The following is a 72,089-nucleotide window of genomic DNA, read 5'->3' as shown; positions in this document are numbered from 1 at the left end:
GTTCGGCGTTTAAAATGCAATGGAAATTGCGTTTAAACGTCGAAATACCTCCAACAATAGCGAAATAACGCACAGTTTTCTTCAAAATCGCGTAAATGGTCGCATTTCTCGCACACGTCTGTTCCTTTCGACAACGAAACTGGCGTGCATAGCATTCGGCGTGTAAAATGCAATGGATATAGCGTTTAAACATCGAAATATCTCCAACAATATCGGAGTAACGCACAGTTTTCTTCAAAATCGAGGAAATGGTCGCATTTTTCGCACACGTCTGTTCCTTTCGACGACGAAACTGGCGTGCATAGCATTCGGCGTGTAAAATGCCATGAAAATAGCGTTTGAACGGCGAAATATCTCCAACAATAGCGAAATAACGCACAGTTTTCATCAAAATCGCGTAAATGGTCGCATCTTTCGCACAGCTGGGCTTGTTTCGACGCTACAAACGGTGTGCGTAGCGTTCGGCGTTTAAAATGCAATGGAAATTGCGTTTAAACGTCGAAATATCTCCAACAATAGCGAAATAACGCACAGTTTTCTTCAAAATCGAGGAAATGCGCTCACGTTTGCTCCTTTCGACGATGAAACTGGCGTGCGTAGCATTCGGCGTGTAAAATGCAATGGAAATAGCGTTTGAACGGCGAAATATCTCCAACAATAGCGAAATAACGCACAGTTTTCTTCAAAATCGCGGAAATGGTCGCATTTCTCGCACACGTCTGTTACTTTCGAGGACGAAACTGTCGTTCATAGCATTCGGCGTGTAAAATGCAATGGATATAGCGTTTAAACGTCGAAATATCTCCAACAATATCGAAATAACGCACAGTTCTCTTCAAAATCGAGGAAGTGGTCGCATTTTCCGCACACGTCTGCTCCTTTCGACGATGAAACTGGCGTGCGTAGCGTTCGGGGTGTAAAATGCAATGGAAATAGCGTTTGAACGGCGAAATATCTCCAACAATAGCGAAATAACGCACAGTTTTCTTCAAAATCGCGTAAATGGTCGCATTTCTCGCACACGTCTGCTCCTTTCGACGATGAAACTGGCGTGCGTAGCGTTCGGCGTGTAAAATGCAATGGATATAGCGTTTAAACGTCAAAATATCTCCAACAATATCGAAATAACGCACAGTTTTCTTCAAAATCGAGGAAATGGTCGCATTTTGCGCTCACGTCTGCTCCTTTCGACGATGAAACTGGCGTGCGTAGCGTTCGGGGTGTAAAATGCAATGGAAATAGCGTTTGAACGGCGAAATATCTCCAACAATAGCGAAATAACGCACAGTTTTCTTCAAAATCGCGTAAATGGTCGCATTTCTCGCACACGTCTGCTCCTTTCGACGATGAAACTGGCGTGCGTAGCGTTCGGCGTGTAAAATGCAATGGATATAGCGTTTAAACGTCGAAATATCTCCAACAATATCGAAATAACGCACAGTTTTCTTCAAAATCGAGGAAATGGTCGCATTTTGCGCACACGTCTGCTCCTTTCGACGACGAAACTGGCGTGCGTAGCATTCGGCGTGTAAAATGCCATGAAAATAGCGTTTGAACGGCGAAATATCTCCAACAATAGCGAAATAACGCACAGTTTTCTTCAAAATCGAGGAAATGGTCGCATTTTGCGCACACGTCTGTTCCTTTCGACGATGAAACTGGCGTGCGTAGCGTTCGGCGTGTAAAATGCCATGAAAATAGCGTTTGAACGGCGAAATATCTCCAACATGTTACGTTCTGTTATGTTCGATTTGATTGTGCTATGCCTTCCGTGTTAGTCTAGACTAAATCCAGATAAAATTTTTTTTTTGTTGTTGTGTTATCTTAAGTTTAATCGGAAGGGGAAAATTGAAATGATATGATCGTTTATGAAATATTAATCGAGATGTCCGATTAATATGGTAGTTGCTGCCACCAGAAATAGTCTAAGGACTATTTCAAAGAATTTCCTTTTATTATTATTATTTCTTAAAGTTGGGAGGGTTAGTGTATGATGGGTATTGTTTGTCTATCGTGTCTTTTGAATTCCCAGTCTGGAAGTGCCTCTATAAGCACTTTCTTGCCTGTAGGAAAACAAACCTTGTACCCTGTCTGTCGTGTCTTTTGAACTAGGTGAGAGTCTATTATCTACTAACTGGTGTTTAATGGGTGACGTTGACTTACGTTTGATGCAACTGGCAAACGAATTCCACCTTTCGGCTAACCTGCTATGCGCAGAAATACTGGCACGGGAGAGGATTAAAGTTATTAGGGATAGACAATTGGCAACGTATTTATTTCGTCTAACAGAGTTATGTTGATTTAACTATATTTTAATTTATTCGTTGTTAGTTGATTGAAGGTATTACAATATCAGCAATAATTATCGTCGGATGCAAATGTAGATATACTATACAGCTATGTACAATAAATAAATATTCTAGCTTCTAACTGAATAAATTTTACAAATGTTTGGTAGGATGATATTTATTCGTACCAATAAGATTAATAACAAACGCTATGGTGTGATGTGGGCGATGGCGAACGAGATCGAAAGGAATGCGCCTCGCAGTGTTCGGAAATTGGTGAATTTGAGGGCGAAAAACTAGGTGGTGAACCTTCGCGATTCGACTCTAATTCTTCTCGATGCCTCCTCTCTTCCTTTTTTTATTTCTGCAGCAATTAATCGTTTGTACCAACGTTCGGCTCGCTTTTTGTTGAGGTGACTTTTATCTTTTCTATTCTTTCTTGATTTCGTCATGGAATTATAATTCGTTCTTGGCAACAAGTAAAGTCGTAAATGAGTAAATGACTATTTTATTTGGTGACTGAGTTCACTGTAGACAATCAGTGTGGCTTCGTAGGCCTCACCCAAGGATGAGCAATCTGCTACCGGTTGGAAGAGGAAAACGAAAACCTTAGATGTTTTCTGTGACGAAAACACCGTAATCACTCGTTGATACAGCGAACAATTGTAAACAAAATAGATCGAAAGCTGATTGAGTTTATTCCAAACTATTCGTTAAATGTTGAGCAAGAACGTTTATCTCAATTTTGTAATTATATTCTCTGTAAACAATCCGTGTGGCTTCGTAGGCCTCGCCCAAGGATGAGCAATCTGCTAACGGTGGGAAGAGGAAAACGAAAACCATAGATGTTTCCAATAATTGAAAACACCGTGATCACTGGTCGATACAGAGAATAATTGTCGTGAATTCAAGATGTTCGAATGAAATTTTAAGTGAGTTATTTACTTGATACTTCTATCTGTCAACTATAGCTGCCGACGGATACTTTCGTTTGAAGACAACTTTGTTCAATTAAAAGTAAAAAAAAAGAAAGGAAGAAGGTGTACAATTTCGAATCTCCTATCTTGTTTGATTTGTGGAGTCGATCAGGTGTGAGTATGGTTTGGCGATGAATCGGCTTTAACAATTAAATTTTGTTTCGCGATTAGTTACTCGATGTTTCGGATTTTCGAACTTAATTAACAATTTTATTAAACGGAATTACAATATGTACTAGATTGTTTCTTTGACGCAGACGGATCGACTTGCGAATGAACAAAAGAACAAATGAATCACCGAATCTCAAGTTAATACTGAACCTTAAGTGCAATACTCTTACAATACTCTTTAAGTTAAACTCACTGTTTCCAATTAAGACTGACCTCTGACTGCTCTCAATTAAAACTGAACTCTAACTACTTTCAACACTACTTTCAATTAAATTCTGAACTTGGAAAAACCAGCTCTGACCTCAATTAAAACTGCACTCCAACAACTACTCTATTGAGTACTGAATCTCTATTTATATTCTTCCTAATTGTCACGTGACCGATTATTTCTTTTGTAATTGTACCATTACTACGTGACAATTTATGAATATCGTAACTACCTATTTCCGCTGGGGTTCTTGTTTTCTTGATTATCTCACCCTTTGCTGAAATTTCGTCTTCTTGATCATCTCACGTTTTGCTTGGTGTTAATGATATACAAGGTGCTTGAAAGAATGTACATGTTGCAGGTTGTCGTATTTTGCTGATTATGCGTCTGCGTTCTTTCCATGGCCTTCGTTACTGATACCAGTGGAATGTGCCGGTCGCGTGGCTGCTTGCCCTTGTTGAGGTTGCATTTTGTGTATCATTTGCATTGTTTTGGTTATGTTTCGCTTGGTCTATGTATGATTTAGTAATGTATTACACACATGTACATGTATATCTTCAGGATGTAATTTTCTAATAGGACAGACAATTTAATAAATTTTATGTTTATTATTAGAATATCGATCTCATATATGTATATGTCGGAGATGAAAGAACGCCGGAGCTCCTCCTTGGATTCGCGGGAATACCGCAACTCTGTAACTTGGATTAAACAAATGCCGCTCCGATTGTTCGAGATTTATGATCATGAGCTTGGGCTCGAGGCGACAATCAGTCGCCGAACGTAGCCGCGGTCAAAGGGATGAACGTTTTATCTAACAAAGGCACAGAGTAACTCTATTCCTCTCCTTAAAAGAAATAGTCGTAGCGACACGTGGCAGTAAATACTTCAATAGTTTCTATCCCGCGGCCCGCCACACGCAGATTTTGTCCTCCGGGTAAGATGATCGCCGGGTGTCGGCATGCCTTTGTGGCGTATGTTTAGCTAACGTGAGGACCCGCTATAGATCTTAAGATTTAGTCAAGCGAAGTCCGTCAAATAGACTTTGTTGCAACTACGGGAAGATAGGAGAAACCTATCCTCCACGAGCGTTGCCCCCCGTCAACAACCCCCCCTCAAGGGCGGCCAGCATCTCTTTCAAAACGCCGATATGGAGATCGACCAATTAGCAATAGCGCTAATTTCCCTCACCTTTGGAACGAAAGCCTTCTTTGACGAATCCGAGGATCTCATATCCTTAGACCCACCTCATATAGTTTTCCTCGACGACATCGTCGAGACGGAGAGTCATTCCTTCGTGTGGACTCATTGACGAGTGACAGTACTATCTTACAACCAGTGAATACCTCACGTCTAGTTAACAAAGAGTTAGACTTGAACTGTGCGATAACATACGTTTATCATCCCGTGACCGCGGATTCGTTCGAACCTAAGGTCATTATCACTAGTGCTACGAGTGCTTGATCTTGTTAATAAGCCTGTGCTAATAAACTCTCCGTTGTATCACAACAATGGCTAATTCTAATGAAAATCCATTAAACGCCTATCTCCTTAATCCTGACTCTAATCCGACATATATATGTATTTATATAGATTTATATATATATATGTGTGTGTGTGTGTATGAGTGTGTCAATAAATATAATGGACATGCACGAAAATTATATGCTTTGTTATGAATGTTGATCGTTTTACATAGGTATTCATTTTTGTGTCTATATTATTGTTATTGCGTTGTATATATATTATATATGTATGTATATATATAGGGAAAGAGTTTTAGTATGTTAATGGTTGTTTACAATTGTACGTATGCATGTGTTATGTATAAATGCATATGTATGTGTATGTGTATGTGTATGTGTATGTGTATGTATATGTATAGGTATATGCATTTATTGCGTGAGTCGTCGATGCCAATATTTTGTCGATCGGTATTCATCATTTCTTCTAAATCCATTCGCTGCGGGTAGTTAAGGGTTTAATAATTTTATTTAATGTCCTGATCCGTGGTTTGTTTCTCATAGTTAGTTCCCATCAATTTACATTATTCTTGCGTTACGTTGTATTGATCATTATTTTATTCCTTCTTCGTTATGATCTTCCCCTTTTCTATTATTATTTATTAAATATTCATTCTTTCATTGAAAATATGATTTATTTTGTAACGCATAAAGATACTATATGCACTTGTTGGTTATTTAAAATGGCCGCCTGTAAATGTCTCTAGTATGTGACGACATTACATTAATGCGAAATTATTTGTGACTTTATTTTAATAATTGATGTATAATTGCAATAGGAATAATATTATTTTGCATTTATTTAATGTACATAATTATTGCGTGTATTCGGTGCGCATGCGTAAACGCTTTCCTATGTTCATGGCAATCCAAGATGGCCGCTCGTGAATGTCTCTAGTCGATGTGCACGTGTAAGAGCTATGCTATGTTCATGGCGGTCCAAGATGGCCGTTCGTGAGTGTCTCCGGTGAAAGTATAGCGACGCGTCCTTAGTTAGCTTAATACTGAAATAATTGTTCGTTCGTCGCTTAGTTTCCTCTATTTTAGCGCAGTTAGAATTTTTTTTTTTTTTTGTGACGATGTTGTTGTTTGTGTAATCATTATAACATTTATATACTGTGTGTTGTTTTAATCTAATAACATGTGGCTTTGTCGTTGTTTCACATCTGTATAATGTAATTCTAGAACTAATCTATATATTGTTAATTAGCATCTTTATTGTTTACAGGTTCTACAATTCTAATCCTTCACCACCGAGTACTTTATTTGGAACAATTATATAAAGCGTGTTGGTTATTTTCTGGTTCTTCGCTACATTTCCAACACTTATCATGATTATTTTTACTTATCCTAGAATTGTAAGTATATATATAGATATATATAAAGCACTATAAAATATCTGTATAATAGATTAGCGTTGGATTATTTGTTATGATGTCATAAATTTCCCTTTGTTTTTCAGTTTCCTGTTGCCGTCTTGACTGCTTCGGCAATGTCTGGTTCAGTATTTTATAAGTATTCGCCTAACTTTGTTATAATGTCATAAATTTCCCTTTGTTTTCAGTTTCCTGTTGCCGTCTTGATTGCTTCGACAATGCCTGGTTCAGTATTCTATAAGCATTCGCCTAACTTTGGTAGTGGGCTTCTTGTAACTGCGTCAGCTTTAATGTGTATCTTCCGATGTGAGTAACAAGCTTCTTATTATTGTCACTTTTATTCCAAGATGATTTATAACATTCTTTCCCTTTTTTTTTTTTTAGGTTATGATTGGTTACCTTGGTGTTTATTACCTTCGGTATCTTCATATCATCATATATTATGGTTTATGAAAATGGATCCGTAGCAAATCCTCGTGGAACTCTTGCTTGTATACTTTATTCTATGATAACTTGTTGCATATGGACTTTGTTAACTTATAAGGTACCCTTTTGTTTGCTAAGACTATTCCGCTAGTTTAATTGAGATATTGTGAAGCTTTAACACTATTATTTTCTTCCATATATACATATATTGAAGCAGTTGAGGTTAGTTTATTCATTCGTTGACAGTTGTATACTATGTTCTATGGAGTGGGTCCACAACTTGTTTTGTTTCTTTTTATGATGAATAATTGTTCACGAGGTATCTTTCCACTTTTACTGTTTTGTAATTATTTACTGGATTACTCATTTTGGAATCGTTCTGGTGGTCTATTTCGATGATGTGCCAGTTTTAATTTATTCAAGTGTACTGTTCGAGGGAGTCCTTTTACTTCAATCTTGACGTTTTGATTTTGCAAAATTTCTAACACTTTATATGGTCCAGTATATTGATCAGAGAATTTTCCTTTACTAGGTTCTTTTAGTAGATATACCAAATCTCCTGTTTTAAAATTTTGAGGGTTGATTCGTCGGTCGTAATATTCCTTTGATCTTAATTTAGATTTTATCAAGTTTTCCCTTGCCATTTGCTGCACGGTGTTGATTTTATTGAACAAGTCTGTGAGATATTCTGCGTATGTTGGTTCTATGTTTTCTTCGATTATCACTTCACCAGTAGGTTCTCTGGCCAAGTGTCCAAAAACCAATTCATGTGGTGAAAATTTCGTTCCTTCGTGTACAGAGGTATTGTAGGAAAACATGGCTAGTTCCACCCATTCGTCCCAATTTCTGGAATTTTCAATATATAACTTCAGGTATTCTGTCAATACATGGTGAGATCTTTCGATTGAGCCGTTACTTTGTGGGTGATATGCCGACGTGGTGTATTGTTTAATGCGGAATCTTTTTGCTACTTTCTTCATTAGCGAAGATGTAAAGTTCGCTCCTTGATCAGTGAGAATAGCTCTCGGCGACACGAATCGACAGATAAATCGTTTGACGAAAGCGTCCGCTATCTCGGCTGAAGAGATTCCTACCATGGGGATCCCGATTGAGTACTTTGTCAATAGATCTTGGATAGTTAGTATATACTCGTTTCGCTTTTGAGTTTTTGGCAACGGCCCAACGATATCCATACTGATTTTATCGAACGCTTTACCTGTTGTGTCCGTAAGTATCATTGGTTGCTTCGTTTTTATCCTTGTGAGTTTCTTCAATTGGCACTCCTTGCATGTCTTTACATAATCTTGAATTTCCTTTTTCATATTTTCCCAATAATAGTGTTGTCGTATTCTCAAATAAGTTTTAGTTATTCCTTTGTGTCCTGCTACAGATGATTCGTGTTTTTCTCGTATTATATTGCTTCGTGTTTCTACTGGTGGGGTAGTTACTTCTCCGGTACAAATGGTAATAGTTATTGTTTTTTCTATGAAAACCTCCTTTAATTTCCTGATTATGTGCCGCCAGGGTATCTCTTCTAAATTCCCTTTGCTAATGCTGAAGGAAGTTAGTTGTTTTTCGTTAACTACGTCCAACAATGATTTTAATGAATTTAATAAATTTTCTGGTGTTATTGAAATATTTCGATTTTCCTTTATTGGTAGGGATACGATGTATTTCCCGGAGTCATGATTCAACCTTGCTTTTTCCAACATTAAACTTTCATAACGAGGCAATCGCCCTGCTTCCTTCATCTCTAAGGCTCCTTTATCTATCGGGGTGCCATATATATCTATGAATATTATTTTATGATCATTCACTCTCGTAATCGAGTCTCGAGTTTCCGAAATTTTTAGTTCCGCAAGTATAGTAGGTCTCGTGTCTCTTTCTTGTTGTTGTGTTAGTTCTGGGATTGCAATGGAGGGTTCCTCTTCGCTTGTTGTATCAGTATCCTCCTTTTCTTGGTTGGATATTTCTTCGCCTGTTTTCGCATCGAGTTCAGCTAATGCTTGATCAAAGTATTTTACGGGGGTTTCTTCTATGGTAAAATGTTTCCGGGTAAAAACTTTTCTTCGTTTTGTAGAGTCTTGGGATGGAGACAAGACACGTGGTTTAGCTTCAAATACTAGGCAGGATACTGGATCGGTGAATTTTCTTCTCTCCTCCTGATTGGTAGGCAGATCTCCGGAGGGTTTCTAGACAATGCGTCCGCGTTTGCGTTTGCCCTACCTTCTTTGTATAGAATATCAAATTCGAAGTCCGACAATTTTAATTTCCATTTCCAGATTCTTGAAGTAGGGTCCTTGATAGAATGCATCCACACCAAAGGTTTATGATCGGTTACAATAGTAAATTTTCTTCCGTACAGATACGATCGGAAATGCATTGCGCTGTAGACGATTGCTAAACACTCCTTTTCGATAGTGGAGTAGTTTTGTTCGGCGGAATTTAATAATCGCGAGGCATATGCGATTGGCAAATCCTTTCCAATCGGCCCCTGACTCAGTACGCCGCCTATTGCATATCCTGATGCGTCTGTGGTAAGATTAAAGGGTTTAGAAAAATCTGGATATTGTAGAATGGGTTTTGTCATTAGTGCTGTTTTTAAATTATTGAACGCATTTTCTTGATTTTCTGCCCATTTAAAGGGGGTATCTTTCTTCAATAGTTGCGTCAATGGTTTTGCGACTTTGGAGAAATCGGGTATAAATCTTCTGTAGTATCCTGCTAGTCCTAAAAATTGTTTGATGTTTTTTACCTTTTTGGGTCGTGGAAATTTCGACACGGCTTCGATTTTCTTTGGATCAGGTTTTACGCCATCTTCACTAATTATATGTCCTAAATAATTTACTTCATGTCGTAAGAACTCACACTTATCGGACTGTAATTATCGTAATTTAGCATTCCCTAGTCTTTCCATTAATTTGTTAAATTTACTTTCGTGTTCTTAAAGTAACCTCGAATAAATTACAATGTCATCCAGATAGACGAATAGTTCTATTCCTTGCAGTCCGGATAATACTGAGTTCATCAAGCGTTGAAATGTTACTGGAGCATTTTTTAATCCAAAGGGCATTCTTTTGAATTGAAAGTGTCCGTACGGTGTCGAAAATGCAGTTTTATGGGCATCCTCCTGTGACATACGGATCTGATGGAAACCTGATGCCAAGTCAAACGTAGAAAAGTATTTTGCACTTCCTAATTGATCCAATATTTCTGTGATATTGGGGAGTGGAAAAGCATCGCCGATCGTTTTATCGTTCAGCTTCCTATAATCAATAACTAATCTCCAACGTTTGTTTCCTTGCGAATCGGGTTTTTTCGGTACGATCCATAACGGAGAATTGTATGGGGATATCGATGGTTCCACGATGTCTGTGTCTAATAATTCTTGAATTTGTCGATTTATTTCTTCTCGGTGTACTGGTGGGTAACGATACTGTTTAGTATTAACTGGTATATCATCCGTTGTTATTATTCTATGTTCTAGAATTCCAGTTGCTTCCAGCGTCTCTCCTGGAATATGAAATCTATCTTGATTATTACGAATCAATTTTTCGACGTTTTTCCTTTCCTCTTCGTTCAAGTGTTCAAGTCGTAGTAATTCAATTATTTTGTCAGATCTGCTTTCCTTTGTTTTTAAAATTGTATTACACGCCGTACTAGGAAGCGGGGTGAGGTTTTCAAATTCTTTGATTACCATTGTTGGTGTCGTAAATTCATAAATTCTTGAAGTAGTATTTATTATTCTCAGATAACCTTTTCCTTTATAATTTCTCACAACTGCATTACCAAAATAAATCCCCTTGATCGGCTCGATTCTGGGAATAAATGCCTTTCTTATCTCTGGATTTGCGATATTAATTGAGCATGTTACCGAACTTCGTTTCGGTGCGATTATTCTTTCTTTAGTGTCGAAGGGAATATAAATATTTCCCCATTTGATATGCCTTTCCTCGTAATCCAACCGAGCTTTGCATCCTGCAAAAAATTCGGATCCTAAGATTCCGTCTTGATCGATCAGCAATGAGTCATCAACTACGTGAAAAATGACTGGATGGCCTGCGACCTATATTACTGTCTGCCCTAGGGAGACCAGGCTCGTTGCCGTAATTCCTCGAACTTCAATTTGTTTCTGTTCGTCGATGATAGCTGAATCGAGTAAAGCAGGTTTTTTGATAATATTGATTTCTGATCCAGAGTCTAGTAGTAAACTTGTCTTGGTTTTTAAGTCTGGGGAAACTATTCGTGCAGTTGGGGTTGTTAGAGAATCGTTTTTATTTTCGCGTGGCTGTGAGGTGGTTCCCCCACAGTATTTAATGGTTGTTTCCTTGATTTTACAGTCGACGTTACGTTCGCTTTGTTCCTTATTACGGATTGTGGAATCGATTTCGCGGGGACAGCTGCCCTTGTTCTCTTTATTACCATAGGCGCCGGCCTCCTTGTGGCCGCTTGCACTCTTGGGCGATTCGAAAATTCGTCCCTTCGTGGCTCGCCCCATTTACCCGAAGGACGTGTTCGGTTTCCCGACTGTTCTTGAGCATAGGGTATAATTATTCCAGCATCTACCCGTGCTTTAAATTTATAACAATCCTTTACTAAATGCCCAGGTTTTTTACAATAATTACATGTTATGATATTCTGTTTTGAATAATTCTGTGATGGAGGTACGGACCTTCGATCCTGATGATTGTTTCTGATATTGTTATTAGTAGTCAAGGGTCGTACGTTGTCGCGTTTGTAATTATTCAGAAATGTTGGTCGTTGGAGTCGCGTTCTATCGTTCATTTGTTTCACTTCTTGTGTTGCCTTAACGGCTTGGCGATACACCTCTTCTAAAGTGTGGTATCCTGCTATCTTTACGCGTAAATACACCTCGTTTGGGAGCCCCTTAACGAAAGCTTCCCTCATTTCCCAATTTATTGCATCTTGGATGTCCGGTGATATTGTCACGACCGGCATACTTCAAATCCGATGGACCGATGATGGAGATAGAGATTTGGCGGCCTTGGCGACAATGTATATCGCCGAAGTGCCTAATGAGTCATCTGTATCCTAACGGTCCTTCCACCGAATGTCCTAGAAGTGTGACAACGGTCACGTACGCCTACAGGGTAGTGGGGATATTGAGGGATGACAAACAAAGAAGAAACAGATGTTACCGAAAGTCAAATTGTAAGAGCTTCAGTCTTGGAAAGTCACGGCTGGAGCTCAGGACAAAATCACAGTCAGTGTAAATTCAGAATACAAGAAATAAATTCTCTTGTTTTTTCGTTACCTTAATTTTTTCTTTTCGTTCGAACCCCCTGCTTTTTATTTTACGTGACACCGTCGAGGAAAACTATAATGGGTGGGTCTAAGGACATGAGATCCTCGGATTCGTCAAAGAAAGCTTTCGTTCCAAAGGTGAGGGAAATTAGCGCTGTTGCTAATTGGTCGATCTCCATATCGGCGTTTTGAAAGAGATGCTGGCCGCCCTTGAGGGGTGGTTGTTGACGGGGGGCATCATTCGTGGAAGATAGGTTTCTCCTATCTTCCCGTAGTTGCAACAAAGTCTATTTGAAGGACTTCGCTTGACTAAATCTTAAGATTTATAGCGGGTCCTCACGTTAGCTAAACATACACTGCAAAGGCATGCCGACACCCGGCGATCATCTTACCCGGAGGACAAAATCTGCGTGTGGCGGGCCGCAGGACAGAAACTATTGAAGTATTTACTGCCACGTGCCGCTATGACTATTTCATTTAAGGAGAGGTATAGTGTTACTCTGTGCCTTTGTTAGATAAAACGTTCATCCCTTGACCGCGGCTACGTTCGGCAACTGGTTGTCGCCTCTAGCCCAAGCTCACTATCATAAATCTCGAACAATCGGGGTGACATTTGTTTAATCTAAATTACGACATTACGGTATTCCCGAGAATCCAAGGAGAGGTTCCGGTGTTTTTCCATCTCCGACATATATATGTCGAATTGTCGTTTGGATTTCGAGCGCGAGACGAATCTTCGTTAGCATTTGCCATCATGATGTTCAATAAAGGTTGTATTTACATAAAATTATATTTCTTTACAAAGTTTGATAAATAATTAGTTTATCGGTTAACTAAGATAACAAACAATAAGTAAACAAATGCTTTAAATAATATTCTTGGGTTCTGTAACGAATCCACGGTCAACGGGAAACTTTCTGTACGTTTTAATATATTTTGATAGCACACTGACACGTTCACTCTGGCACAGGGTTTCTCTAAGACTCACTCCAAGACGATGACAGTAAACTCTCCAAGGAGATTGCAAAATAAAAGACAGATACAGTTACATATATCAAATACATATCGATCGGGAATATCAACAAATTCCCAAGCGCCGTAACTAGGCAGTTCCACATAAACCAGCATTGCTCCTGATCAAGACTTGATTGTTTATACAGCGTATCCCTTAACACTGGAACCTCCTTTGTAAAACATTTCGTTCATCCCGTGACCGTGGCTACGTTCAGCGACCAGTTATGTCACCCCGAGCCCAAGTATTGAGAAATCTTCCAAAAGAAAGGCTCGATGTCTCTGCATCTCCGACATATATATAAATAAATAAATATTAAATTTAATAAATTTAAATATTTAATAAAATGAGTATTTTACATTTTAAGAAGATATTTAAGATATTTTTTTTTTAAATATAAATTTATATTTTTAATAATAGAAAATAATGAATGTTTTAATTTAAAATTTTAAAATTTGTAAGTTATTAGTTAAATTTAATTTGTTAATTAAAATTTAAATGAAAATATTTAATATGAATTAAAATTTTGAAAATAAAAAATTTAAATTAATTAAAATTTAATAAGTAAATAAATAAATTTAAAATTAATTATTAAAGTTAAATTTAAAGTTTTAATGTAAATATTATTTAAATTTATGAATCAAAATTTTGAAAATAGTAAATTTAAATTAATTAAAAAATTAATTAATTATAAGTAAATAAATTTGAAATTATACTAATAATTAAAGAAATTAAATTTATAAATTTAAATTTTAATAAAATATTATTAATTTTATGAATTAAAATTTTGAAAATAATAAATTTAAATTAATTAAAAATTAAAAATGTTAATTATTAAATAGAAATTTAATTTTTAATTTAAATTAAAATTTAATATTTTTAAATTTATGAATAAAAATTTTGTAAATAATTTTAAATTAACTAAAAATTAATTAATAAAATAAATAAATTTAAAATTACATTAATTATTAAAGTTAAATTTATTTTATTAATTTAAAATTTAATAAAAATATTTAAGTTTATGAATTAAATTTTGGAAATAATAAATTAAAATTAATTAATAATTAATTAATAAATTTATAAATTTGAAATTATTAATTATTAAATATAAATTTAATTTATTAATTTAAATTTTAATAAAAATATTATTTAAGTTTATGAATTTTAATTTATTAATTTAAATTTAATGGGGGTATTATTAAAATTTATAAATTAAAATTTTATTTATAAAAAAATTAAATTAATATAAATTTAATTTTTAAATTTAAATTTTAATAGAAATATTTTATTTAAGTTAAGAAATTAATATTTAAATTAGATAAATTTAAATTAATTAAAATTTAATAAATTTATGATAGATTTAAAATTGTGTATAATAAATTGTTAAAGATAAATTAATTAATTAATTAATTAAAATTTTTATGTAAATATATTTTTATTTTAAGTGCTTATGAGTTTAAATTTTAATAATAAATTTAAATTAATTAAAATTAATTTAGTAAATAGACTTTGAAATTGTATAATTAAAATTATATAAATTTAATTTATAATTTAAATTTATTTATAAATAAATTTAAATTTTATAAAATATTTTTAAATTAATAAATTTAATTTTTTTGAGGGGGGGAAGATGGAGGAGGATATTTAAAAATTATTAATTATAATTTTTTATAAAATTGGAAGGGATAATAAAGATAATTTTAAATTAAGATAAATAAATTTTATAACATTAGTTATATTTTGAAAAATAAATCGCCAAATATGAGGAAAGAAACCAAACCAAGTTAGATCCAAAATTTAGGGGCCCATTCGTAATAGCAGAGATTTTGGAAGGGGTTAGATATACTTTAAAGACATTAAACGGCAAACAATCGTGTAAATACAGTCATGACAGATTAAGAAAAATGCCGAATAGTTGCGTTCCTGCTGAGTTGAACGTCTGTAGTGATGACAATGGCAGTGACAATGACGATATGACTACACCGATCTCAGAGGATCATTAACACTATGGCTATGACATTTAACACAGTGTTTCCACACTCAAGCCTAGTGTTACCATACACTAGCACACAAGCCTAGTGCGACCACACACTAGCATTCGATATTTCCACACAAGTCTAGTGCGACCACACACTAGCTTTCGATATTTCCACACAAGCCTAGTGCGACCACACACTAGCATTCGATATTCCCACATAAGCCTAGTGTGACCACACACTAGCATTCAGTGTCTCCATACACGCCTATTACATCAATGCACTCGTGTTCAGTGTCTCCATACACTGCACTCGTACTCAGTGTCTCCATACACTGCACTCGCATTCAGTGTCTCCATACACACCTATTACGTCAATGCACCCGCACTCAGTGTCTCCACACACACCCAGTGCGGTAATATGATCCAACAAACTGAGACTCATCCGTGTACGTATCCAAGTACATAGACACGCTGTCAACTATGACGAAAAGCGTTGCTAGAAGACACGACAAGGTCGTCGTGGCCGGAGACTTCAACGCAAAGTCAACCTGTTGGGGAGGATCGACCACAGACAAGAGAGGGAGAGTCTTAATGGAGGCACTAAGCGGCCACCGGGTGTTTCCAGTGAGGCTCAAGGAAAAGTATACCTTCTTCATGAACGGGAAGACGAGCTTCCCCGACATAATAAGCGTATCCAACAAGGTCAGCGAGATACACGCCGGAAGCGCGGTCTTGGACAAATACTCGGCCTCGGACCACCTGTACGTGCTCTACAGGTTTAAGGCGAGGAAGACCCGGATCGTATCGAAGTTCTACAGGTACGTGACCAAGGACATGTCGCCAGAGGAGTTCCTGAGCAGATTCGACGACACACTGAAGAAGGAGGACCTCAACGCGGCTATCGGAGCGGATGGGGCCGAGCCCTTGCAAGAGAGCATCGAAGGTATGTGCGAAGGGATGCTAAGGAAGTTGAACTGTGCGGCGAACCGCAAGTACGCGAACTACTGGTGGAACCCGGTGATCGCGGAACTGAGAGCGCAGGCGCACAAAGCGCTCAGGAAGGTGACGAGAGAAAGGAAGAAGAATGCCGGCAACACCGAGCCCCTCGTCAACGCCTACAAGGAGATCCGAAGGCAGTTAAAAAAGGAGATCGCCCGCAGCAAAAAAACAGCTTGGGCAGAATACTGCAAGATACTGGAGAGCGACCCTTGGGGCAAACCCTCTCGCACGGTCATGAAGAAATGTAAAAGCAAGGGACCAACCAACGACATGCCGATCGACATGGTGAAGGCAGTCCTACAGAGGCTATTCACCTGGGGACACGGACCCCCCCATTATGAGGGCCGCGAAGAGGCAAAGACCGAAGAAGAAGGAGATATTAGCCTCAGCGTCGCCATCGGCGAAGGCGACGTCGTCGATGTCGCCGGAAGAATGAACACCAAGAAGGCTGCAGGAGTCGATGGCGTGCCGGGCGAGATCGCGAAGCTGATAGCGAGTCGCAGGAGCGAGCTCGTGACAAGGGCGTTCAACGGCATCACCGAATCAGGAAGGATCCCAGACTGCTGGAAGACGGCCAGAGTAATACTGCTAAGGAAACCGGGAAAGAATCCCAGTCTCCCTAACGCGTACCGGCCGATAAGCATACTCCCAACCATGAGCAAGATCTGGGAGAAATGCTTCAAGAAGATCATCGAGAGATGCATCGGAATGGACCCGTTCCATCGGAGGCAATATGGCTTCAGAAAGAAGAGGAGTACGGTAGATGCCATCACGCGGGTGATGCAGTTTGCCAACATCTGCAAACAGAAGAAGGTAATATGCGTGATGATCACCCTGGATATTAGCAATGCCTTCAATTCGCTCAGCTGGAAGAGCATATACGAGGAATTTGACAAGAGGAAGCTGCCATGGAAGGTCAAAAGGCTAATCGGCAGTTACCTACCCGGAAGGAGAATCATCGTGAGCAACCAGCACGGCACGGTGGAGCACGAGGTGGCGGCAGGAGTTCCGCAGGGATCCATCCTCGGACCATTCCTGTGGAACTTGGTATACGACCGGTTGCTCGAGAGACTCGACAACATGCCAATGGTCAGAGCAACCGCCTTCGCGGATGATCTGGCCATCACATGTTCCGTCGGAAGGAACGAAGAGGCCTCCGCCAAGGTCAACACGATGCTAAGGATCGCCAACGATTGATGCACGAGTGTCGGGCTCACCCTGGCGAGAGAAAAGACGGAAGTCATGCTCATCACAAGCTTGCGAGTGCCGAGAGTGGTGAAACTCAGGTTGGGCTCCTCGGACATCGAAACGGTCGATCGCATCAGGTATCTCGGAGTCGTCATCGACTCCAGTCGGAGGTTCGGTGCGCATATCGAGATGGTGTGTAATAGAGCCGACAAGTTAATAGGAGCCCTTAGGGGAATTCTACCCAACATCAACGGGCCGCCCAGCTTGGCTCGTAGGCTCTACTACAATGTGTGGGAGTCCATCGTAACTTACGGAGCACCGGTGTGGGCTAGAGCAGCGAATACCGATAAGAACAGGAAAAAGCTGAAACGAGCGCAACGAACGGCCCTGTGCATAACAACGACGGCACACCGTACCGTCTCCCACGCGGCACTTTGCTTGTTGACCGGGAATCTCCCGATTTACATAAAGATAAAGATGCTCGGAGAGACCTACGAGAGGAACAAGATCCATGGGTCCAGGATTGGCACGGATGACGGCTGCAAGCTGAAGGAGGAACTGGAAGCGATTCGCAAGAAGGCCCAAGAGCACTGGCAGAAGGAGTGGAACAACTACAAAAAGGAAAATATCACAAAGAAATTAATACCGAGTGCGCTGCTATTTACCAAAAAGAAGATGGACATCGATCACCACACCATGCAGCTGCTAACCGGGCATGGGAGCTTCGGTGTCTATAGGAAAAGGATTGGCAAGGACAGCGACAGCAACTGTCTCGACTGTGGAGACCCGAACGACGATGCAGAGCACGCCCTCTTCGCGTGCCCGAAGTGGACGGACAGAGGGATCGAGCTGGAGAACGCTCTGGGCGGGAAGATAGACGTGGGCAATCTGATCGCCACGGTGACCGCCAAGGACGAGAGCTGGAATAAATTCAGGCAATTCTGCAAGACCGTCATGTGTCACAGGAGGGTGACAGCGAGGGCCTGGGAAGAGGCAAGGAGGAGAACGAGCGAAACAACAACTACGCGGAGCAATGAGGGCAAGAACATAAAACAACGAAAAACCGCAGAAGGAGACCAGCCCAGTATTCTGAACTGGCTGAGAGGACGACATGAGCAGTAACTGCCCGAAGAAGTAGATACAACGGGGCACGAAAGGACAACCCTGATGACTGCCGACAGGTTTTACCGGGGTTGTCTGCCCTCTAAGCGGAGGAAGAAGGAGGAGGGGTTTTTAGTGGGTATGGCAACGACACCCGACCGACTCCCACATAACCCAGTGATGCGGGTCACTGGGCATGCGTAATAGCATTTTCCCCTCCCCACGCAAAAAAAAAAAAAAAATAAAATCCGTGTACGAAATCGAAAATGATCTGTCATGTCATTACGGTCTGACCGGTAACTCACAAAATGCAACTGGCGCTTTGAATACCAATCATAATGCTACTGACTTTTGTGTTTTTTTTTCTTCCCTACTTTATCATTGAACGTCCGATCGAAATTTTTGTTGTTAACCTGGGCCCTTGACCTATTTGGACAGTTAGTTAAACCATAAATAAACTAGTGTAATATAATTTAGCTAAATAATAAAACAGTAAAATACTAGTCATATCAAGTCTAATGTTGGGAGAACCCAATACTTTAGATCCACCCGAGGACGTGTGATAGTCAGAATGGCCGTGTCGGAGATAAAAGTACATCGGAACCTTCCCTTCGGAACTTTGGGAAGATCCCTTAGTACTGTAATCCAGATTTCACCATAGCCGTACTAAGAAATTGTTGTCATTCGATCCAACTGTACTTATTCGAGATTTATGATAGTGAGCTTGGGCTCGAGGCGACAACCAGTCGCCGAACGTAGCCACGGTCAAGGGATGAACGCTTTGTCTAACAAAGGCATGAAGTAACTCTATAGCTCTCCTTAAAAGAAATACTTGGGACGACGGTAAGCATTTCAACGATTTCTGTCCCGTGGCTCGCCACACGCAGACTCTATTCTTCGAGTAAGACAATTACCAGATGTTGACGCGTCTCCACAGCACATGTTCAACTAGCCCGAGGACCCGCTATAAATCTTAAGATTTATTTAACGAAAGTCCTTCAAACCGACAAATAGTCTTTGTTCCAAATACAGGAAACTTGGAGAAATCTATTTTTCTCACGAACGACGCTACCCGATAGCAACTTTCTCCTAAGGGCGGCTAGCACCCTTCCCTAACCACCAACATGGAAATTGACCAATTAACAGTAACACCAATTTCCCTCACTTTCCGAACGAAGACTTTTCTCCACGAATCCGATGATCTCGTGCCCTTAGGCACACCCATCATAGTTTTCCTCGACAGCGTTACCGTGATGGAGAGATATTCTTCCGTACGATTTTAACGACGATACAAGTAATTCTCAGATACGTAGTGATTGCCCCATGCATTAACATTGAGAACAACTTAAACGCTAAAGAAGAATAGAGTTCGTCATCCCGTTGACCGTGGATTCGTTATTGAGCCTAGGATCATCGTCATTAGCTTCTCGAGTATCAAATTATCCCGATTACTTGTCAAATTCCATCATGGTCATGTTTGCACTAGTAAATATCTCCTCTATTGCATAATGATCACGTCTAGCGTCAATAGGGATTCGTTTTACGCCCTTAACCCTAACTTTAATCGTAACGCCAACCCGACATCAGAAGTGGGATCAGTGCCGATTATAACAGTGTTAGAACTTACGACCATCGTGCGCGAGTAACCCAGTCGCTAGTGCAAAATCGAGTGTCAAACCTAACAAGTTTTCGCTACCACGTTTTAACCCTTAAAATCGCACGTTCCGACCCCGCTGCATGGGGCGCAACTGTCAACCTGATTATGAAAGAAAACCATAATTTCAATAACGAGTGGCGAGTCGACTTCTACGTACTGGAAGCATCATCGGGTAGATCAAGTCATCTGGGTGAGTCGTTTCCATTTTACTTCGATTCGGGAGCCGAGCGTTCACTAATTAAAGAATCCGTGGCCTCGAGATTTCTGGCAAAAGAATGACTGACATATTAGTAATGCGAGGAGCAGGAAATACTTGTATTAAACATACGCCTCCCATTTGTTCATCGTGTGTATTAATGATTTTTACATCGAAGATAATTTCTCATGTCCTTGCTGATAGTTATCTAAAATATGATATCGCGATTAGTTGCGGAACTCTAAGTCTGGGTTTTGACGTAACATTACACAAAATAGCCTCGCTATGTGTAAAACAAAAATAATTAATGTCTGTAATGAAACCACTGCAAACGAGATCGTCGTTAATGAAGCTGACACTGATGTACATGGTAATAATAAAAGTCGATCAATTTCTCTTCTCGACAAATTCAAAGATTCATTCGTTACGGATTCCCTACGTATTCGCGTAAATACAGGCTGGTTAGAAATACGATTAATTGATCCTAACATCACCGTACGAGGAAGTCCTTATAGATTTAGTGAGGAGGACCGAAGAGCGGTACGTGAGAAAATAAGCGTTTTAATTAAAGCAAAGATCATAAGGCCTAGTAATTCGCCATTCGCGAGCCTTACGTAACTCGTGAAGAAGAAAGCGGCTCAGATAGATTACGAGTGGATCCCCGAGAACTAAATCAAAGTACCGTCGCGGATCGGTACCCTTTACTCCTTATTGCGGATCAAGTCGCGAGATTGCAAGAGGCGAGATATTTTATTAGCCTGGATATGGCCAGCGGGTTTCACCAAATGCCTACTTATCCTAATTCAGCGGAGTATACAGCGTTCGTTACTCCCGACGGACAATGTGAGTGGATAACGATGCCGTTTGAACTGAAAAAATTGCGCCGTCCGTTTTTCGGAGGGCCATTCGCAAGGCCCTGGGCGACCTCGCTCATTCGTACGTTGTTATTTATTTCGATAACGTTCTAATTATTGCCGACTCGATAGATCAAGCTTTGGGAAGGTTGAACACCGTATTGGATACCCTCGTAAAAGCAGGATTCTCTGTTAACATTGCGAACTGTTCCTTTCTAAAGACATCGGTGCTCTATTTGAGATATGTAATTCATAACGAAGAAGTTCGTCCGAACCCGGGTAAAATACACACCTTAAGCTCTTTACCTGTGCCATCAGCCGTCACACAGTCCAGGCAGTTCATAGGCTTAGCTTCGTACTTCCGAAAGTTCATCCCTAAATTCTCACAGGTAATGAAACCCCTGTATGCGCTCATCTCAAATAACAGAAATATAACTTGGACAGATAGGCACGAGAAAATAAGACAACAGGCAGTTTCCGCTCTGACCAACGCGCCGGTGTTAATGATATTCGACCCCAATTACCCGATAGAACTACATACTGACGCTAGGTCGGAGAGTTACGGGGCGATTTTGACGCATCAAGTCGAAGGTAAAGGCAAAGCAATAGAGTATTACAGCAAAAGAACTACCCTCGCAGAATCTAGGTATAATTCCTACGAACTAGAGACGTTAGCAGTCGTAAACGCAGTCGAGCGTTTCCGTCACTATCTACATGGACGGGAATTTCTTGTCGTCACGGATTGCGACTCGTCGAAAGCGTCGAGTAATAAAGTACATTTAAATGACAGGGACCATCGGTGATGGGCCTACTTGCAGACTTTTGTTTTTGACATTATGTATCTGGAAAGTAAACGGACAGCCCACGTAGATTTCTTCTCGCGAAACCCCGTAGATTTAGACCACCGTAAAATTGATAAAATTGCGGAGAAAGAAATCAATCTGGCCGAAATATCGGAATACTAGCTATTAGCCGAACAACGTCGTGATTCTCAAACCTTGCGAATCGTCAAGAAATTGCAAAACGATGAGCTCGCGGAAGACATCGCGAATACATACGAATTACGGTCCGGTACTCTTTACCGTAGGATACAAAGAAAAGGCAGGACTCTCTGTTTACCTATAGTCCTAAGAGGTTTTAGATAGTCTGTTATTAACCATGTGCACCAGTCAATTATGCACTTAGGTTGGGAGAAAACGCTCGAGAGACTGTACAGGTATTACTGGTTCGAAGGGATGGCGAAGTACATTCGCCGATTCATTGAGAACTGTCATGCTTGTCAAGTTTCGAAAGCTAGTTCAGGTAAGATACAAGCCGAACTACATCCTATACCTAAGACCAGCATACCCTGGCATACGGTCCACATGGACATAACAGGCAAGTTGAGTGGTAAAAACGATTCAAAGGAGTACGTCATTGTTTTGATCGATGTGTTCACTAAATTCGTATACCTGCATCGTACTCGTAAGATAGATTTCCGTAACACCATTAAAGCGCTTAAACCCGCTATATTTTATTCGGAAGTCCCTGCCGGATAGTAGCAGATCAGGAAAGATGTCCTAAGGGTAATGAATTTCGAGAATTCTGCGAAAGCAAACGAATTAAAGTTCACTCGATAGCGACCGATGATAGAGCCAATAGACAGGTAGAGCGTGTTATACGTACATTGAAAATACGTTCACGACAGTAGAAACGACCGGGCGGCCGTGGCAAGACGCGATTGGGGAAATGCAGCTAGCGTTGAATTGCACCGTCAACCGCGTGACCAATTCGAGCCCTTTACAACTACTAATCGGTAGATCGGCGAGACCGTATGACCTATTGCTACCCGACAATATCGAAGAAAAAGAAGTCGATATCTCCGATGTAAGGCAGCAGGCCGTACAGAACATAGAAAGTAAAGCCCAGTACAACAAAGAAAGATTTGATAGAAACAAAGCTAAAGTGGTTAGGTTTAACCTCGGCGATTTCGTACCACGCAAAAACGAGAAAAGAAACCAAACCAAGCTAGAGCCAAAATTCAAGGGTCCATTCGTAATAACCGAGATTTTGGAAGGAGATAGATATATTTTAAAAACGCTAGACGGCAAACGATCGTATAAAGACAGTCACGACAGATTAAGAAAAATGCCGGACAGTCGCGTTCCCGCTGAGTTGGACGTCGGTAGTGACGGCAATAACAGTGACCACGACGACATGAGCACCTCGATCTCGGAAGATCCTTAGCACAAAGACCGTAGCACCTTACGGAGTACGTTATGAAGCTCGGTAAAGGGGCAAGTGATGTGTTCACGCGCACCATGAGCTATAGAGTTATGAAGCTTGGTAAAGGGGCAAGTGATGTGTTCACGCGCACCATGAGCTATAGAGTTATGAAGCTTGGTAAAGGGGCAAGTGATGTGTTCACGCGCACCATGAGCTATAGTGTTATGAAGCTCGACTAAGGGGCAAGTGATGTGTTCACGCGCACCATGAGCTATAGTGTTACGAAGTTCGGTGCGGTCGTGCGATCTAGAAAAACGAGATCCATTGGGGTGCGAAATCGAGACTGGTCCATTTCGCCGTTATGACCCGACTGATAACCCACAGGATGCAACTAGCACTTCCAATACTAATTACAACGTTACTAATTAATGTTCTCTTCTATTCCTTTTGTTGTCAAAACTCCGAACAAAATTTTGTTGTTACACTGGACCCTCAGCTTATTTAGACATTAAGTTAAATTGTAGACATGCTAATTGTACCGAACCTAATGTTAGAAAGACTCAATCTTATAGTTGCACCCGAGGACGTGTGATAGTCAGAATGGCCGTGTCGGAGATGGAAAAACACCGGAACCTCTCCTTGGATTCGCGGGAATACCGTAACGTTGTAACTTAGATTAAACAAATGCCGCTCCGACTATTCGAGATTTATGATCATGAGCTTGGGCTCGAGGCGACAATCAGTCGCCGAACGTAGCCGCGGTCAAAGGGATGAACGTTTTATCTAACAAAGGCACAGAGTAACTCTATACCTCTCCTTAAAAGAAATAGCCGTAGCGACACGTGGCAGTAAATACTTCAATAGTTTCTATCCCGTGGCCCGCCACACGCAGACTCTATTCTTCGAGTAAGACAATTGCCAGATGTTGACGCATCTTCACACCACATGTTCAGCTAGCTCGAAGGCCCGCTACAAATCTTAAGATTTATTTGACGAAAGTCCTTCAGACCGACAAATAGTCTTTGTTCCGACTACGGGGACTTGGAGAAATCTATTTTTTTTCTCTTAAGGGCGGCTGGCACCCTTCCCTAACCACCAACATGGAAATTGACCAATTAACAGTAACGTCAATTTCCCTCACTTTCCGAACGAAGGCTTTTCTCCACGAATCCGATGACCTCGTACCCTTAGACACACCCATTATAGTTTTCCTCGACGGCATCGTCGAGACGGAGAGTTACTCTCCGGTACGATCTCGACGACGATTCAAGTAACTCTCGGATACGTAGTGATTGCCCCATGCATTAACATTGAGTACAACTTAGACGCTAAAGAAGAGTAGAGTTCGTCATCCCGTTGACCGTGGATTCGTTATTGAGCCTAGGATCATTGTCATTAGCTTCTCGAGTATCAATTTATCGCAATTACTTGTCCAATTCCAACAGGGTCATGTTTGCACTAGTAAATATCTCCTCTATTGCATAGTGATCACGTCTAGTGTCAATAGGGATTCGTTTACGCCCTTAACCCTAACTCTAATCGTAACGCCAACCCGACATATATATATATATAACATATTTTATAAATACATAAATAATTATATATTTATGTTTCCCAATATATTTTATAAAATAATTATATATCTAAAGATTATTAAATAATGATATTTTATATAAACAATAATATTTATATAAATAATTATGTTACATATTTATTTTGTTTAAATTTTAAAATATATATATTTGTTCTGTCGCGCAACACATCTGCACGCCATCCCGCGCGGCTTGCCAACCACCGGTCTACCTGCCGTCCTTCTAACACTCCATAGGCCCAAGGACCCACTATAAAGTTGCAATTCTAGCTGCATTGTTCGCACACATGGTCTAAGCACATCTGTTTGCCAGAAGAGACTTTCTAATTCCAGAAGTATTTTCGGCCGGTTTTTAGAATTATGTGCTCTTAAGAATTACGAAGAAAGCGGAGATATACCTAACGAAAAATCTGAGTTTCCCTGTAAACAATGTCGCCTAGGACCCAAGTTGGTAGGAGGTTTCTTCCTCCTCTCTTCCTTCCTAACATTGGTCCCAACCAATCGACATCGCGGATTATTGCCCTCACTCTACTAACTAAAAATGTAAGCAACGAATCCGCGTTCTTCGTTCAAAGGGCACACCCATACCAAGCTTTCCTCCTTATTCACATTAGAATAAGCTTCAGAGTTTTCCATCGTCTCTCACGGTGACTAGAGTTCCTGCATTCCCTATAACTCTCACCGTTCCTATATCTCTCAAAGTTTCCTACCACAGTCAAAGATCTAACGCCTAACTTCTAACATTAAGTCTCATACCGTTCTAAGTTATTAAGTGTTTATATCTATTCAATCGTGTATACTAAGTGTTGGAAATATAAATTTTAACTCTGTGAGCCACAGTGTTATCATACCTGAATCACCCCTATTATCTTAATCGAAATACGGGGATCGAACTATTCGTGGTGTCGATCATTCTAATCGTAACGGGAATTTACGACTCCCGTTGGCGCGTATTCTAACGACCGCGTCTCCCCGCGATAGCTCGAAAATACAATATTTATATATAAATTTTTATATAATATAAATATTTATATTAAAGTTATGATTTATTTATATTTATAATTAATAATTATATATTGATATATACTTATATGCAAAATAATTCATTTTTTCCAAAAATAATGCATTTTTTTTTTTTAAATACTGCATTTTTTACAAAAATATTAAATTTTTTACAAAAATGTTAAATTTTTGTAAAAAAATGTTATATTTTTGTAAAAAAATGTTATATTTTTTTTTTTAATATTTCATTTTTTAAAAAGTATATTTTTTATAAAAATATTATTTATAAAAGATATTATATTCTCTATAAAAGTAATTTGTTTTTAAATATTAAATATTTTTATAAAATATTATAAAATATTATATTATATTATATATATAAATATATAATATATTTTATAAATACATAAATAATTATATATTTATATTTCCCAATATATTTTATAAAATAATTATATATCTAAAAATTATTAAATAATGATATTTTATATAAACAGTAATATTTATATAAATAATTATATTATATAATTTAAAAAAAAATGGAAATTACAAAATTTAATAATATTTTATTAATAATTTAAATTTTAATTTAATTTTAATATTTAATTAAATTATATATAACATTTTTAACTTAAATAATAATATTTATATAAATATAATAAATTAAATTTAAATAAATATATTTATATTCTATAATAAATTTATAAATTTTTTATTTAAAATTAAACTAAAGTTAAAATAAAATTAATCTAATTCTTTAAATAACTTATAAACAATAAGAACATATTTTTAAAATTTTTTATTTTTAATAAATATTTATATTAATAAATTTATATACTTTTAATAATTTTTAAAATTTTATTATTAAATAAAAAAATAATTAACATATCTTTAATAAGCTATAAAAATTATATTTTTAAAAATTTTAAATTATTAAAAATATTTAAATTAACATTTATATAATAAGCTAAGTTTAAGCTAATAGGCTCATGCCCTATCGATAAATTTTTCAAATTTTTATATAAAATCATATTTACAAACTGAAATAAATAAATATTTTTAAATAAATTATAATCTAAAAAATATTTTTCAAAATTTATAATTATTTTAAAAAATTTATCAACATTTATATAATAAGTTAAATATAAATAAATTTTTATTCTATTAACAAGTTTTCTAAATTTGTATATAAAAATATATTAATTATTTAAAATTTTAATATTTTAAATAAATTTCATTTTTTTTAAATTATAATTAAATATTTTTATTTTAAAAATTAAATAAATTCAAAATCAATCTATAATTTAATTGTGTCAAGTCAAAAAACAAAGAATCATCAGGACACAACGGCAATGAAGGGGACACTGTATCAACTTGGGTGGAGAATTGCTGCTTTAACATCTTCCTACGTTCTAGTTCACGACACTTCACACCCCCACGTCGACCGCGTCGTCTCGAACCATTTACATATCTCCAAGATTTCTTCTTTCTCTTCCTCTTCCTGTCTTTGTGCTAGAAAAACACAGAAAATGTCAGGAGAGAAATACATATCAATCAAAAAACGAGCAAGGGACAAATTGAGAATTAAAATTACATACTTCTACAACTAAATCAGATGCCAAACACATAAACGTCTGCATGTTCATAATTCAAAAAAAAACCGGAACGCCTATAAAAACGAATGTACGCAAAACTTATTATTCACTTCATACCACCCACGAAAATAATAAACAAATACACACACAAGTACTCAGAGGAGGAAGACTTTATTGAGGAGCGCGAAGCAACACGTGCTACACGATCAAAAGCCAACGCAGCAATGAGATAGCCACTGGCGTGCACGTGCTATGCACGTGCGACCGCCGCACCGCGATTCCACAATCAGGTGACGTCTTCTCACGCAGTGTCAGTAGAAAACTAAGAGATCAAGGACACATACCAGCGGTATCTTGAACGTTCCTACTAGCGTCAGCATGGAAGGTTCCAGAAATATTTTATTTGAAACATTCGGTAAATAATATACATACCAGAGGTGTCTTGAGCGTCCCCACTAGTGTCAGTAGGGAAGATTCCAAACGCATCACAGACGGAACTTCAGCAAGAATACGCATATCTGAGACACCTCATTACCAACATGGAAGGTTCAAGACACATCGCAGACGAAATTTCAACAGAAGATAAGAGATTACGATATCCACATTGTAGTATCGTGAGGAAAAAGCCTGATTAGAGATTGATCAAAACAATGTCGTCTGTCCTTCGGTCGTTAGTTTACATAGGGAAAAAAGCCTATGTGACTAAAGTCACATAGTTCTTGCGGAGCGTTAACAGGATGGGATTAGAAAGAGGAAAAAATAACGCTAATGGAGGGGGATGATTTGAATTTAAAGATTTGTTGATCGAGAAGCGTTGGGTGGTTGATCGAGAAGCGTTGAGCGGTTGATGGAGAAGCGTTGAGCGGTTGATCGAGAAGTGAGAGTGAGTCGAGAGGTGAGAGTTAATCGGGGAGTCGAAGAATAGAGTTGTTAGCGTTGTCGTGTTGCGAGTGGTATTAGCGTTGTTGAGAGATTGAGTGGTTAGCGTTGTGGAGTTGCGTGAGTTACTAGCGTAGCTGAAAGATTGAGTTGGCGTTGTTCAGTTGCGAGAGTGGTCGAATAAGAGTAAGATTGTTACATTCAGTTTCAAATTAAACAATCATCGTTTTCTGTCTCATTAATATCTGTATAACTAATTTATTGTAAATAAATTACAAATTATAAATAGTATGAGGAAAAATTTATACTTAAATTTTCCCGATACTACAACATTCTGTCACGTACGACCGGGAAAATTGGAACATGGGAAAATTGGACAGCAGCATTGCGATTCCCACGGGAGCTACATATCACATGACAATTACTCATAATATAAATAAGCATAATGACATAGGACAATGACTTACCATCTAGTCAATCGAAGTGTCACCGTTACTTTGCCAGTTTGTCTCTATCAAAATTTATAAGTATTAACAAAAGTTACTATCTAGTTACCATCGAGTTAACATTTTTCAATAGAAGTGTTTACGCCGTCCCTCTGGCAGTTTGTCTATCAAATAGTTTGTCTGTCAAATAGTTGTTTCAATCGAAATTTATAAGTATTAATTACGAGTTACCAGATTTCTTCCGATCGAAATCAAGTTAGTAAAATTTTTATAAGTATTAACAAGAGTTACAAATTTTTCAATAAAAAACGTTTACACTTTCACTCTGTCAGTCTCTCTCAATTGAAATTTGTAAGTATTAACTTTTTCTTTAACGCGGAGGAAATCCGCACGGACATCAGGCCGTTTCTGGGGGAAGCGGCATGGTAGTGCCGGAATCCAACCGACTAAAACTTCCACGATGACCGTCCCGGCTGCGATCGAGAGAGGCCCGGGAACCGGTGTGAGCGACACTCCCCCCTAACCCGCGTACAAAATACATCCCTTAATGGAGCGGTTTGCAATCACGTCACACCGCGCCTCGTCGCCGAAGCAGTCTGGTTCCCCTACCGGACTACTTGGCGGCTCCGAGGCGCTGAGCTACCAGCGCTTAAGTTCGAACCTCACCGGGGGGCGCAGCGGGTCTAGCGCGCCTAAACGCGTCCACCGCCTCTGCCGCGCTCTCGCCGGCCGATCCTCACGGTATCGGAGTTCCGCTCCCTCACCCTCATCGCAGCCTTTTTTGAAGCATAACCTGCTCACAGAAGGAGGTCACGGCCCTCCACTCTCTCTCCCACACCCCAACAATGCCACCAGGATCGCCGGCGGCGAGAGATCCCATCCGATTTCTACGATGAGCTCAATAGTTCTTTCTTTTCCCTTTCTCCTTCTTTCTCTCTGGCTCTCTCTCTCTCTCTCTCTCTCTCTTTCCCTTCTTTTCCCTTTCCGTTCCATTTCCCTCTTCTTCTTCTCCACTTGCTTTCCGAATATACCTTTTATTTCCTTTATCATTTTCTCTATTTTTTCCATCATTACCGCCATTCTTCTCTCCCTCTTTGGTGTCTCATTTTCTGACAAGCTGTATTTATCCAATGTATTTTTTTAAATCTGCCTTATCTCCCGCTTTACCCTTGTTCCTTGGTCTTCGATATTTGTCGCCATCTGTCGTTTCCCTACATTACTCCGTTTGAGGCGCTTGTATCTTCCTAACCTCTTCTCTTCTAGTTTTTCTTATTTCTATCTCTCTCTCGTTCCTGTCTTCTTTTCGCTTTTCTTTCACTTTCTCCTTGTATGCTCACCCTTTATTTTCCCTTCTTCGTGTCACTTTGTGTTTCCTTCTCCTTTTTCCCTTCATATGTCACTTTTTCCACAGCGCTATCTGTCCGCGTGTTACCCTCCGAAACCGAAAGTCTATCATTTGTAATGATTATTCGTAATTAGAACACTCAAAAATTAATATTTTTTAATCGCTTAATTTTTTCAAAACATCTTTTATAATTTAGTAGGTTTCTTTATTGCCAAGGAGAGGTAACTTTTTTTTCAAATAACTTCTCTCGTTAGAATTTTGGGAATATTTGCTATTTTTGGCCACTGGTTGAAACATTCGAAATTCTCCATATTTTTTACCTTTTAAACTTTATTTACTCTAATTGTTTTTAAGATGCCAATTTATAATGTTCTATTACTCGTAAGTACCTTTAAATATCGATAGGACGTTTTATTGTAATACCACGTACATATGTTGAAACCACTAATTTCTTAACAATTTTTGTGTATAAATTGTACGTATATTTAAAAATATTAGTTAAATCTGTGTTGAGAATATTGGATCTTAATAGCCGAAATAATAGTATAGGAACACTAAATATACACTTTGAATTTATATTAGAATAGTTATATATTTATTCGATAAACGATTCCAAAGATATTCATCGATACACATTTGCACGCGTCTCAGCACTTTCTCCCATAACAGATTGTTAACTGGACAGTATACATTCCTTTGTTTTCGAGACGCCACGCCCACACATACTTCCACACACTGATATTCGCATACAAGTCCAACTTAGTCTAGCAAATAATGTTTCTTCGTACTATCGCGGGGAGACGCGGTCGTTAGAATACGCGTCAACGGGAGTCGTAAATTCCCGTTACGATTAGAATAATCGACACCACGAATAGTTCGATCCCCGTATTTCGGTTAGGATAATCGGGGTGGTTAATGCGGTATAACACTGGGAGTCAGAGTTATAATAATGTATATTTCCAACACTTTATACAATCACACAAAGTAGTTAACGCCGTTGATTAAGATACAGATAACGAGAGAAGGGTTAGTCTTGGATGAGAGAAGGAGAGCTTTAGGCGCTTTAGGCCCTTGCGAGTTATAGGAACTGTCGGAGTTCTGGATAAGCGAGAGCCTTAGAAGACTCTAGGCCGTGTAGGCACCTTGATGAATGATGAAGGAACTCAGAAAGATACAGGAACGGTGAGAGTTGTAGGAAATGCAGGAACTCTAGGCACCGTGAGAGACGATCAAACTCTGAAGCTTATTCTAATGTGAATACGGAGGAAAGCTTGGTATGGGTGTGCCCCTTTGAACGAAGAACGCGGATTCGTTCTTTACATTTTTAGTTAGTAAAGTGAGGGAAATAATCCGCGATGTCGATTGGTTGGGACCAATGTTAGGAAGGAAGAGAGGAGGAAGAAACCTCCTACCAACTTGGGTCCTAGGAGACATTGTTTACAGGGAAACTCAGATATTTCGTTAGGTATATCTCCGCTTTCTTCGTAATTCTTAAGAGCACATAATAAACCCAAGGACCCTTCTAAAAAACCAGCTGAAAACACTTCTGGAATTAGAAAGTCCTTTCTGGCAAACAGATTGACGTAAACCATGTGTGCGAACAATGCAGTTAGAGTTTCGACTTTATGGTGGGTCCTTAGGCCTGTGGAGGGTTCGAAGGACGGCACGTAGACCGTTGGCTGTCACGCCGCGCGGGATGGAATGCAGATGTGTTGCGCGGCGTAACAAATAAAGTTATATATATCTCAATAATATGATTTTAAGTCATTTCTAGATAGAAATGTCTTATTTCGCTTCTTTTATAAAATTAAAATGTTCTATCTGAAGCATTTAATTCGTTAATACATTTTTATCTATTTATTTATTATTTTTTTTCATTATCTAGTGCTATCATCTATGTATTATGTATGCACATGTATGCTTAGTTGTAATTGTAGGTATAGGCTGTTACGAAAAGGTGATTATATTAAATCGATTAAAGAAAAGCGCCTTACGCGGTTGCGTCTGAAATTCGCAGTCTGAGTCTTAAATCCGAATTCGATAGGTAACATTGATCGCCTGTCTACACCACTCACATAGTGATATACGCGTCCAGCGCTTGTGTTGATACACATAGCACACACGACTATGATAATATCATTCACAGCAATGCTGCTATTTTTCGACAAACGAGTTTTAAGTGTTGCGTCGGGTGTTTAGATACTACGTGACCTTGTAATGATTTCGATAAACAACTCTATGATGTGTACCTTTTTTAGCGTTTATTCACAAAACATTTTTAATATAATAATAACTATATAATAATATAATATAATAATAATAATAACATCATCGTGTGATATTGACTGAAATGCCGCGAGTCAATAAAATATAAGTTTCTCCTCTCATGTCACAAAAAAAATTTTTTTTTTTTTTTTTTTTCGTGGAGGAAATCTTCATAGACACCTTAATACCCATGCAAAGTGGTGGAGCATAAGGTAGTGCCGGATTCGTACCGGCTAAAACCTCCACGGGCGGGGGATCAGTAGCCAGTGCGCGAGTTTCCTCGGGCCCCTGGGTGCCTAACATCATCAAGCACCCTTTACTAAGGTGCACTCCCAGTAGATACACACCTACAACAATACGGCAAGAGCGGGGCTGTCACTTGCCTGTTGCATATTTTTCTTTTCAGAAAAACTGGATCCTTAGTTCGTTCGTGAGTGCCGAGGCGTGCAGACGTGTGTCCAGTGCCCGGCAAAGTCCACAAAGCAGCAGTGACCATCCAGTTGCTGCTGAGTGCCGAGACGTGCAGACGTGTGCCCAGTGCCCTGTGAAGTTCACAAAACTCCACGTGACGCCCATCTGTCGAAAGCGAATCCAACTAACCTAGCCAGGGGTTAACAGCCTCTCGACTAGTTCTTTCACACTGAATTAACTAGCTCGATGATGGCTCTATCATTTCCAACAGGCTCCCCGGAGCTAAATTATCACACCGCCATTTCTCCTCCCCCGTGGCAAGAGGGCAACACATCCATCCTGGTAAACGACCAGCACACGAAAAAACGGAAGCTCGAACCGACCAAGACAAACGTAAACAAGAATCAAACCAAACCATCAGCCAGCCAAGTGACCACCTACAATGGATTCTCAATACTGGAGTCCACGGAAGACTCCATGATTACAACCGAAAAGGTAAACAATCTCCATAATCAAAGAATTCCCCCTCCCCCACCGATATTCATAAACGACGTAATCGACATTCAGTCAATGATTAAGACTATCGAAAAAGAAATCAGCAAAGAGGACTACAAGTTAAAGATTAACAGCAACCACGTGAAAATACTGCCGACCCACCCAGACGCCTATAGAAAGTTAACCAAGCTATTAAAAACATTAAACGCTAAATTCCACACATACCAGCTCAAACAAGAAAGACCATTTCGAGTGGTGCTACGCAACATCCATCACTCAGTTGATCTAGACGAACTAAAGTGCGAACTGTCAAACCACGGCCACGAAGTAACTAATATCAGCAACATTAAGCACAGAATCACAAAAAACCCACTATCCTTATTCTTTATAGACTTAAAACAAAAAACAAACAACAAAGAAATCTACAATATCAATCGGCTGATGAACTCCATAGTTAAGTTCGAGCCACCTCTTGTAAAGAAAGAAATAATACAATGCAAAAGGTGCCAAAGGTACGGCCACACGCAGAAATACTGCAATCACAACTTCCGGTGCGTAAAATGTGCAGGTAATCACCCCACTAACCAATGCACTAAACCCCCGGAAACCCCCGCCAAGTGTATCCACTGTCAAGGAGAGCATCCTGCGAACTACAAAGGATGCTCAGCCTACAAATCGCTACATAATATAAGGTATCCAAAACTGAGACCCAAGGACACAAACATACAAGAACCTAAACCCCAAAAACTCACCTCACCAACAGTATCCTATGCGAAGGCAACGCAAGGAAACGTATACAACTCGAAAACACACAGTGTACACACAGAAAATAGAATTCCCACCCCACAAAGCACAGACAACTTTACCAGACTCGAAAAACTTATCGAGAAGCAAACTGAGCAAATTAACAACTTGCTGTCACTACTCACACTCTTCATGGACAAATTCATAAGCACAGAAGCAAAATAAAAGCAATGCGAATAGCTCTGTGGAACGCCAACGGTCTAGCTCAGCACAAATCTGAGCTAGAACTATTCTTAAAACAACAGCAAATCGATGTGATGCTCATATCCGAAACCCATTTCACCGACAAAAACTACCTCAAAATACACGGCTTCAACTTCTACCACACCCGACACCCCAGCGGAAAGGCTCACGGCGGCACCGGAATCATAATCAAGTCAAACATCAAACACTACGAACTTCCACCATTCCAGAAAGACTACCTCCAAGCAACAAACGTAGCAATAGAAGACTGTCATGGTACAATCACCACCTCAGCTGTATACTGCCCTCCCAGACACTCCATCGCCAAAGAAGACTTCGACCACTTCCTGGACACCCTGGGCAACAGATGCATAGCCGGAGGAGACTACAACGCTAAACACACCCAATGGGGTAGCAGACTGGTTACAGTAAGAGGCAAAAACCTCCTCAACAGCATAATATCCAACAACCTCAACTACCTTACCACATACGAACCCACACACTGGCCCACCGACACAAACAAAATACCCGATCTCCTTGATTTCTTCATAACTAAAAATATCTCGCCAAGACACGTCCTAATCAATTCCTCGGCTGATCTCTCCTCTGATCATTCCCCCGTGATAGTAACAGTCAGTTCAACTATCATCGAGAATACACCTAATGGCTCCATTCATAACCAACACACCAACTGGCAGCTCTTTAGAGAAGTCTTTACCCACACAACTTCAGCCTCAACCTCACTAAAAACCAATGACGAAATCGAAGCAGCCACGGAATACCTAAATGCGAGCATAATAAACGCTATCCGCGCCTCCACGCCGGCAAAAACGTCCATCAGCAATCACGAATACCCCCAGTACATATTAAAAAAAATAGCAGAAAAACGTAGACTAAGAAGGATATGGCAGACCCATAGAACACCGGAGGACAAACGCAAACTAAACAACGCAACTAGAAAACTATCCAAAACCATAAAGAACTACAATAATGACCGTTTTCACAAATATCTCGCCAGCCTGTCCCCCACAGCCGACTCAAACTACTCACTATGGAAAGCCTCCAGGAAACTCACGCGCCCCCCACAAATAATACCTCCAATCCGCCGCCCGCAGGGTGGATGGGCGCGTAGCCCTATAGAAAAAGCCAACCTATTTGCCAAACACTTGACTGAAGTATTCCAACCCCATTCCTCCATAGCTGCAGCGGACGTCACCGAATACCTGCACACTCCCTTCCAAATGTCCCCTCCTATCCAACCCTTCACTTCTGCAGAGATCATAGAAGCTATCCGTCGCCTAAACCCCAAGAAAGCAGCAGGTCACGACCTAATAGGAAATAAAGCAATCAAGGAACTCCCCATAAAAGGGATTGCACTCATCGCATCAATATTTAACGCCATCCTCCGCCTTGAACACTTTCCTAAGGCGTGGAAAATCTCACTAATCACCCTCATCCCCAAACCCGGTAAACCAATATATGAAGCCAGCTCCTATCGCCCAATCAGTCTCTTACCTACCCTGTCTAAACTATTCGAGAGGCTGCTCACGAATCGTCTCCTTCCACTCCTAGAAGAATTGAAAACTCTCCCAGATCACCAATTCGGCTTCCGAAAACAACACTCAACAGTAGAGCAAATCCACCGCATAACCCACATGATCAGCCAAACCTTTGAAAAGAAAAAATACTGCTCAGCCGTATTCCTAGACATCCAACAGGCATTCGATAAAGTATGGCATGAAGGGCTACTCTACAAGCTTAAAAAAATCCTACCCCACCCATACTACTCCATCTTAAAATCCTACCTAACCAACAGACAATTCATAGTTAAATGTCTAGGCGCCACTTCCGCAACATTCCCAATAGAATCCGGCATACCGCAAGGTAGTGTCCTCGGACCCCTACTATTCTCCATCTACACTGCCGACTTACCCGTACCAAACGAGGTAACAATAGCAACATTTGCCGACGACACAGCGCTATTAGCTACCCACGCAGACCCGGCAATTGCCTCATCCACTCTCCAGCGAAGTCTCGACTCCATGGAAAAGTGGTTCCAAAAATGGGGTTTTAAAATAAACGAAGAAAAATCCTCCCATGTAACCTTCACGCTCCGAAAACAAACCTGCCCCCAGTTCACCATTAACAACACAATAATCCCAAGCAAGGACTCCGTAAGATACCTGGGCATGACCCTGGACAGGAGGCTAACCTGGAAAAAACATATCTCGGAAAAAACAAAGCAACTAGAGGAAAAACTAAGAAAATTCTATTGGCTCACGGGCCGACGCTCCAAACTAAACATACAGAACAAAATAACCCTCTACAAGACCGTAATAAAACCTGTCTGGACCTACGGAATCCAACTATGGGGAACAGCAAGTAACTCCAACATTGAAATACTCCAACGCTTCCAATCGAAAACGCTAAGATCCCTATTAAATGCACCCTGGTATGTTACCAACGAAACAATCCACCGCGACCTCAAGATACCTACAGTCAAAGATGAAATACACAAGTCCAGAAGCAGATATAACACAAGAGTCAACAACCACCACAACCCACTAGTCACCCAACTACTGGACACGACGGACCAGATCCGCAGACTAAAAAGAAAATACCCTCTAGACTAAATCCTTAGTTTCTACTAGAACCAACAATATAAAACTATTATAATCCATGTCATTGTATCACGCCAAACTAAGTTACTGAAAATTCTCAACGAGAATTGATTGTAAATATTCTAATAAATAAAAAAAAAAAAAAAAAAAGAAAAACTGGAGAATGGAAAGTATGAGGGGTTAATAGTAGTAGTTTTTCATAGATGCCGAGGATCGAACTCGGCACGCCACGCGTCGCCTTCAGTTCTGGGCTTTAACGCTTTTTTTTTTTTTTTTATCTTTGTTTATTAATTCCAGGTTTTTTACATATTTTTTTACATCATTTTTTTCCAGAATAAACGCTGAATTCTAATTGTAGGGTGGTACAGGCAAGAGTACCGATACGCGGCGGTACGACGTAGCCATGCATTATTACATTCTTTTCTCTTTTTTTTTTTTTTAAGATTATTATTGCTAAATAAAATAAAATTAAGCCGCTGTTGCGCTGTGCCTATGTACGATATTTTAATTTATGTCCTGAAAGCCTGGACGCAAAAACAGGACAGTTCGCTAGCCTATTAGGGAGGGGTTGGGAGGGGATGGACTGGGAGGAGCGGGGAGGGGTGTTCTGTGGGATTAGTATAATATTTGTTTATCTATTTACATATTTACATATTTACACTTTGATTCGGTGAGCGTTGCCGTTCTGTGGCTCTTTATCTTGTTGTTTTTGTTGAGGATTCCGTATCCACCAGTATTTTTTTGTGTTTTTTCTGTGTTTGTCTTCTGTATCCTTTTGGGGGAGGGCCATGTTGTATCTCCACCTAGTGTCTGCCGTGCGGCCATCTAGGTTTTCCTCGTATTGAATAGATTTCATTCCTATTTTCCTTTGCATATGATAAATTATGGGTATGTTGTTTTGGTCTTGGAGATAGTTTTTTTCGTCTAGGTATAGAAAGGCTTCGGGGGGGATGTAGCCTGTTAACAGAGTGTTTTTGAAGTATGCGTCGTTTGGGTATAAGCAGCCGAAGATTAGGCTGTTTTCTTTGATCTTCGCGGCTTGCGAGAAGTGATTTCTCGTTAGTTTTAGGATGTGACAGTCGATGCGGTGGATGTTGGCTAAGTCGTATATTTTTTTATTTTTTACGTATTTTCTGTATCCGCTGTGTTCTGATCTGTAAATGCTCAGGCAAGCTCTGATGCATTTTCTTTCAAATATGCGAATTTTTTCCATTATTGACGCAGGTATGTTGTACCATACTGGGCAGCCGTAGGTTATAATGGGTCTTATTAGCGATTGGTAGCACATGATTTTTACTTTGCTATCGAGAAGTCTGGAGTAAAACAGCCTTTTTGTATTCCAAAAGGCTTTGCTGGCTTTGGAGAGTTGGATTTCGATGTGTTGCTTATAATTTAGTTTTTCATCTATGTTTATTCCTAGGTATTTTACGCAGTTTTTGTGTGGTATGAGGTTCTCTTCGTTTGCTTTTTCTTTTAGGCGGAATTTCCTGACTTGTTCCCTTTCTGCTGGGCCGATTTTGCTTGTTCTGGGTCTGAATAGTATGGTTTCGCATTTGCTTGCGTTAATTTTTAGTTTCCATGTATGATAGTAATCGCTGATTTTGTTGAAGAGTTCTTGCAATTCCGTTCTTATCGTTTTGGTTTTGCGGCCTGTTACGTAGATGATTAGGTCATCCGCGAAGGCTATGGAGCGTTTGTGTGTGGATGTGTTGAGGTTAAAGAGGTTTAGTAAGTCGTTATTGTAGATGCTGAAGAGTAGCGGGGAATTTACTGTTCCTTGTTGCAGGCCGTTCTCTATGGAGAATTCTTTGCTTGAAGTGTGCGAGCCGTCGGTCATTATGAAAGTTTTGTTTGTTACCATGTCCCATACTATTTTGATTAGGTATTCGGGGAAATTCTTTTTGATCATTTTATAAATGAGCCCTGGGATCCAGACGGTGTCGGAGGCTTTTTCGATGTCTATTAGGCAGGCGGCTACTCGCTGGTTTGCGTTAAGTGCCCAGCAGATATCAGACGTAAGTTTGTTTATTGCGTGGATTGTGGAGTGTTTGTGGCGGAAGCCGAATTGGTTTTCCGGGATTATCTTATTTTTTGAGCAGAAGGCTGCTAGGGGGTTGTTTATGATCATTTCGTATACTTTGCTTATGTTGGGGAGGAGGCTTATGGGTCGTAGGTTTGCAGGTGATGAGCCGTCTTTATTTTTTTTTGTAATGGCTATAAGTTTGGCTTTTTTCCATTTTTGGGGGAAGTACGTATTGTTTAGTGCATTATTAAACAGTACTGTGTAGTACCATTTTATTTTGTTTGGTAGGCGTTTGAACGAGATGTTTGGGATGCCATCGAAGCCGGCGGATTTTTTGTTGTTTAGCGTGGAGAAGATTGTACTTAGTTGATTGAAGTTTGTAAAGTAGTTTATTTCTGGGTCGGGCTGTTTGGGTTCGTCCGATGTGTTTTCGTTTGAGAATGTGCAGACTGTTTTGTTTAGCGCTATGTCTTGTTTTATTTTATTTTTTAGTATGTTTGTTTCGGCGATAATAATTCTGTTTAATTGTTCTCGACCCATGTGTTCGTTTTGTGTGTGAGTTTTGGCGAAGTGGGTGCCGATAATGTCTAGTTTTTCCGTTGTTTTTGATATTATGAAGTTGCCCTCTGTGTCTTTGTTGGTGTTGTGTATCTCGATGCCTGCTTCTTGGATGAGGGAGGCTTCTTCTGGAGGCAGCTTGAGGGGCGGGATGGAGTTTTGTTCCTTTGGTCTGAAAATTTGATTTATCTGCGGGAACATACTAGCAGGGTCTTTTTTGGAGATATTTTTTATTTTATTTGTCCAGTATTGATTTATAGAGTTTGCGAATTCTTGTTTTAGTTGTGATTTTATTTCGTGTAGCAGGTACTTTAGGAATTCTATGTCTTCTCTTTTGTCGTAAGAGTAGTTGTGTGTCTTAGGTAGTTTAATTTCGATAGTATGTAGCTTTTATCTCGTTGTAGTTTTTTTATTTTATACTTTATATATGGCTCGCAGGAGTCTTTTTTTTTAAATGTCGGTACGGATTCTTGTAGGGCGATTTGTATATGTTTTTCTATTTCGTCTATGAACGAGTCGATTTGTCTGTCTGTTAGGTTGACATTGTTGTAGATTTTTAGGTCGCAGTTCTGTTCGAGCAGGTTTTGGAACTTTTTCCAGTCTGTCTTTTTGTAGTTGTACCTGGGTGTTTCGGTCTGCGTTTCGAGTGTTAGGTAGTCGGATGTGTTTTTGCTTATCTGAAATACTATGGCGTTATGGTCGCTGTCGTAGTCTATGGTTTTGAGAGTGCTATTTGGTCGTAAGTTTTGGAATTTTATTCGGGCGTCTGCTAGGCATATGTCTAGGTAGGAGCGTCCTTTTGGGTAAGAGGGTAGCTCGGAGCCATAGAGGTTTGTTTTGTAGAAGATGCTTTTATTGTCTAGCCAGGTTCTGACGGAGTTTCCTCTCGTATTGTTTATTTCGTTTTTCCAGCTGGTATGTTTGGCGTTAAGGTCACCGGCTATTATGTAGTATTTTTCCTGTTTGTCGAGCTGTAAAAGTTGGAAGAGATTGTCGAATTCGTCGTTAAATTGTTTCTGGTTTCCGTAGGCTGCGTAGGCTGCGGAGATAAATAAGTTTTCCTTATTGTTTATTTTTATTTTTATGATCGTCGTCTCTAGGATTTTGAAGTTTGTTATTTTGTCGTTTTGTATTGTTTTGAACTTAAGGGGTTTTTTTATGAGGATTGCCGTTCCTCCTCCTTGGGTGGCGTTTGGTCTGTCGTGTCCTATTATAGAGTAGTTTTTGTATTGCACCTTATGTCTATAGTTCAGTTTGGTTTCTGAGATAAGTACTATGTCGGGGGTTTCTTTCTTAATTAGAGTTAGCAAGCTGTATCTTTTTTGGTTTGAGATTAGAGAGTTGGCGTTTATTGATATGATTTTCAGATGTTTAACTTTTATCTGGTTTATTTTCTGCTGTGATTGGTGGGCGGGTGTGTTTTGGCTAATCTTCGTCTATATTTTCGATGATGTTGAAGATGGAATCGATTCTTTCTTCATGCGTATTTAGTGCTTTTTTGATTTCGTTTAATTGTGTTTGTTGGTCGCTTAGTGCTTTTAGGATGCTTTTTTTGAAGTCTTCAATGACATTTATTATGCTTATTTGGGGTGCGTCTATTGTTGGGTTAGGGTTTTGTTTGACTTGTGCCGCTAAGTTTGTTACTTGCGGGCTTGTCTCGTTTATACTTGTTTTTTGTTTTACTATATCCGCGAACTTTAGCTCGGGGACGTACTTACGGCTTATTTTGGCGATTCTTTCGATTTCTGTTGTTTTTGCTTTGGTGATTTTTTCATTAATCTTTTTCCGTAGTTCGACGAGTTTTGGACATCCTTTGTAAGATGCAGGATGTCCGTAGTTTTTGCAGTTTACGCAGTAGATTTTTTCTTTGCTTACTGCTGCTTCTTTTTTTATTTTGCACTCACCTGGCCCGTGCGGTTCAGTGCATTTTACACAGCGATAGTTTAGGTTACAGTTTTGTGCTGTGTGGCCTATTCGCTGGCATTTGTAGCACTGCGTGATATCGTTTTTTTTTTATTTTTTCCCATGCTATTTTTAGATAGTTGAGTCTGTTTATTTTTATTAGGTTCCCAATGTTGCTATCGGGGGAGACTTGAATTATATAGATTGGGAGCAATGTGTTGTTCTCCCTTGATTTTCTTGTTGTGAATCGAGTCACTTTGGTGAAGTTAACTTCTTCTATATTCAGGGCTTTTAGATCTTCTAGTATTTCCGCTTCTGTGTAGCTGTTTCCTAGTCCTTTTAGTAGGTACGTATGGGGTTTTTGAGATTTTGTTGTTATATGTGAAGTAGGCCGTGTTGGCTGCGGTCAGTATTTTTTTTGCATTCGTGTAGTCATTTATGTTTTGAAGATAAAGCACGTGCTTACCTGAGTGGATTCTTTTGATATGGAAATTCTTGATTTTGAGAGAAGTTTCCATGAGTGCTATTGTATCTTTTGGGTCTTGTAATGTTATGTTGATGGGGGGTGGCCTGGCCCCTTTGCCGATGTGGGGGGGTCTGCCTGTTCTTCAGCGGGGTGGCTGGGTGGCAGGCCTTTATAATTTTGGTTTTTCAGTAATGTTGAAAGATGTGGTGTTGTTTTTTTTTTGGCGGAGCGGCGGGGAGGTACTTGTCCGGGCGGCATTGTTTTTGTTCGTGGTTATCGGTGATGTGACCAGGGGTGTGGGCTGTCTGGTTGCTTTTTTCCTTAGTAAGTCGTTTTTTTTTTTTAATGTTTCGATGATAGTTTCCTGCGATTGCGATGCGCAGGGGTCTTGAGCTTGGAGGGCTTCAAATCTGTTTTTTATTGGGATTGCCATTGGTTGGGGGCTTCTTTTTTGCTTCATGTTTTCGTTTTTTTCATGACACTCTTCTTGAGAATCGCTTTCTTTTTCTTTTAAATTTTCTTGTATGATTTCTTTTTTGTTCCTGCTTATCAGGTTTGGAGGCGGATTGAGTTTCCGCGTCTTTTGTGCAGCAGGTCTTATGCTGCTATCTTTAATTATCTGTTGCTTTTCTATCTTCCTTTTGACCCCTTTTTTTGTCGGACTTATGGCGGATTCCGCCTCCTTGGTTTCAATTTCATTCCTTTCCTCTTCTATTTTTATATTGTTTGTAGTGTGGGTGATGTTATCACTATTTTTTCACTGCTTAGCACTCTTTTTGTTTTTTTTTTCTCCGCTCTCTCACTGTATACTGTACACTGAATAGCTTGCTGCGCTCACTGTTAGGGCCTACGCCTGGTAGTCCCTTAGGGCCGAGAGGTCCGGCCTGCTCGGAGGATTACGGTCAACTGTGTTCTGGGCTTTAACGCGCGTAGTTGGCTACACCGCCAAAGTTCTAGCTGATTGGAAAATATTTGATGCTTAATGTGGCAATGTATATCATAGGAAGTATTCTAATTAGCCTCTTGATGTATTATACATTATTATGCATTATATGTTATCATTATAATTAACTATATATAATTAATCGCTAATATACAAAATGCGATAAACAGAATAGAAAATTTGTTAATTCTATTTATTTATTTGAAGTTTTATTGTATTCTATTTACTGTATATGTGTGCACTGTTTTTATAGTAGAAATTATTATGTTTATCTTTATTGATTTTTCCCTTATGCTTGGAAAAAAATTAGATATAGTCTTTAAAAAATTTCCTATATCTTTTCTTTTCAAATCGTTTCTTGGTTTCTTGTGAACATTCTCTTAATCACAGTAGTAAGGGGACTTATACATTTTCTACTTTCTTCTTTTTATAATAAATTTGTCTACATTGAAAGAAAAAAGATATTATTTATAGCTAAATCTTTTGCTTCTAGAAAACATTTTAATGAAGATGATCTTTAATTAAATTTTTAATTAAATAGGAAATGAAAAGCTGATCGATATTTGCAACTTCATATTATACTAATCATTTATTTTATTATTTAAATTTCGCATTTTATCAATTGAGCAAAGCATTTTTTAATTTCTCTCATTTTTACGTTCATCGACTTGATGTTCTGCTCTATCCCTAGAAAGCTTCTCGAAAACTTCGGCTGTAGTTTCTTTCAACATTGCTACTTTAAAAACATTATGTAAGATATGAATAAGACAAAATTGATAAATGATCCAAACTAATTATTAAAGTAATGTAATTATCGTGGAAAACTCTCGAGGAAATTCTAATGAGCCATATGCTCTTGACCCTTTAGGTCATTGAGCTATTAACACGTTGAATGCCACGAGGGTCACCGGTGACCGGCGCATCAAGATTAGTAGAAACACATAATTTGAACAAATGTAAATAGTTATCAATTTTTTATTATTACTATCGTTATTACAATAATGTGATGAAATTAATGCAGTATACAACATTTACAAATAGTTTTATTTATACATGAAATATACATATATTATATGCACCCCTCCGCCGCAGTGGCTGTTGAACGTGGGAAAACCCGCTTTTTCCGTGTTTTACTTTAATGATCAATGATCCTAAGGAACGTTTCGTCTTGAAAGATGTTTGATAGCATTTAAGGGCCTTGACAGCAAAGTAAAAAATGCTAAATATTGTGACTGTTCTTTAGGACTGTTACCGGTCCGAATAAGTATGATCAAGGGATGAATCATGGTTTATGGCAGGACTCCAGACGTTATAACATAGAACAATTATTTAACAAGGCGAACGAACAATATGAGATAATTGATAATCGTAAAAATAAGTGAATCGAGTGACATTGATAATTATCCATCGTAACATATCTCTTGTAGGTTACATTTCAATAAAAACTTCATCGTGGCGCCACGGCCAAAGCTTGTAAATCTAGCGTTGTATTCGACGTGTTAAGAAAGTGTACGTGACCGTCTTGAGTCAACAGTTGTAAAACACGTGTACGTTGTAGTAATACCAAAAACTCTGGTATAAAACGTAAGTGTTGATGGAGAGAAGTGTCAATGATCAGTAGTCAATAGTCGTAGTTAGGGTTATAACTCAGCTGTGACTAGTGGCAGTTGCGAGTAGTCGCTCAGAAGTTGTGGGCTGTTGTAAGTTGTAAATTGAGCTGTGAACTATCAATTTAGTATCACGTTACTACATTAAATTCTAATTAAATAGTTATAATTCTCTATTTTAATCGCAATAAATAAATCTATGTAACAAACAAAGATCACTATAATTCTGATTTCTATAGTAATAATTAAATTATTATCTATTTAGATTGAAAATGGCTTGCCTTTTATACATAAAGTAAAATTTACCTATATTTATTAAATTAATTAAATTTACTTATAAAATTAGTACATTCGAAGCAACAAGAAATTTGTTTAAATGTTCAATCTGTCGACGAAACGTATTTGTTTACAGTCTTTACTCGTAACTATCTCGTTGATATGAGACCGTTTCACGGAAACTATTCGTTCAGCTTCCTAAAGATCTAATGGGGCGAAGAATAAACACGTGATATAATATATAATGTCCTAAACTTTTAAGTTTACATAAAAATGATCGTAAAAATAAACTGCAAGTTTTCCGCCTGTATGAAGTTAGCATCTAGTTTTTTAAATGTCATATTTTTTAAAGTTGTTCCAAATTATTCTACGTTTATTCTACATTGTTCCAAACAAATACAGTAAAAAGTTCTTCTTTGCAACACATACTTACATCACTAGAACAACCCAGAACAAAAATTTGAAGACTGGAACACGGCCAGACAAGCGACATCGACGCAAGAGCAAAAGCAGCTTTACATATGTGTCCAGTTATCATATTTTTGCTCTGGGTTGTTCTAGTGTTGTAAGTAAAGAAGTGTAAGAAAAGACGATTCTTTTATTATACGGTATCATTGCCAAAATGAAGAGAAATGTCCTTAATTTAAGGAATTTCTAATCTAATTAAATAAGTTAGCTAAAAGGATTTTTGTTGTATACTTTTAATTATCGGGCAATGAATGATTATATTTAACGCTAGAACTATCACACCAGTGAAATTGACTGGTTTTACAATTTTATTTTAAAATTCCCTATTCATGTTATATCTTTCTTTCTGCAATGATGTAATGACTCCCGCAACGATTACTAAAAGAATAATATAATTAATTTTATTTCGTTTTCTATGTATTCAAACTGAAAATAATTTTGTATGAAGGCTATATATACAAATACCAGTGAAAATGACTGGTTCTAAAATTTTATAAATGTGTCAACCCCCGTTTAGGAATTATGGTTCCAGATGGATCAATATACCAAAAATGTATTACATAACATGTAATTGCTTCTGTAAGAAAGTAATAAATCAAGAAATATGAAAATATTCTATTATTGCGTATCTTTTAAAGATCAGTCATTTTTCCTGGTTTTGGCAGAAATAGCTTCGTGTTAACTATCGGTAGTTCTAGTGTTAATCGGCGAACGAACGTATCCTTAATGAATGTTTTCACAAACAACGGTAGATATAAAGATTTTATATTTCTAAATAAAATTCTAATATTTATTTATTCCTACGAAATATCCAACGATCACTATTGCTATCTTTAAACTAAATCTACTTCGATGCTATCAAGAATATAATTTTATAATTATAGTAACAAAAACTTATACGCATTATTTTACATATCAGATATTTTGAGGAGGCAGATTTTTTGTTGTTGTTCCAAGTTGCTCTACATTAGTCCAAGATTGTTCCAAACAAATAATGATTTATCACGAAAAAAAGTGATTTTTTACTAGGCCCATTTTCTTGAAAATCGGGCACTTGAAGGTTGTTTTAGATTGTTTTAGTTGTTGTAAACATTGTTCCAAGTTTTAGTTCCAATGTTACGTTTAGTTTCGGACTTAATCGATGAAATTTGTCGAGTGCATGCAATTGAACGCATATCTAGATACGTTGCTAGTTTCAAACAACCATAAGTTTTAGGTTCATCAGCTCAATTTTCAGTCGTATTACTGTCCAAATTTACAAAGCTACATTATATCATCTGCTAATATATATTCATGTTATACTATTTAGAGAAATTGTTCGAGCCTTGAATAATACATTATGGAAATGAATAATACGAATCATACGTTGTTGTTTTGTTAACAATAACAGTGTTCTTGTTAATACTATTAGCAAATAAATAATAAAGATTGAGATATATATCGTATTATTTTTCATTATGTAAATATAAAACTTATTTAAGAAATTACATATAAAAGGACACAGTTCACCGATTTTCATGATTTTGAGATGTGACGAGGTCATCATTCTGGACAACTTTTTTTTATACATATTATCGCTACTTGGCTTTAGTTTCCGAGATATTCGCAGAAAGCTTTAATACAATTAATGTTACGATTACATTTCATTTTGCAGCAGACAGCCTCATTTTTATACAGTCCGACCTAAACTTAACCCACTGGAAAAAGAGATAATCATTTTTAATATTATGTAAATAAAAAAGAAAAATTAATTAGTCGGACAAAATTGTTATACTTTACATAAAATATAAAGTTCAAACCCAATCATCTTGGAAAATGAAACCTCAAACGAAAAAATATTATCCTGCATTGTCTATTCCTTTTTCCATGTCACTGCAAGTACAAATGGCATTACCTACACATAGATCTCGATTCTTATCATCATGCTCTCTCCTGCAAAATATTCAGTGAAACTTACAAAATCTTAACGATCAACATCATCTAATTACATCCGTTTACCAATTGCATTATTAATTACACGATATTCTTTTTTTTTTTTTATTTATTTATTAAAATTCACAATTTGTCCAATTTGGACATTTGGTGGAATTTTTTAACGGTTAAATTAGCATGTTGGTGGCTACCCCCAGCGGGGTACCATCCTCGTGTTTCTTAGGTTATGTCCTTTATAAGGTCTGCTGGGTGCTTCCTTTTTAGTCTTCTGTCCATATTTGTGACTTTGTATGTTTCCGCGGCTAGCCGGTTTATGTGTGTTGCTATTCTTAATTTGTATTTCTCGGAGTATCTGTTGATTTCTTCCTTGACCGTTGGCATTCCCAGGTCCCTTCGTATATCTTCGTTTCTGACGTACCAAGGTCCGTTTACTATTGTCCTGAGGATTTTAGCCTGTATTACCTGTATTTTGTTTATATGGCTCATTGCTGCCGTCCCCCATAGTGGTATTCCGTACGTCCAGATTGGTTTTATGATCGTTTTATATATTTTTAACTTGTTTTCTGTGCTTAGTTTGGATTTTCGGCCTGTTAGCCAATGCATTTGTCTTCTTGTTTTCTGTATTTTTTCTACTATTGATTTGATGTGTAGTTTCCAGGTGAGTTTTTGATCTAAGTGGAGTCCTAGGTATTTGACATGCTTTGTTTGCGTTATATGCGTGCCGTTCAATAGGATGTTTGGTGGTGTCTTTTTCCGTAGCGTGAATGTAATATGGTTGCATTTATTGGGGTTTGCTTTTATTTGTTTTTCTTGTAGCCAATTTTCTATTTTTACGATGTGTTCTTGTAGTATTTTGACTGCCGTTTCTGGGTTAGTATGCCTAACTAGTATAGCTGTGTCGTCCGCGAATGTCAATACTGTGCTGTTGGTAGTTGTTGGTATGTTCGCCGTGTATAATGTGTATAGTATTGGGCCTAGGACGCTTCCTTGTGGTACCCCGGCCTTGATGTCTTTAACTTGAGAATGTGTGTCCTTGATTTTTATTACGAAGGTTCTGCTGCTTAGGTAGGATTTTATTAAGTGGTGTATTTGCTCCGGGAATTGTTTCCTAATTGTTTGTAGTAGACTTTCATGGTTAATTTTATCGAATGCTTTCTCTATGTCTATAAAGAGGGCTGTGCAGTATTCCTTGTTTTCTAGTGCTACTATTATTTCGTTTATAAGCCTGTGCATTTGCTCTATCGTGGAGTGTTTGTTTCTGAAACCAAATTGGTGATCCGGTATTAGTTTTTTTGTCTCTATTATTGGTTTTATGCGGTCGTATATTATCTTTTCCAGTATTTTGGAAAATACTGGGAGCAGTGATATTGGTCTGTAAGATGCAGTTTGGTGCGGGTCTTTGCCTGGTTTATGTAACATTTTGATCTGTGCTAATTTCCATGGTTTGGGGAAGTATTGAATTCTTAGAATTGCGTTGAATATTACTGTTATTAGTCTTATTGCTTTTGGCGGAAGGTTTTTTAAGATTTTACCATTAATTAGGTCGATTCCTGGCGCTTTGTTGTTTTTTGTTTTATCAATTATGTTTCTAATTTCTTGTGCCGATGTTTTAGGTATGGTGTATTCCTTGTCGGCTGTGGTAGCAGTGGTTTGTGGATCCTCCTCCGTATGACTTTTGAGGTTGCTGTTGTTGGTAATGTGTGGTGTGAATGTGTTGTAGAGGTGGTTGGAGAATTCTTCAGCTTGTTCTTCGTTGCTTCTTGCCCATGTGTTATCTGCTTTTCTGATTGCCGGGACGGGTATTATTGGCTTCCTTATTTTTTTCGTGGCTTTCCATAGTGAATAGTTGGTGTTCTCGTGTGTGGAGAGTGTCCGTATGAACTTTGAGAATTCGTTATCGTTGTGCTCCTTTATTTTGTTTTTTATTTCCTTTGCAAGTTTGTTTAAGTGTTTTTTGTTTTCTCGGGTTCTGTATTTTTGCCATTTTGCTTTTGCTTTTCTTTTTTCTTTGATTTTGTCGAGTATTTCTTGCGGGATTGTTATTGTTTGTCTGCTGGTTGGTTCGGGAGTAGTGGTTGTCCTTGCTGCTTCCTGAATAGTTGCTGTCAATGTTGCTACTGCCTGTTCTATGTGTTCAGGAGTTTTTAACGGGATGTTGCAGTTTATTTTGCTTTCTATTATTTCTTTGAAAATTTGCCAATTGGTGGTTTTATTGCATAGTGTTTCTGGTTTGCTATAGTGAATTGGTTTGTTTCTGTATTCAATTATTATGGGTGTATGATCGGAGCTGAGCTCGAGGTTGGGTGTTATTTTTAGTTTATTTGTGTTTAGTCCCCTTGTAACTGCAAAGTCCAGAAGATCTGGTTTTTTGTTCAGGTCAGTCGGCCAATGTGTCGGTGTTCCTGTGGATAATATATTGAGGTTATTATTTCTAATGTATTTTTCCAGTGTTCTACCTCGAGGTGTAATGTTTCTTGATCCCCAGAGCGTGTGCTTTGAGTTGTAGTCTCCCGCTGCGATGTACTTGTCCCCTAGGTCCTGGAAGTATTCTTCCCACATTTGTGTTGTTATTTTGTGTCGCGGAGGCACGTATACTGCTGACAACTGGAAGTAGTTGCTGCTAGTTTGAACTGTAACAGTGGTTGCTTGTAAATATTCTTTGTTAACTTGGCTGTGTAGATAATGTTTGATATCGTTTCTGACTATCACTGCTGTCCCTCCGTGAGCTTTTCCTGAGGGGTGTTTGGTATCATATATGGTGTAGTATGGTATTTTCAAATAGCTTTTTGTAGTGAAGTGTGTTTCTGAGACAAGTAGTATGTCTATATTATTATTGTATATGAATGTTTTAGTTTCGAGGGCCCGTTGTTGTAGGCCGTTTGAGTTCCAGGCTGCTATTTTTAGAGTGTCCGTTTTTATTTTTTGCTTAGCACGTTTGTAATTAGTTGTAGCATGACTGTGATTTGTTGGGTTTGCTGTTTGAGTACTGCATTTTGTTCGCTTATCATTCTGGTTAGCATTTCGGTGTTCTTTATGGATTGTTTGAGCAGTTCTTTGATTTCTGCAGTGTCGTTGTTACTATTGCTGTGGTATTGGTTATGTGTGTGTGTTGGTTGGCTGGTTACTTGAGCATAGCTTAGACCACCAATGGTGTTGGTGCTGATAGGTTTGGTATTTATTGCTTGCTCTGTATTTGGTAATATTTCAGGTTTTGTGCTGTCATGATGGGCTTGTGTGTTAGTGCTTGTCCTGCTTCGTAGGGGCGGGAACAGTTTTCGTTGTAGTTGTTTTCTTACTTCACAGCCTTTATAGCTGGCTGGGTGGTTACCGTTACAGTTGGAGCATTTAACTTTTTCTATTTTTCCTGAATATGGGCAGTGTGCAGTTAAGTGATTTTTTGCGCACTTGACGCAGGCTGGGCTTCTGTTGCAGTAGTTTTTAGTGTGTCCGTATTGTTGACACCGCATGCATTGTGGGATTTCCTTTTTATGTCTGGGTGGCTCCACTTTTACTATTGTGTTTAGTAATTTTTCTATATCGTATATTTGTTTGTTGTTGTTTTTAGGTTCTAGTTCAACTAGGAATAGCGGTAACGGTTGTTTGGTATCGTATTTGTTGATGTTATTAATTGACCTTACCTGGTGTCCGATTTTTGCCAGTTCTTCACTTATTTTTCCGGTATTTGTTTTTGGGTGTAGTCCCCTGATTACTGCTTTGTAGCTTTTGTCGGTTTTGAGTTGAAAAGTGTGATATGCTGCGTTTTTTTCCTTTAGTGATCTTGTAATTTTTCTGAATATTTCTGGGGTGTTGGTTTGCACTTTCACCTAGTCTATTTTTATCTGTTTGATGATATAGTTGTCTTTCCCTGCGATGTTGTTTAGTAGTTCGATGAGGGGGTCAATTATTTTCGCGTCTATGTATATCGGTGGTGGTTTGGGAGTACGGTTTGTCGGACTTTCAGTTGGGTCCGTTGCTGCCTCTTCTGGCAGTGCGCTGAATGGGTTGTGTAGCTTGATATCTTGTAGCCATTGTTTTTTTTCATACGTATCAATATTCCTCGCGCTTGCGAGCGGGGTTACCTTCCGTTTTTTGCTGGAGGTTGCCACCGTCCAGTTTTCTTCCTGGTGTATTGACATGTTTTGCTCCCCGTCGGATTGTGTTGTTTCCATAATATCATCATTTTTCTCTACATATGTAGAGTCTGTAGCTTTATTTATGAAAAATGTTTCACCGGAGTTAATTATTTTTATTGGTGGAATCTGCATGATTCCACGTTTTGTCTATTTTTGGCGTTAACTTTGTCCCTTTCTCTTCTCTCTTGCCGCACTTTCACTGGAGCACTGTTTCGCACGTCCGTTTAGGTCGCCTGCCCAGGCGGAACTGGGATAGTTTCGTGAAAAGAGCCTGCGTGATCCTGGCCACGGTGTTTCGGGACACGTGTTCGATGGGACGAGAAAAGACAAAGAGACGCTAAGGGCAGTGTTAGTTGAGAAGCCGGAGAGAACGAATGCAAAAGGAGTGCAGTGTGAGTTGAGAAGCGAGAGCGTGCGTGTGCAGAAGCCGAAGACTAGAGTTGTAGAGTTGTAGAGTTGCTAGCGTTGTAGAGAGATCGAGTTGTTGGAGTTATAGAGTTGCGAGAGTGATTTGAGTGGAATAAGACTTTTGTGTTTTAGTTCAAGCTGAACATTTATCGTTCTCTGTCCAATTAATCTCTGTTATTTTTATTTATCTTAATAAATAGTATTAGGAGAATTTTACAAATCTAAATTATCCTAATCCTATCCTTTTTTCGCGATACTACGATATGAAACCGACAACAAAAAAATTGAAATACGAAATTCTCAAATTTTTTCCAATATTTTTATATCGCAATAAATGACACGAGAATAACGAAAGTGGAATATGAAGCCATGCGCGCAGCATATTCAACGCGATAAATTTAATCCATTTTAGCTAATGTCCTATTAAAATCGACATCGACAGTGTGTATTTAACGTGAAAATGGTCAGCGGGATGGCAATATACACCGCTTTAAAATACTATATCTTTTAGCCGTTAATAGATCACAACGGGGTCCGAGAAACGCGTAATTAAGAAACTTTTTGCATTGCAGCGCCGTTATAACGCAGGAAAAGTAATATCGAAGTAAAATCTTATCTACTACGAGCTTAGTGGCTTGTAACTCAACGTTGAAACTTTAGGCTCTTGTCGTTTTACTTGACTTATGGCTAGTGAAATATCATATATGTCGGGTTATCGTTAGGATTTCGGGCGCGCGATGATTCTTCGTTAGAATTTGCCATCGTGATGTTTAATAAAGGTTGTATTTACATAAATTAATATTTCCTTACAAAGTTTAGTAAATAATTAGTTTAACGGTTAACTTGTATAACAAACAATAAGTATAACGAATGCTTTTGACAATATTCTTGGGTTCTGTAACGAATCCACGGTCAACGGGAGACTCTTTGTACAATGGAATACATTTTGTAGCGCGCAGACACGTTAACTCAGACGCTGGGTTACTTTCAGACTGACTCCAAGTCGATGACAGAAAACTCTCCAAGGAGATTGCAAAATAAAAGACAGATACAGTCACATATGTCAAATACATATCGATCGGGAATATCAACAAATTCCCAAGCGCCGTAACTAGGCAGTCCCGCGTAAACCAACGTTGCTCCTGATCGAGATTCGATTGTTTATACAGCGTGTCCCTCAATATCGGCATCTCCTCTGTAAGACATTTCGTTCATCCCGTGACCGTGGCTACGTTCGGCGACCAGTTATGTCACCTCGAGCCCAAGTATTGGGGAACTTCCTAAAGAAAGGCCTGATGTCCCTACATCTCCGACATATAAATTAAAACGTATGGTTCCTTTCGAAAACTTTCATTTTCCCATCATAAAAGATACAGCCATGCTAAGTGCTACAAGTAGCAATGGATTTGAAATACAAGACACGAGCAAGAGATAATAAAATCTCATTGATGATAAAAATTTGTATCACACCATTGAATCTATGCACCCTTCGCTTATCGAAGTTCATACAACTTCTCGCTTTCTTAATTCATATAAAATTTCAGTTACCATAATAATTCATAAGGATTCTAGTAAGTATTCTGCTCATAACGTTTGACGGTTACCTGACCTTCTATAAGCGTCACAGAGGGGTGTACACAGAGGGGTGTACATGGGAAGGGAAAAAATTACGTGTTTATCTCGTATTGTGGCTTTTATTCAACTCAAAATTGCCAAATTATACGCGGTCGCCGGTTTTAGCTTAGCTGTGCCGTTTGCAGGTACGCGTAATTAAGATAATTAGTAGGGATAATCTCGGGTCTAATAGCACGACGTGCTTGACGAAGGTTAGAAAAGCAGGCTGGTCATAATTAAAACGCACTGCCTCGACACCACTTGAATCCAGGTCTACGCTGTTCACGCACTTCTGCTGCTCGACAAGCTCGCCTAGCAACTCCGTGAAAGCTTCTCTCCCCTTTTCCTTCTATCTTACAAAAAAGGTTTTTACCGTAGTCGAACGAAACTCGTCGCAGCTGAACGTTCTCAAAAACCGATCTTCCGTTTTCCTGCAAACCTTCCACTCGTACGTACGTTTGCCAGTTAATCTACCATTTCGCTCAAGCGTTTCAAGGCTCGAATCTTTCGCTTGTGGATTTCCTTGGAACGAAAAAATGTTATCACTCGAATGAGTGGCTCTTTCCTTGAATCTTAACTTTGTTACGCGATATCTAATAAAAAAGAAAAAAGATGCGGCGACTCACGAGTTATCTTACATTGTAGAGATTAATCTTATTTACGTTAGATTAAGCTTTATCTGTTATAGTATAACTATTAATCACAAGCTTGCTATAGAATAACAAATATTTTTATCAATTAGCTTAACTGCAAAAATCTGACGAGATGTTTTGTTTGTACATTTACTATCTTAGTCGAGGATTTACAATAAACGGTGGTCAATATAAAAAAAATGGCTATAAAAATGATTAAACGATTGCTTGAATGTACTGATAGTATCAATCGATAAATCACGTTAAAAGCGTCTGTAAAAATGTAACCTTTTGTCTGGCCAAGAACAGAAAATTATCATGACGCATTTGTCACTATGCACAGAAGTATCGAGAAAGATCAATTTCTTTTCTTTCGAAGAACAAAAACAAGAAAACTTTCCATCTAATCTAGCATAACAGATAATTCCATTTCAAGTTACAAATCAATAAAGTTTAATCATGGAATTACCAGAACTTTCTCTCGTAGATAGTCTTCGATCGAATCTTAATTAATTTCGTTATCCGATTAGTAAATTTATCGGAAGCATCGTTGAACGTAAGCTGTCAGGATCGTGATCCGGTGAGCTATGACGTCCGTCTGATGTCACGATCGAGCTTACAATTACTATTGTAGCGTAAAATGGCCGGATTCCAAACTGTTGGGGGCTCGCATTCCAACAGTAGGTGCGTCAAACGGAATTTACCGTCTATCCGTTAGATTGACGAACATCAAGGCAATGTTAATGTCGATTAGAGAGAACAAAGCAGTTCGAAGCAAGGGCAATTACGTCGGCTACCGATTCTGGCTCCGGTTAGGTCGTTGGCATCGTCCTCGGAAGATGCTCGATGCTCGGTTCATTCGGGTAGAAAGCGAAAACCGAAAATGGTTAACGAGGCGTGCTCGATTTGAACTGTTCTACGCTACTCCAAGCTGTTGATTGCGAAGCAGCGCATACCGAGAAACGTTTGTTAACAGCCAGCCAAAAGTGGATCGTTAGCAATTATATTTTCTTCCTGTCGACTCGAAATCAAAGCCTTTACTTTTGCTTCCTCGTTCGACTCTAATTTAATCTCTTCCTCTCGGTCTTTCGCATTTAGCTCTTTCATTTGTCTCACTTCGCCTCTAAAATAAGAGACAAATGCTAGGAGTTGATTTCGTTACGAATATAGACGAAAATTATCAGAAGTAATGTAGATTATTCGAAATCGTTTGCCTTCTATGCAATGCGCGTTTCTCGTCGGTTTTCGATAAAATCTGAGGTGTATGGTAGCGATTTAGGTTTAAAAACACAAGAGTATATTTAACTATGTAGTTTATTAAAATATACCCTACGTGTACACTAGTCGTATAATACACTTGTTGTCTTGATTCGTGATTACGAATAGATCGGCGTAAAGAAGTATCGGCTTAGCTGCTACTGCTCGTGTCACTCGATAACAAAGAATGCCTCGCTACCCTGTTCGCTATATTTATATGCGTCGGAGTTGACAAAAGGCGTTGGGATTTGAATTTTGATGATGTTCTCGAAAAATCCCAACGGACGCTGAACTCTCGACCTTGTTTACGAATTTTGACTTTTCGGGTAGTCGACGCGAGGGCATATGATCACGACAAAAACGACGGATTTTGATTAACCTTCGTTAACCGCCTAAGGTTGTCGGATCTATAATAAACTCATCTTTCAGTAAACACGATTTTTTGCGTAGCGGGTTCACTGGACGGAAACCGTTATGAATTTTACCGACGAGTGCTGCTACAAATCGTACAATCGTTTGCCACGCTTGCGTCGTTAGACAGCGATTCTAATAAAGGAATTCGCGAGTTAGTGTTCTAATTAGACGCTATCATCGTTGGAACGCTACCGGCAACCTGTAGCAAATGGCGACGCTTAGCCAGCCTCCAGTGTACGAATCGAGATACTAACTGCAATTGTCGTCTTGTTATTACGAAAATATCTTTCACGAACACGGCATAGTTTCAAATGCAGTAATACGTGCACCCACGTAGTTTCAATTTCGCGTGCCGTTTTCAACCGCCACTGGGAATACGAGCAAGTTCCAACCTCGATACTCTCATTCTCTGGTCCACATACCTCAAACACTTGTGTTTCGTTCGATTTCCACCGAGCCACGATTACGTACATAGCGCTTAAATTACGGAAAAATCGCAGGAAATGTGCGTGATAATTCCACTTTCGCACACTTTTCTCATTGTAATACTAACATCTGAAAAGAAGCGTTTAGTGTATTATAGTTGTGAGGTGGTTTATTAGACGTGTTGGGTTATTAAAGAGACGAGTGATAAAATTGTAATAGTCAGTGTATATTAACACTAGGTTTACGGGCGTTTCGTATATACCTATCTCTACGGGATCCGTCAAATTGACGGGTAAACGAAAATACGAATTTTTCTTTAAAATATCGATTTATTCAAATTAAATCTGAAAGGAACAATATTAGGCTTCACGTTTAAATAAATTATTAATAAATAAAAAGTCTTTTTTTTAAATTATCACTAAAAAAATAACAATAATATTAACACTAGGTTTACGGGACCCACCAATTTGACGGATTTCGAATTTCAATATGAAATATCTCAAAAACCATAGCATTAATTTTAACCATTTTGCATCGTAAATTAATCATTTCATCTAAAGAATTTATGCACAAAATTATTTTTTCCTAGGCTTTCTAATTTTTGAAATCTGTATGTAGTATACCTACCTCTACGGGACCCGTCAAATAGACGGGTAAACGAAAATACGCATTTTTCATTAAAAAATCGATTTATTCAAATTGAGTCTTAAAGTCTTAACAATATTAGGCTTCACGTTTAAATAAATTATTAATAAATAAAAAGTCTTCTTTTTTAAATTATCACTAAAAAAAATAACAGTAACGTTAACGGTACAGGGTAATCATATCTATTGAGCACATTTTTTTGCAAATATACTGAATGTTGTTTGTGCATTTTCCGCATACGATCTTTTTGCAATATAAACAATAATTATTACTTCTATTTTTTTTTTTTTGCAATAATCCACTTGGCAACTTTTTCGCACTTCTGACGTTGAAGGTGACAGAAATGAAGCGTCTGATCTTTGGCAAATGTTGTCCTTGTTTTCTCCAGTTAATTCCTCGGCTAAACAAAAAATGAATTCCTCTCTGGATATTTTAGATCTGGTACACTCTTTATATAGTATCCACGCGTTTATCGCTACCAAATGCAAAATATTGAAAAAGACTTGAAGGGGCCATCGGAAACTCCCTGCTTTCATACTATATTTGCGTGCCATTTGGTCAACACCATACTTTGTTTTATTGTAAAAAGCAATGGTTTCTGGAACACGTTTATAATTATCTTCTATTCGTACACCTGTATGTTTGGTGCTTAGAAGGAGGACTTGTCCTAGTCTCTACTCGTCAAGTGGATCAGCCAGCGTCCAACGATACACGCGCGTACAGGTTTAACGGTAACAATTGATGTCGATGGGATCGATCGATCGATGGATCGCCGGCAGGATAATTACGGAGATTGGACGCGATGAAAATAGCAGCAGAAAATAGTCGACTGCCAGAGAACAACGCTCGTTTCATTCTCAGCTTTTGATGTTTGCAGCTGGTCGACTCGATAGCTTGGCCATGAATTATTCGCAATTTTTTAATGGTACAACTTGGCCGTCGATAACGTATCGCCCACTCGATCGGTGAGCGATACAGCAGTTAATATTCCGTTACCGTTCCCTTTTCTCGATCGAGTTAAATTACTGAACATTACTCTTCAACTTGATCAGCCAATGGCTCGTGAAGTACAATAAAACTTTTCAATTTCTAAGTTGCAGAGGATATGCGTCAACCGGCACGCGTAATTCTGAAACGAGAAGGGTGAATTTGAATTATGCGCAGATATAAATACAGCGCGTGGCTCGGCTCAATAAACTTCTTTTCTTTATAGTTACATTTTTCTTGTTTGCATATTAAATAACGCACGACTTGGCCACGCGCTAATCTCCACTTACACCGGTAGAATTCTTAATGATCGTGTGTCGGCTTCTGTCGGTGGGATTGCACGTATTTCGAGCATGAGGGTCGCGCGACTCTAAAGCGTTATTTATGCAAGTGGTAAAAAGCTAGGTGGGAGCGAATCACTAACGAGAATTTTTTCAATTAAAAGTACCTTTAAGTTGGAACTTTGAATTGCGAGAGCTTTAGCCCTGTTGCGATAACGAAGAATTCATTCATCACGAAAATAGAATAATTTTTATCAAGGTAAATCGTGCTTTGCATCCCTCCAAGTTTCAATTCAATGGGATTTTCGACTCGTGTGAACTTCCTCTTATTTCAGCCCTTGAAATTTGTTCCTTCTTCTCTGAGTTCTCGTTGAAGTTTCACTTGAACGCGACATTGATCGCGTCAGGATCTTACCGATAAAAAGTTCTGTCGACGCTACTTCCGGCAGGGCTACTTTAAAAGTAAACAAAATGTACACGCTACCCTCTTATTCCATGTTCCAAGTTTGCCACAAGAGTCACAATCGCGTAAGCGATATTTTTATCCTCGCAAAGAATTGAGATCTCGACGTAGAAGTCCTTGAACACTTACCCTTTTTGATCAGGATGTGATTAGACTATGAGTTTATGCAAGACAAGATTTCCGATTATTTTATTCTTTATGATTATTTTATTTTTTATTTTACGATTAAATCGAGTTTCACAACTTCGTATGCAATTAGGAAATTATCGTTAGTAATTGTCGAAACTCGTGGAATTATTTCTAACCAGAATTCGTATCATGGATATTGCACAGTTTTTTTTTTTTTTTTTTAGAATATTTATACCTTTATCGTGTGGTGCTACGCAATATCCACCACTCAGTCGACCTAGACGAACTAAAGTTCGAACTTCAAACACTTGGCCACGAGGTAACCAACATCAGCAACATTAGACATAGAGTCACAAAAAATCCCCTATCGCTATTTTTCGTAGATTTAAAACAAAAAGGAAATAACAAAGAAATCTACAACGTCAACCGGCTGATGAACTCCAGAGTTAAGTTCGAGCCACCTCTTGTAAAGAAAGAAATAGTACAATGCAAAAGGTGCCAAAGGTACGGCCACACGCAGAAATACTGCAATCATAACTTCCGGTGCGTAAAATGTGCAGGTAGTCACCCCACTGATCAATGCACTAAATCCCCTGAAACCCCAGCGAATTGCATCCACTGTCCAGGAGAGCATCCTGCGATCTACAAAGGATGCTCAGCCTATAAAACGCTACATAATATTAAGTATCCAAAACTGAGACCCAAGGAGATAACCATACAAGAACCTAGACCCAAAAAACTCACCACACCATCAATATACTATGCGCAGGCAACACAAGGAAACGTAAACAACTCGAAAACCCACAGTGAACACACAGAAAATAGTGCTCCCACCCCACAAAACACAGACAACTTCACCAGACTCGAAAAACTTATCGAGAAGCAAACTGAGCAAATTAAAAACTTGCTGTCACTACTTACACTCTTCATGGATAAATTCATACGCACAGGAGCAAAATAAAACCAATGCGAATAGCTCTGTGGAACGCCAACGGTCTAGCTCAGCACAAATTTGAACTAGAACTATTCTTAAAACAACAGCAAATCGATGTATTGCTCATATCCGAAACCCACTTCACCGACAAAAACTACCTCAAAATACACAGCTATACACTTCTACAAAATACAACTCCTACAAAATACAACTTCTACCACACCCAACACCCCAGTGGAAAGGCACACGGCGGAACCGGAATCATCATCAAATCCAGCATTAAGCACTACGAGCTTCCATCATTCCAGAAAGACTACCTTCAAGCCACAAGCGTAGCAATAGAAGACCGCCATGGTACAATCACCACCTCAGCAGTATACTACCCTCCCAGACACTCGATTGCTAAAAACCATAAAAAACTACAATAATGGCCATTTTCACAAATATCTCGCCAGCTTGTCCCCCACAACCGACTCTAACTACTCTCTATGGAAGGCCTCCAGGAAACTCACGCGCTCCCCACAAATAATACCTCCAATCCGCCGCCCGCAGGGTGGATGGGCGCGTAGCCCTATAGAAAAAGCCAACCTATTTGCCAAACACTTGACTGAAGTATTCCAACCCCATTCCTCCATAGCCGCAGCGGATGTCACCGAATACCTGCACACTCCCTTCCAAATGTCCCCTCCTATTCAACCCTTCACTTCTGCAGAGATCATAGAAGCAATCAGTCGCCTAAACCCCAAGAAAGCAGCAGGTCACGACCTAATAGGAAATAAAGCAATCAAGGAACTTCCCATAAAAGGGCTTGCACTTATCGCATCAATCTTTAACGCTATCCTCCGCCTTGAACACTTTCCTAAGGCGTGGAAAATCTCACTGATCACCCTCATCCCTAAACCCGGTAAACCAATATATGAAACCAGCTTCTACCGCCCAATTAGTCTTTTACCTACCCTGTCTAAACTATTCGAGAGGATGCTCACGAATCGCCTCCTTTCACTCCTAGAAGAATTGAAAACACTCCCAGATCACTAATTCGGCTTCCGAAAACAACATTCAACAGTAGAGCAAATCCACCGCATAACCCACATGATCAGCCAAACCCTTGAAAAGAAAAAATACTGCTCAGCGGTATTCCTAGACACCCAACAGGCATTCGATGAAGTATGGCATGAAGGGCTACTCTACAAGCTTAAAAAAATGCTACCCCACCCATACTACTCCATCTTAAAATCCTACCTAACCAACAGACAATTCATAGTTAAATGCCTAGACGCCACTTCCGCAACATTACCAATAGAATCCGGCATATCACAAGGTAGTGTCCTCGGACCCCTACTGTTCTCCATCTACACTGCCGACTTACCCATATCAAACGAGGTAACAATAGCAACATTTGCCGACGACACAGCACTATTAGCTACCCACGCAGACCCGGCAATTGCCTCATCCACTCTCCAGCGAAGTCTCGACTACATGGAAAAGTGGTTCCAAAAATGGGGCTTTAAAATAAACGAAAAAAAATCCTCTCATGTAACCTTCACGCTGCGAAAACAAACCTGCCCCCAGGTCACCATTAACAACACAATAATCCCATGCAAGGACTCCGTAAGACACCTGGGCATGACCCTGGTCAGGAGGCTAACTTGGAAAAAACATATCCCAGAAAAAACAACGCAACTAAAGGAAAAACTAAGAAAATTCTATTGGCTCACGGGCCGACGCTCCAAACTAAACATACAGAACAAAATAACCCTCTACAAGGCCGTAATAAAACCTGCCTGGACCTACGGAATCCAACTATGGGGAACAGCAAGTAACTCCAACATTGAAATACTCCAACGCTTCCAATCGAAAACGCTAAGATCCCTATTAAATGCACCCTGGTACGTTACCAACGAGACAATCCACCGTGACTTCAAGATACCTACAATCAAAGATGAAATACACAAGTCCAGAAGCAAATATCAGTTCCGCCTGGGCAGGCGACCTAAACGGACGTGCGAAACAGTGCTCCAGTGAAAGTGCGGCAAGAGAGAAGAGAAAGGGACAAAGTTTTTTTTTTTTTTTTTTATTTATTTATTAAAATTCACAATTTGTCCAATTTGGACATTTGGTGGAATTTTTTAACGGTTAAATTAGCATGTTGGTGGCTACCCCCAGCGGGGTACCATCCTCGTGTTTCTTAGGTTATGTCCTTTATAAGGTCTGCTGGGTGCTTCCTTTTTAGTCTTCTGTCCATATTTGTGATTTTGTATGTTTCCGCAGCTAGCCGGTTTATGTGTGTTGCTATTCTTAATTTGTATTTCTCGGAGTATCTGTTGATTTCTTCCTTGACCGTTGGCATTCCCAGGTCCCTTCGTATATCTTCGTTTCTGACGTACCAAGGTCCGTTTACTATTGTCCTGAGGATTTTAGCCTGTATTACCTGTATTTTGTTTATATGGCTCATTGCTGCCGTCCCCCATAGTGGTATTCCGTACGTCCAGATTGGTTTTATGATCGTTTTATATATTTTTAACTTGTTTTCTGTGCTTAGTTTGGATTTTCGGCTTGTTAGCCAATGCATTTGTCTTCTTGTTTTCTGTATTTTTTCTACTATTGATTTGATGTGTAGTTTCCAGCTGAGTTTTTGATCTAAGTGGAGCCCTAGGTATTTGACATGCTTTGTTTGCGTTATATGTGTGCCGTTCAATAGGATGTTTGGTGGTGTCTTTTTCCGTAGCGTGAATGTAATATGGTTGCATTTATTGGGGTTTGCTTTTATTTGTTTTTCTTGTAGCCAATTTTCTATTTTGACGATGTGTTCTTGTAGTATTTTGACTGCCGTTTCTGGGTTAGTATGCCTGACTAGTATTGCTGTGTCGTCCGCGAATGTCAATACTGTGCTGTTGGTAGTTGTTGGTATGTTCGCCGTGTATAATGTGTATAGTATTGGGCCTAGGACGCTTCCTTGTGGTACCCCGGCCTTGATGTCTTTAACTTGAGAATGTGTGTCCTTGATTTTTATTACGAAGGTTCTGCAGCTTAGGTAGGATTTTATTAGGTGGTGTATTTGCTCCGGGAATTGTTTCCTAATTGTTTGTAGTAGACTTTCATGGTTAATTTTATCGAATGCTTTCTCTATGTCTATAAAGAGGGCTGTGCAGTATTCCTTGTTTTCTAGTGCTACTATTATTTCGTTTATAAGCCTGTGCATTTGCTCTATCGTGGAGTGTTTGTTTCTGAAACCAAATTGGTGATCCGGTATTAGTTTTTTTGTCTCTATTATTGGTTTTATGCGGTCGTATATTATCTTTTCCAGTATTTTGGAAAATACTGGGAGCAGTGATATTGGTCTATAAGATGCAGTTTGGTGCGGGTCTTTGCCTGGTTTATGTAACATTTTGATCTGTGCTAATTTCCATGGTTTGGGGAAGTACTGAATTCTTAGAATTGCATTGAATATTATTGTCATTAGTCTTATTGCTTTTGGCGGAAGGTTTTTCAAGATTTTACCATTGATAAGGTCGATTCCTGGCGCTTTGTTGTTTTTTGTTTTATCAATTATGTTTCTAATTTCTTGTGCCGATGTTTCAGGTATGGTGTATTCCTTGTCGGCTGTGGTAGCAGTGGTTTGTGGATCCTCCTCCGTATGACTTTTGAGGTTGCTGTTGATGATAATGTGTGGTGTGAATGTGTTGCAGAGGTGTTTGGAGAATTCTTCAGCTTGTTCTTCGTTGCTTCTTGCCCATGTGTTATCTGCTTTTCTGATTGCCGGGACGGGTATTATTGGCTTCCTTATTTTTTTCGTGGCTTTCCATAGTGAATAGTTGGTGTTCTCGTGTGTGGAGAGTGTCCCTATGAACTTTGCGAATTCGTTATCGTTGTGCTCCTTTATTTTGTATTTTATTTCCTTTGCAAGTTTGTTTAAGTGTTTTTTGTTTTCTTGGGTTCTGTATTTTTGCCATTTTGCTTTTGCTTTTCTTTTTTCTTTGATTTTGTCGAGTATTTCTTGCGGGATTGTTATTGTTTGTCTGCTGGTTGGTTCAGGAGTAGTGGTTGTCCTTACTGCTTCCTGAATAGTTGCTGTCAATGTTGCTACTGCCTGTTCTACGTGTTCAGGAGTTTTTAACGGGATGTTGCAGTTTCTTTTGCTTTCTATTATTTCTTTGAAAGTTTGCCATTTGGTGGTTTTATTGCATAGTGTTTCTGGTTTGCCATAGTGAATTGGTTTGTTTCTGTATTCAATTATTATGGGTGTATGATCGGAGCTGAGCTCGAGGTTGGGTGTTATTTTTAGTTTATTTGTGTTTAGTCCCCTTGTAACTGCAAAGTCCAGAAGATCTGGTTTTTTGTTCAGGTCAGTCGGCCAATGTGTCGGTGTTCCTGTGGATAATATATTGAGGTTATTATTTCTAATGTATTTTTCCAGTGTTCTACCTCGAGGTGTAATGTTTCTTGACCACCAAAGCGTGTGCTCTGAGTTGTAGTCTCCCGCTGCGATGTACTTGTCCCCTAGGTCCTGGAAGTATTCTTCCCACATTTGTGTTGTTATTTTGTGTCGCGGAGGCACATATACTGCTGACAACTGGAAGTAGTTGCTGCTAGTTTGAACTGTAACAGTGGTTGCTTGTAAATATTCTTTATTAACTTGGCTGTTACGCCACGAGGCTTAACACAGGCTGTATTTTCTAACCGTCACTCGCGGCCCTACAATGTCTCAGTCAGATCGTCTTATCTGACCGCCGGATCACATACAATGTGTCGACGAGCGTGTCACGTAAAATAAAAAGCAGGAGGCTCGAACGAAAAGAAAAAATTAAAATAACAAAAAAAACAAGAGAATTTATTTCTGAATTTACACTGACTGCGATTTTGTTCTGAGCTCCAGCCGTGACTTTCCAAGACTGAAGCTCTTACAATTTGACTCTCGGTAACATCTGTTTCTTCTTTGTTTGTCATCCCTCAATATCCCCACTACCCTGTAGGCGTACGTGACCGTTGTCACACTTCTAGGACATTCGGTGGAAGGACCGTTAGGATACAGATGACTCATTAGGCACTTCGGCGATATACATTATCGCCAAGGCCGCCACATTTCTATCTCCATCATCGGTCCATCGGATTTGAAGTATGCCGGTCGTGACAAGCGCATAGCTGTCGCCAAGCAGCGAGTTCTCGAAACGTCGAATTTGGTCCGTTACGTTTTCCACGCAAGAACAGACATACGTGATCATAGGCGCGAACGGTGGCGTGACCTAAGTATAGTGGGGGTCGTCTTAAAGATGAGACAAAGAAATCATCCAAAGTCGATCAGTTCCTTGTGACGCGTCGAATGTTACACATTGAGCCAAACATTCGCTTATTCTATTAAGTATCATATCGTGCTACGTCCACCAAGAGACTAAGCTCAATTGTAAGAGCCTTGCTCTATATTGTATACATCTATATTATCTGCGTGCGATAAGGTTGTTAATTGTTGATATCTTTTCAATCGTGTAGACTAATTGTTGGAAATATACATTATTATAATTCTGTGACTCTCAGTGTTATACCGCATCAACCACCCCGATTATCCTAACCGAAATACGGGGATCGAACTATTCGTGGTGTCGATTATTCTAATCGTAACGGGAATTTACGACTCTCGTTGACGCGTATTCTAACGACCGCGTCTCCCCGCAATAGCTCGAATTTTACATGGTCCTTCGAGCCGGATTCAGTGTCAAGTGAAGAGTGCACGCCAGTGACACCCACTACAATACAGTGCCACGTGAATCCAACACAACCAGCAGCGGAAGCGTTACCACCCCAGCGAGGTCAGTAACGTTAAGGGTCGGCACATTTGAAGAGGTATAATTCGGTGGTTGAAACGCAACCACACATCCTCCTACCGCAAGGTGGACAATCGCCAACAGAAGTAAGTCCAAACGATTTCACTATCAATTACATAAAAAATAATGGCAACCGGAGACGAGCTCGCCAACTTGCGTCGTCGCCGGGGCTACTGTAGCGCCCAGTTTACACGCCTCGCAAAAAAACTGGAAGACATCGAACAATCAGGCTGTCCGGACGAGATCGACTTGCTTCAAATTAAAGAACGTCTAGAAACCTTCGAGAAGGAAATCCGTGCATTACAACACCAGATCGTAACTTTAGACGAGGGAGAGATCGCGGGCGGCAGTGAGCTAGCGGAAGAATACGAAAGGCTGCAACGCCGAGTAGCCAAACAATTAATCAATACACGACGAAGTACGCCGTCACAGTCGACAAGCGGCGAATCAGCCGTCGGCCGCGAGTCCGCGTCGCTCAAACTACCGGAGGTTCGCATACCTACATTTGATGGCGCCCTCGAAGATTGGCAGTCGTTTCACGATGCCTTCTCATCAGCGATAGATAGAAATGAAAATTTAGCACCGGTTCAGAAATTTCATCATCTCCGAACAGCCCTGACTGGCTGGGCCGCGCGAAGCATACAGTCATTACCCATCACCGACGCAAATTACGCAATCGCCATGGACGCTCTTAGGGAAAAATTCGACTGCCACCGTCAGATCTGCATGCGTCACTGGGATTTGCTTTTCGACTATCCCAAAATAACTAAAGAAACACCCGAAGCTATAGACGATCTTATCGAGACAGTCAAAGTACATCTCCAAGCGTTAGAAAGACTCGGGGACCCAGTCACGTCAAACGCCATTCTCATAAAGCTTGTCACGTCGAAGTTACCCTCAGCCGTTGTTCGCGAATGGCAACATACCCTACCGGACAAGAAATTGCCGCCATATACGCATTTACTAGATTTTCTGAAAACGTAACGGACCAAATTCGACGTTTCGAGAATTCGCTGCTTGGCGACAGCTATGCGCTTGTCGACACATTGTATGTGATCCGGCGGTCAGATAAGACGATCTGACTGAGACATTATAGGGCCGCGAGTGACGGTTAGAAAATACAGCCTGTGTTAAGCCTCGTGGCGTAACATTGGCTGTGTAGATAATGTTTGATATCGTTTCTGACTATCACTGCTGTCCCTCCGTGAGCTTTTCCTGAGGGGTGTTTGGTATCATATATGGTGTAGTATGGTATTTTCAAATAGCTTTTTGTAGTGAAGTGTGTTTCTGAGACAAGTAGTATGTCTATATTATTATTGTATATGAATGTTTTAGTTTCGAGGGCCCGTTGTTGTAGGCCGTCTGAGTTCCAGGCTGCTATTTTCAGAGTGTCCGTTTTTATTTTTTGCTTAGCACGTTTGTAATTAGTTGTAGCATGACTGTGATTTGTTGGGTTTGCTGTTTGAGTACTGCGTTTTGTTCGCTTATCATTCTGGTTAGCATTTCGGTGTTCTTTATGGATTATTTGAGCAGTTCTTTGATTTCTGCAGTGTCATTGTTACTATTGCTGTGGTATTGGTTGTGTGTATGTGTTGGTTGGCTGGTTACTTGAGCATAGCTTAGACCACCAATGGTGTTGGTGCTGATAGGTTTGGTGTTTATTGCTTGCTCTGTATTTGGTAATATTTCAGGTTTTGTGCTGTGCTGATGGGCTTGTGTGTTAGTGCTTGTCCTGCTTCGTAGGGGCGGGAATAGTTTACGTTGTAGTTGTTTTCTTACTTCACATCCTTTATAGCTGGCTGGGTGGTTTCCGTTACAATTGATGCATTTAACATTTTCTATTTTTCCAGAATATGGGCAGTGTACAGTTAAGTGATTTTTTGCGCACTTGACGCAAGCTGGGCTTCTGTTGCAATAGTTTTTAGTGTGTCCGTGTTGTTGACACCGCATGCATTGAGGTATATCTTTTTTGTGTCGTGGTGGTTCAACTGTTACTATTGTGTTTAGTATTTGTTTGATATCATATATTTCCTTGTTATTGCTTCTGGGTTCAAGTTCAATTAAGAATAGTGGCAGTGGTTGCTTTGTGTCGAATCTTGTTATATTGTTTATTGTTCTTGTTTGATGTCCAATTTTAGCTAACTCATCGCTTAGTTTATGTATGTTGGTTTTAGGATGCAATCCTCTTATGACAATTTTATAGCTCCTTTCAGTTTTAAGCTGATACGTGTGGTAGATAGCATTTTTTTCTTTTAATGCTTTTATGACTTTCCTAAATGTTTCTGGTGTGTTTGTTTGTATTTTTACTTGATCCTATTTTGTTTGCTTTATTGTGTAGTTGTTTTTCTCATCTAGATTATTTAGTAGATCGATGAGCGGGTCTATTATTTGGGCCTCAACAAAGATTGGTGGTGGTTTTGTAATATGATTTGTTTGGATAGTGGTTTTATTTACGGGGTCAGCGTCCATTTCTTCCGTTAGTGAGTTGAAGGAGTTACTTAGTGGTAATTCTTGCAGCCATCGCTGCTTTTCTGTAACTGGGTTTCCTATGGCACTTATGTCTGTGGTTGTTTTGCGTTTTTTGCTAGTCTTCGCTGGCTTCCAGCTTTCGTCCTGGTAGTATCTTTCATGTTCTGAATTGCTATCTTCCTGTCCCAGATGCTCCTTTGTTTCTTCTGTCTCAATGTTAATTTGTTTGGTTTTTATATAAAATGTTTCACCTTTTGTTGCTATGTTTATAGTTGGTATCTGCATTGTTATTTTATTTCCTCCTCACTATCACTTTGCAGCACTATTACTTTGAAGCACTTTTTCGCTATTCACTTATACCTGGAGAGGACGACCGTCTAGACACGTTCGTCCTCCTCCGCTGTCCGAGCAGGAGTGATGGGGGCGAATTCTTCACAGCTAACGAAAACCCTTCAGCGTAACCGACCATCTCATTTTCCTCGCATGAGATTCTGCTGCAACCCCGACTCACGGCTTGTCTGACTCCAAGACCCGGTGTAATCAGCTGCCAGACATTGCTTCAGACTCACTTAGAACCGGCCCAACGAAATATCTCAGAACAACGACTACCAACTGTCCCTCACAAGATATAGACACGGAGCTGACCTCTCTGGTTTCAACGAAATGTAATTCCCTTACGCGAATAACTTTTTTCTCTTTCATTTAACCCCGTTGCTTTATCAGGGCCGATGCGTAGCAGCATGTACGTAAAAAGCTCTGGTTTCAACGAAATGTAATTCGTAATGTAAGGGTGATGTTTCGGACCCGTGTGTTGCAGCAATAAATGACAAATTCTAGGCGACGATCGCCGAAGGATATAATGTATATTTATTGAAATAATTCGTTGTCCCTATTATTCTAATGCAAGTAACGAATGGCAATTACTTCGCACCGTCCAATTTCAATGTTTGTTACTAAACATAACGGGGCAATGATCACGAACGAGAAATTAAATTTTTCCATTTTCACAGGGCATAGATGACATATTGCGTACTCGCGTGTGTTGCGATAATTATTCGAAGAACGTGCTTTCGTTTAACTTCATGGTATTCCAACTATGTTGATTTACCGGATGGACTGTTGCGTACTAAAAATTTAATTAGAATCGCATTGCCTGGTCGCGTGTTGTGCTTTCGATAGTAATGCATGCGCGGGCTAATTAATTTGCAGTCCCGAATGCGCGACTGTTAAGCATTACGTGTGTAACGACGCTTTCCCGTGTGCCCGAGTTCCAGCTATTCTCTTTCGTTCCCGGCAATTTGTTCAATGCCTATCGGAAAGTACAATGAGTTTTACGCATTCCACGAACCAAGGAAATAAAATATCATTTGAAAAATACATGTACAGCTTTTGGAAAAAGAAATCTATTTTAATATACATGTTAGATTTATATCTATTATCTCTCTGTTTTTTTTTTTTAACGATATAGCGTTGGTTATTAATTTTCATTTATATGATTTACCAAATGACCCGCTCAGAAGCCATACTCTGATCAACTCCATGAATGGAAAAATAAAGCAACGCGATGGTGTTTCGAGTATTTTTTAACGTTTACTTAAAAATTTTACAATTATTTATGTCATCTATGCGAATAAGCTTGTGAAAATAAATTAGTTATCGTTTTAAAAACCTTACGAAAAGATAAATATAAATAAATGCGATATGACAGATAAATATTACTTGAAAATCATATTTTGATTTCAATATATCCTTTATATTTATATTGATCGATTATATGACGTATATACCTTCTTGTTTTTTTTTTTTAATGAATATAATATAGAATTGATTATTAGCTTTTGCTTATATGATTTTTGAGATAACAATGGACGAATCTTGGTGCGTATGTTCATTGAAAAATGCTGGTCTGCGTCGAATGAAAGTCGAGTTGCAAAGGGTGGATGCAGGAAGGATAAGGAAAGGATTATCCCTTAAAAGAGTTGGGAGACAAAGTCCTATGGAGTAGCGAGCTACAACCGCGAACGAGGGCTAATAACCTAGGAAGTTAATTACGGCCGTAAACTGCAAGGGAGTTGTTTGACTATCCCTTCGCAGCAAGGGTGGCTGACATAACGTGGCCTCGTTATAACAGAGCAGCGCTAATCCTTCGTCTCGCATTGCCCTTTCGAAGCGATCGCACATCGTGAAAAACACCATCTCGCCCTGCGTGCAGCAAATCTATGGAAATTAACTCGAAACCCAGACTTAACTCTTTCCCATAATTATTTTCCATGTTCGAACTTCATTTTGTGATCTGATTCTTTAATACGTTTACCTTCTAAGTTCGTAAATTCGATCGGAGATTAAAGCTCCGATCGAACCAAGTAATTTGAGATGTTTTTATCAAACATAAGGATTCGTTGAGAAACATGTATCAATTCTAGCATAGGCTTAGTTATAATTTATTTCTAACTTAAATTCTCGAAGCTTTGATCGTAAGAGACATCGTGAATTACGAATATTAAATAAAAATTAACGCGTACGAGCCTCGCTGCGGATAAATTAACGGATGATTCTAGTTAAAGCTTCAGTTTAATAGGTGATTATAAAGCTTTCACAGAGAATACTACTTACCGCAATTATTTTGTCCTACAGGATTAATTGCAGGGATGGAAAAATGGCTAGAAAGTTTGGTATAGTTATTTCTATGGTAAATAATGAAACAGCCGCGATTAAAACACGGTCCGAAAAGAGTGAAACATGGTACTGAAGAGATTGATAACCACGAGGGAAGGACGAATGTTTACAGTATGAATAATTCATTGTTTCGGTGAAATTGCCCCCGGCACCGGTATGAACAACGAATGAATGCAGTTCGCAATAAGCCAAGAAGAAAAATACACGCAGAATTAATGCTATGGCGAAACTTTGTTCCTGTGGCGCGGTGCCGCTTCTACACGAGTACCATGTTAGTTGAGGTGATTTATCTTTGAAAACACCAGAGTATATTTAACTACGTAGTTTATTAAAATATACCCTACGTGTACATTAGTCGTATAATACACTTGTTGTCTTGATTCGTGATTACGAATAGATCGGCGCAAAGAAGTATCGGCTTAGCTGCTACTGCTCGTGTCACTCGATAACAAAGAATGCCTCGCTACCCTGTTCGCTATATTTATATCCGTCGGAGTTGACAAAAGGCGTTGGGATTTGAATTTTGAAAATGTTCTCGAAAAATCCCAACGGACGCTGTACTCTCGACCTTGTTTACGAATTTTGACTTTCCGGGTAGTCGACTCGAGGGCATATGATCACGACAAAAACGACGGATTTTGATTAACCTTCGGTAACCGCCTAAGGTTATCGGATCTATAATAAACTCATCTTTCAGTAAACACGATTTTTTGTGTAGCGGGTTCACTGGACGGAAACCGTTATGAATTTTACCGACGAGTGCCGCTACATAGCCCTTGCTTGTTGCGAAATCTACGGGCATGTATATTCCAGCGTAAATAACGAGCAGAAGTATTGCATTCAGCCATTATTATTGAGAATTTGTTCTATCCGCGTTATTAAACGACAGAGAACCATCGTAATCTCGAGCATTAATTAAGCTTAAACGAAAGTTCTAATTAAAAGAAGAAAACTTTCTTGTTTACCAGGTATAGTACGCCTCCTTGTGTACCAACTATTCGTCATTTTTCTTTCGTCTCTGGCGTTTGCCTGCAAGAAATCTACATATAGATGTTTGATGATGGAAAAAGATCACTTTTCTGACAAAAATCGGATACTGGACCGTGGTTCCGGAATCGACGCGGACCATCTTCTATTTCAGCGATGTATCGTTGGCCGCGTACCACCAAAACAATGCGCGTCAGAAAAAATTTTTGGGACCGATCCGGAAAACGTTTCCTTTATCCGTGGCGCGCGAGCCGGATTGATCGGTGAAAAAAATAGGCTGTGACTCGCTTTTTTCCCCTAGCTGAACAGCGATATCATTCAAATTTGAGGAATATTGACAGTCGGTAGGCGCTCTGGTTGATTATCTTTATGCGCGGTTTGTTTTACAAAACAACGTTGTTAATGGCATGCGTGCACACCAGAAACCGATTGAAAATTTCAGCGTTATCGAAGCTTGAAATTTTGATAAATCGTTTCGAATTCATTGCGTGGATCCAGAAAGGAAACTAGGTCACGTCACACTTTGACTTTCAAAAAGAGAAAAAAAAATTGATAAAACCCTGTCAATTCCTCGATTGA

At 39.1% G+C, this 72,089-nt stretch overlaps 2 long non-coding RNA genes across 3 annotated transcripts; both read right to left on the bottom strand.

Moving 5' to 3' along the window:
- Positions 1 to 27,308: 27,308 nt before the first annotated feature.
- Positions 27,309 to 28,016, bottom strand: LOC125386879. Its single transcript, XR_007227413.1, has 3 exons — positions 27,760 to 28,016; positions 27,616 to 27,686; positions 27,309 to 27,529 (listed from the first exon to the last, which is right to left on the bottom strand). It is a non-coding gene; the product is annotated as an uncharacterized LOC125386879 (long non-coding RNA).
- Positions 28,017 to 45,178: 17,162 nt separating this feature from the next.
- On the bottom strand, positions 45,179 to 47,346 carry LOC125386880. 2 transcript variants are annotated; one of them, XR_007227415.1, is made up of 3 exons: positions 47,262 to 47,311; positions 47,084 to 47,176; positions 45,179 to 47,001 (listed from the first exon to the last, which is right to left on the bottom strand). It is a non-coding gene; the product is annotated as an uncharacterized LOC125386880 (long non-coding RNA). The 2 variants fall into 2 exon arrangements; XR_007227414.1 differs by having other exon boundaries at positions 47,084 to 47,346.
- Between the last annotated feature and the right edge of the window lie 24,743 nt (positions 47,347 to 72,089).

The sequence above is a fragment of the Bombus terrestris genome, chromosome 18, assembly GCF_910591885.1.
Source record: "Bombus terrestris chromosome 18, iyBomTerr1.2, whole genome shotgun sequence".
Lineage (NCBI taxonomy): Eukaryota > Metazoa > Arthropoda > Insecta > Hymenoptera > Apidae > Bombus > Bombus terrestris.
Note: the sequence above shows the minus strand (reverse complement) of the source record. Positions and strands in the feature narration are given on the sequence as shown.